Source organism: Numenius arquata, chromosome 15 (assembly GCF_964106895.1).
Source record: "Numenius arquata chromosome 15, bNumArq3.hap1.1, whole genome shotgun sequence".
Lineage (NCBI taxonomy): Eukaryota > Metazoa > Chordata > Aves > Charadriiformes > Scolopacidae > Numenius > Numenius arquata.
In genome coordinates, this window is record NC_133590.1 from 6,093,766 (window position 1) to 6,161,547 (window position 67,782).

The window sequence follows — 67,782 nt, forward strand, 5'->3', positions numbered from 1 at the left end:
AGGATAGTCAGGGTACAGTGATCACCTCTACTCAACCTCGCATCAGTGACCCGGAGATCCAAACAGCACTGAATTCACACAGACACAGATGCTGGGCACGGTCTTTATTTAGAGAGATGAAAGAGGAGGATTGTACCAGGAAATAGGGAGTATATAAGGCAGATTTCAAATCCTTTGCCTTGAGAGCCAGGCTCTATCAATAAGGTTTTGTGCACGTATTCCTGCTGTGCTATGTCACTACCCAAACAATACAAATGCACCTTCTCCCTTCCTTTGCTCCATAAGCTTTTATTTTCTCCTTCAGTGCTATCATATTTTAGTTAGAAGTGATCACTCCACATTATCCCACTCTTATGACCCCCAGGTCCCTCAACAATTAGATTATACAGCCCCATCCGTGAAGAGAAGGATATTGATATTATTTATACATCCATCCTGATGAACTGCTAAACACTACAAGATCACCTTGAGGGAGGAGGTATTTAAAATGCCCAAGAAATAACATTTAGAGGGAAAAAAAAGACAAAGCCAAAAAGAAAGGAGGTGTTTGCCTGCATGGGGTACAAGTTCATGGAATAACAGCCTTCAGCAAAGATTACCTCCTTCTAACAAGGAGAAGTTGAGGCTGCTGTTGTTTTTATAGAAGTGAGTATGAACAAAGGACTGAGCTGTTCAGGTAGGAGAAATAATTAAGCCTGTAATCAGTTATATGTCTCCAGATGGAGGCTTATTAGCTTTTCAGGCAACATACATCAAAATTCTGACAAGATTATACCAAAGTCCAAGCAACTCAAATATCTCCCCAGCATTTCTGTGGCCTATAAGGATCCCTTTTAACCCTCGCTGCTGTAACGTTTGAGTGAGAGGCGATGAGGAGAATGCTCCAGCTGTGAACCCAATCCATACACAGCAGCAATGTGAAGGCATCAGGATGTAAACAGACTGACGTTTGGTATATTTAGGGTTTAATCTATATGTAAATTTCCTGAACATACTTCAATAAAAAATAATTCAGAAAAATTTACGCTTACAAGTTTGGTCGTGATTCTTTATGTCTTTAACTAATGGTCTCAGATCTGTACTGTTGTATTTTATAATGCAGAGCTGACAGATCGTTTGAACAGGAGCAGAAATGGACATTTCCTTTTGTAAAAACAAAAGAGACCTGAGAGATTTTGTTAGATGAGTAACAAGCAGTGGCAAGGCGCACAAGACCTCTAGAAAGTTTAAGTCTTTTGTAAGCTAGGCATCTGTGAACTGCTGCAGGAAAAAATATAAGAACCACATGGATGTTCCGCTTAGCTTTTAAATCATGTGGCCGGATGAATCCTTCCAGTTTGCCTGCTTCACCTCTAGCTATTTATTAATATGAAGTGGACAATCCACTGCTTCACATGCGTTACAAGTGAAGGATGGGTCATTATTCCAAATACTGAGACTGACTCCCAAGAAGTTGTTGAGCTATAAATTCAAACCACTGGACATTTTGCATCTGCTGCTAAACATTATCTGGTCTATACATGTTAGAGTTGGAATCTTAATATCACATGATGTAGGTGAAGTGAGTCATGACCTCCAGAAAGCTTAAATCTTTGTTCATACAAGCAGTGGTAAAATGCGAGCAGTCAAAAAAACCTCCCAGTATGGATATAAGAAATACTATTACAGTTTAGACCACAGTTTGGTCTCCAGCAATTTCTGGTCTCTACCAGTGACCTGAAGCAGATGCTCAGGGAAAGTAAGAATCAGAGCAAGCACAGTGATCGTTCCTGAGACTGGACTCTCAATCCTTGTAAGCAGTAGCTGGGTAAATCCTCTCTCAGTGGGCTCAGAATTGCTTGGATTTTGTTGGACTACTTCATTCTTTAGCCTTAATTGAAGTGTTGGTGCTTCATTTAAAAAGGATTGAAGTGGATCTCTGTGTGAGGCCATACCAGCACATGAAATGTTTCAGCCCATTCAATACACACTTTGGCAGATGGTAGAGGGACCAGCTGACTGTGCAGTAAACACCAGACTCCAAGGGCTCCTCCAGCACCCAGCTAACAGCCTGGGAGTTCCACCCTACCCAAGTGGAAGGGAAGGAGATCCTATCTCTCCTACATCTCTGAGTAAGCTTCCGCTCTTATGAGTGATAGGAGCTTCCCTGAGGACTAAGTTGCTTCCACATCCAGGTGCATCTGTATATGGGGAAGGGACATACCTGTGTAGCATGTGCCACCTGCAGCACCCCAATCCTGGGATCCACCCCACACACACATGCAGCTGCTCCCAACACCCTGAATCCCATGGAGAAGAGGTGCCACCACTGCATGGAGAAGATGGTGCCAGAGTTTTTAAGTCATGACTGTGACTGAGCTGGAGCACTCAGGAGAGCTTCCCAGCTCCAAATCTGAGTCAGCATACAACACTTACCTCTCCCTGTCCCTCAGTCCAGTTGTCTTTTGAATAGGCACACAGACCAGCAGGGATGTTCCAGCTGGATCCCCAGTTTGGAGAATCACAGACAAGGACTTTGGAGACCTTTGTGTAGATCACCTGCCCCAAAGTCCAAATACAGACTACAATTAGTTGAAGATTTGCAGAAAGTAAGAAACCAAAATACCACAGAGGTCCATAGCATTGCCCCAAGTGAACTCTAACCAAACCAGTGTTAGGTCAAGAGCATCCCCAAAGACACATTCAGCACCATCAGCAGAACCTGAAACCTCCAGAAGATCTGGCTAGACTGAGTATAAAAAAAGCAATTTGCATCAGACACATCATATTAAGGCCAGAAAAAGGCCTTAAAAAACGACATAGGTCACTACCTCCTCTAGTTCCTCCTGCAATGAGAATAATAACTCTCCAAGACAGCCAGCCTTGATTGAAAGTCTTCAAGCAACAGAGATTCATCATTCCATTAACTCTCACAATTTCTCATTTCCATGGCAGCGAAACAGTAGTTGAGAAGCAGGCATGTTGAGAGGAAATGCTCATGCATATAGAAGGAATGACTCACGAATGCTCACGCTTAATATTCGTTTAAATATCTCACACTAGCATGCGGGTTATCAACAAGAGACCTAACAAGTTTCAGATCTTTATGTAGATGCAAAAATGTTCCTTTTTAATCTTAAATCCTGTATAATGTATGAAATGCTAAAACATATACTTTTCCATATAACCAAGCCATTCATATTCAGATGGCTTAATTGCCTAGTTCAGTAGGAGCCACATTAGTTAGCTGCATGTAATTTTCAGACTATTTTATTCGTATTATGTTTGTAGAAAGAATGGATTATATGCACTTTGATGGCTCTGTCTTAAAAAGTAGGAATATTTACATGCCATATCTGATTAAAAATTTACCAGATAGTAATACTGAATAATTTCAAGGTAAAATACATTAAGAGTACATGTAGGTAAGTGAAGAGCAAACCTGTTGCAAGCAAAATCAATAAAAATATTCATTAAAAACCTTGGCTGTTCAGAGTTAATGGTTCTCTTAGAAGGCTCTCAAACACCTTAAGGGGAAGACAACGCACATTGAAGACATTTAATTAACCTTAACTCTGACCCCCATAGCAATAGCATTCACGTACCTTGCAATCATTATTTCTTTCCTACCTGCTATGTACCTCTGAGAGCATGCTTTCTCATCACCTTTTCATCACACAGATCTTTCCATGCTTTTCTAAATTTCTCCAAGACAAGCATAAGGTACACTTAATGAAATCACGGAAGCATAAGAAATGGTATAAGATTAAAGATAAACATAGATAGAGATTATCTTTTCTGGTGGGATGGGAAAATCTTCAAGATGAGAAGATGATCTGTAGTGGTGCAATAGCAGCTGTAACCTCTGCCCTGGCTGTACCGCACCAGATCGATGAACGGAGGGGAAGAGTTACAGGAAGAGAAAATCTTTTATTTTACTCGCAAGAGATATTACATGATTCTGGGAATGAGGAACACTGCCAGACCACCCTCTTGCCTTGGTTCCCAATATGTAAGAAATAATAACCAGGGATTTCCCACAAACACCAAAGTAGCAAGCCCTGTGGAGGCAAGATGAAGGATGGGAGGAAGAGACTGGTTTCAGGCTCCTTCTCAGAAGACTTCCCAGGTTTCTGCTCACACGCTTTGTAATCTACCCCCAATGACACTGTAACCACGATGAGAACCTCAGACTGGGAGTTGTTAGAGATTTATTCACTAAAAGCTTTTCAACTCACCTTCCAAATGCACAGCAAATTCACACATGAGTGTCAAGAACTCCTGAAAAAACCGTATTTGGAAAAAGAAAAAGGCTGAGGATTTTAAGAGGTGAATGAGAAATGCCTGATTTACACACAGACTTTCTCAGTGTTTGCGGGAGTCTATAAGGACACACTGATGTGGAAAGGGAAAGGAAACCCACACTTTAGAGAAATTCCTGCTATGGGAGGGGATGTAAGGAAAGTGTGATTTCCTTGCCCCCCAAAGAATACTCACAAAGGAAGCCAGTTGGGTCTTAAAAAGGCAGACCTGCTAAAGGCTGATGTGCATTAAACTTTCAGCTGCACCGAAGAAAGAGCAAAAAACACAACTGAAAGGTGCATTTGGAAGTTATTTGGAGAAAAAGAGAATTATCTCTTCTGCACCATAACAAAATAGACTTCCTAAGACAGCATAGTTGTGGAAAATAGTGGGAAGTATGGGGAAAAGGAATGCAGGCCATTTAGGAGAGTAAAAATTAGTGTAACATAGATTATTTTTCCTTGACTTGCAAAGGCAATGCACTTTCACTGTACTGGGTGGTAACTGAGAAACTAACCCAAAAATCCTCTAAGTCAATGAAGAGGCTGACATTGACTTTCTCAGACTATAAATCCAGTCCCAAAGAAGATAAGTGCAATGTGTGTACTTTCTGTCATTGATTAATGATGGAACTGAGGAGAGCTATTTTCCAGCTATAACCAGTTCCTTTGAATTCAGCCAAGTGCAACTCATGGCTGAAAGCAGCATCCTCTGAAACGCAGCCTCTGTTGGGGCAGGACATGTGCTTTTTAAACAGTGCGGTACAGCAGCACAATCTACTTTAGAGACAAGAGTAGCTCAATCACTTACACATTGGCAGAGAATATGTACCATTATCTGGTTGACCCCCTAACCCATGATTGCCCAAAGATGTATGGATATATTTTAACACCTGGAAATCTCAGAACAAATGCAAGTGCTTCCATAGCCTCTCCCAGGATGTCCAGGATGCCCAGGACCTGGAATTCAGTTTCAGCAGAGATTATATGGTTCCTTCAGTCACAAAACCCACTCCTTTGGAAGATGCTAAAATGAAGTCAGCTCAATCCTCTTTCATTTATGAGATTTGAGGTGAAGATAGGCCAAGGCCTTACAACCTGAGGGTAATGGCCTTTTGCATCCATATATGAACCAAAATACCTGAACTCGTTACTTGTTGGAGCAGACAGCATCTGTTGTATCATGTCATCATGCAGCCTATCAAAACAAATGACCTGCAAAGATCAATACTGGTAAAAGATACCAGGGGAGAGGCAGACAGATGGCTTAGATCATCAAGGCTCTGGTTTGTGCCCATCGTGTCTTGGTTGTTTCCTTAGACCTGACTTTTCAATGACTCGCAGACCTGCCTGCCTAGACAGACCCGCCTGCAAGTGAGCTTAGAAAACACGAAAAGACAGTCCAGACCATGTCTGAGATAGCTGTAAAATCACCTCTGTTGTTTCACTGGTAGAAACTAAGCCCTACATTTTGCTCCAATACCCAGGCTTTGATTGTGCTCACCAAAAGTGAGTCTAGTGGCACATCACAGCAGTACGTTTGGTCCCTTTCTTTGAACCAGACATGGGAGGGCCTCTTGAACACCCCTCCATGTCTCCTGGGTGTTAGACCAAACCCCAGTGACTCCAAGGACTTTTTGATCGAACTGCAGAAGAATCTATCTGGCAGCAGACATGAACGACTTTCTGATAAATGCTCCCTCCCTGCCCTTTGAGATCCATACGCTGCTGATAGCCTGGATATTGAGTTGTATTGGAAAAGAGTGGAAACTGTTTGCTCTGCCAGCTTTTGCTTCGAGCCTAACTGCTAGTTCAATGCTGCCATGAACTTTTGCCTTCTTGCATGCAATATTTTGCTATCCAAAGCAGGAAAAGCATGAGAAAAAAATCCCTCATCCTAGAAGGAAATTAGCATCCGGCAGCCTAATAACCCATTCTATGCAGCATATGCAGGGTGGTGTAATTAAAGCCATAAAATATTCAGAATTGATTTTTGCATTTGGAAGATACACTCGCAACATAACTAATGATGGCTGCTGCCGTGTGCCTGGGATAGGAATTTTCCCCCAAAAAGGCTGCTTTCTCTCAGAAGTCTGGTGGTCCCATCCTGCCTTTCCCAGGGGAGATGAAGGTCAGATAACCCAGGCAGCAAATAAGTCCAGTTCTTGCTCGGCCCCAACCCACATCTCAAGCAGTTGCAGCTCAATGTTTCAAAATTCGAGCTGGGCTGTTTTCCTGCAAAAAACCTCCTTGAATGCATTTATGCTATCACCCAAATGCACACGGAGCCTAGTGGCATGTCCTGCAGCAGCACGGTGCCGATGCACAGCAGAAACCAGCCCCTGCTCACCCACTTGGCAGTGACTGAATTCATCAGCAAAGCAAGGGACATCCAGACACCAGCAGATTAATGAATTGTGCCCACAGGTTTACAGCACTTGTGGAATTGGTCCCAGTTCCCAAGAGGCTGATGATTTACCAGTGTACCCCATGGCACAGGGAATTTTGCAAGCCCCTCCCACCCTGTCAGTATCAGCACTCCTTTAAACTTCCCATCTGCAATTTCCCATAGACAAAAAGACTGCCTCGACCTAGGATTTTGTTCTGATGGTCTTGGTTTTGTTCGATGTATGATAGTCTCCTCGAGTCTGTCATGTTCCCTATAAAAGCAGAACAAATTCCTTAATTTATAAAGTTTTAAAAGAAACATGAAAAGTCAAGATGAAAAACCTTTTAAGCGGAGTTCATTGGCAATAGTGTTTTAAGCTTTAAGAAGAGATCTTTAAATTCTGTATCACGTTTTTGCTCCTCTGCTTTCTACCCCTGTTCCAGCCACTGCAGTGACAGCTTTGCCAGGTCTCACTCATTACACTGGAGGGCAGGGTTCTGAAACCAGTGTTCTCCTTGCAAAGCCAAAGCAGGTACTTTCTCATGTGTACTGGTCTGCTTAAGAAAGGAGGGGAGGGGAGGTAGGTGCTGCAGCCAGCAATCCTACAGTCACAAAAGAAACAGGATCTTCCTTGAAACACCTTGGCTGGAGATCTCCAGGCTGATGTCTCCTGCCAAGTCTCCATCCACCTCAATACAAGAAAGAAGATGAGGAGCCCTGTAGCCAGGACTGTCTCTGCTTCATGAGACCTGCTGCAGAGCAGCAGTTATCCCACCCTATTACATGGAACAAAATCCATTACCAAAACCCTGGACATCAAAGCCAGCAACTGCAAGAGTTTACTCTAAAAGCCAGTAGTTTCTCCCACTATATTTCATTATGAGAACCAGAACTTCTTCTGCCATGTGTAGCCAAAAGAGCAAATGAAGCCTGAGGTCCACCCTGCAGCCAGCTCTGAGCTAGAACAAAACTATTCCCACAACTCAGCTAAAATTTGCTTCTTGTCCTCTCAAAAAAAAAAAATAAAATAGCTGTCTTGCAGAGAACATTGGATGACTCCTCTTGATTTACTGTTATAGTCTTTAGAAGACCTAAGAAATTATAGTGACCTGCTTCTGAAATACCTTGCTTCTGAAAGCCAAAAACAATCTAAATAAAAAATTCATTGATCGATATTCTCCCACCATTTTTTGCCAATTAAGCCTGTAAGTTAGTGTACCTTAAAAAATACACCAGAGCAAAAGAGTTCATGGGCTCAGCCTTGGCTGTTCACCTGTGAAAATAAAATCTGCTTGATTTGTATGTGATAATAATTATGTAACTTATTTTTGGAAGTAAATAATTCAGCAAGGATGAGATGCACAACACAGAAGAATGGGCTGTGCCGTGTTTTGCCTACTGATAAGGGGCAGTTTTGCTGTCCCTTTGAATGCCTGCAGCACCAGCTTTAACCTCTGCAAGCATCTTGAGAGAGAAATAAACAGAGCCCTCCCAGCAAAGCTAAATTCCACTGCCAGCTGACATGTTTCTTTTTATCTATACATTTGTCTAATTAAGAAGATATAGTGCTGTTTTAATTTTCATATAAACTCTTAACTTCAATGGGGATGCATTCTGCAAACCAAACAAGGATTTATTAAGATAATAAAGCAAGCACTTCATAAAAATTTAAATGCCTGCTATGAGCCTCTTTTTTTGTGGAACTAAGAGGCCAAGAAAATCTCTTAAACTGTGGGAGGGATCTGCAGTAGTAAATAGTTTCAGCAAGCCCGTGCCCGAGTGTATGTGTGAAGTCTGTGAGAGCAGAGGTGGCTTCCCATATCTGAGGCCACTCGCCCCCCACAACACCGAGACTTCAGCAGGATTTTAGCTGTGTGCCAGCTTTGCACCTTTTCAAGCACAGGGGTGCACTGGTTTAAATTAATTGATTCATTTACAAGGACCTCGGCTAGGGGGGAAAGCATATTAGTTTCTCTCGCTTGTGCTGCATCGTCTGTTTACAGCAACGTAGTTAATCAAAGGAAGGGGAGATGAAGATCTTTTTTTGCCAGTGTGGCAGGAAAGACCGTGAAGCTTTAATTGACCCCCCGAGAGACAAAGTGAAAAGCTTGTGGAATGAGTTGAATTTTTAACACAAGGGCACATTTTCCTTTTAGTTCTGTTCTGGAGAGTAAAAGAAAGTGCTGCACTTCCAGCTCCCGGCGTCCTGGGTGCAGCTGCTGTCCCACCTCCTTACCTGAACCGTTTAAGGAGCAATGCAGACATTAATAACTCAGGGCAGTGACTCACAGTAATCCCTTAAACCCCATAATTGAAAAAAATGGCCACTGCTGACTAATGATTTTAGAGGCTGGGGCATAATGAATTGAGATCTGCATAAGACGTCTGAGGATTTTAAAGTGCTCGGTAGCTCTCCCTCACTTGTCTGGGCAATGCAAGGTGCTCCCGAAAGCAATGTGTCCTGGGACAGCCAGGCAAAATGTATCCAGGTCCTCCAAGACCAGGACTATGAGGGACCAAGAATGCTGCCCCCCCATCCCTCCCCCATACATGGAGACGCCAAGGTGGGTTTAGCCATCACAGCACCGCAGCAGGCTCCACGACGGGGGGTGAGGAAGGACGATGGCCCTTGTGACTGAAGGAAAATTTTTCAAAATGAAACAGGTTGAGAGAAGGGACAATATCAGAAACTTTTTTTTAAGGGGCTAAAAATTCCAAATACAGCATTTAGAAAGGTGGGGGAGGAGGAAGGATTCTCAGAAATACTCAAAATACGGTGAGAAGTTCCTCCAGAGAACTGTTGAAGTGCTCCTGCTTTCGTTTAGATCCCATAGGCTTTTACCTGATAACTGTTCCGGTTATCTCTATCAAATCAGATATCAAATCAGGTATCAAATGTCTGTCAAACCCTCCCCTTTAGGTCTTGGGAGAGAGAGAGACTGAGAGGCTAAAAATACGTGTTACAGCACAGACCAGAGAGGGACAGGTTTCCTACTCACTCCTCCTCCCCTGGAAATGACCTGCAGCAAAATTGCACAAAACTGAGGACAGGCAGAGATTAGCTGGCTGGCCAGATGAGGATAGATGTGCTCAGGGGCAGTTTGTGATAGTAAGACTCGATAACATTTACCCTACATAAAGTATGCTGTCACATCTGGAAAGAAGGACAGCAGGTTCCAGCCTCAAGGGTTGCTAGCTTTTGTTCCCGGTGCTGCACGTGGGCTCTGCATCTCCCTTTTGTCCTCTCTCTTGGTAAACCCGGGGCACGGAGGCAGCAGTTTCCTTAGTGGACCTAGCAGTCAGTAGGTTGTCACGAGTCCCAGCTGATTAACACATGGAATTTCCTGGAGGAGCTAAGCTTATAGCTTGCTAACACTCTGATGAGCGATTCCTCTAGCCAAAAAAAGCAGAGCTTGCAGCTCGCACGACCGCTCCCCAGATGTGGGCACCTACGTGGCAACAATGAAGAAAGGTTTTCTAGATAGCGGCAATAGCTTTTTTTACAACTAAAAGCCATTACTGTTCCTTACAAAAATCATTTTGCCCTTCTCCTTCTACCACTTGCAGCTCCAACAATGCTATCATAAATAATGAACATACTCAACCGTGCAGCAAGCAAATCTAAACAACACCGTAGCTGCTACTCGCTTAACTTAAAATATTCTAGTCGGATTTCCTCTCTGCTGTAACAAAGACTACGTTTTCCCTCTTCTCAACCGACTGTGACACTCACCACCACATTGCAAGAAAGTTTCCTGCAAGCCCCCAGCGTTATGCAGCCTCATTAGTAGCTTTGATTATTTATTCGGCGCATCTCCAGCTTGCCTGAGTGGCTGTAAGACTGTCAGTCCCGTGGACTGATTCATATTGCTTGTGGTTAATACAGTTCAAGTGCCAAAGGCAAGCCAAAGGGCAAAGCTAAAAATAGGTAGTAGCATCAGCTGGGAAAAGTAACCAATTCACATAATGTCAGCCACCCCCTGATGACCCTGTTGAGCTGGTGTTTAATAGAAGGCATTGAAAACGAAGACTTCGTGCCTAAGGACATATTGATAATTTCATGGAAATGACCATAACCCAGCACTGTTCTTCTGTGAGTTGTTTTTTTAATGATTGCTAATCTTGTTTAAGACAAGAAAAATTGCAGCTTACTTGAATGTTCTGAGTCTACAGGGAGGTTTCATTTCATTCTTCTTCTCCTTTCTCTGAAGAACCAGATGCTACACAGTATTAGACAGCAGTTTGAACTAGAATGCAAGAAAATAGCCTTAAGAAACATTTGCATTGCCTTAAAAACGCTCCTGGAACCAGACATCCCGATCCTGGTCCTCATTTGAACCTGCTTTTTTTTTCCTTCACTGCTACAGAGGTTGACTGAAAGTTATCAAAGATGTCCTACGCATAATACCCCTGGGACAACTGCCCAGTGGCCCATTGACCAGTGAGCAGGGCAGGAGCATACCTTCAGCCTTGTCTGGAAATGCCCAGTTTTGACCTTTTTATCTTGTATTAGACGAACAAGCCAGCCCACTCTTCTCTTCATTTTGTGGAAATCGGTTTCTTTAGAAGTATTTCCTCTGACTTTCCAAATCAAATTTCACCTCAAAATTCTTCATCACTATACCAAAATGCAAGTGATGAGTATTATTGCCAAAGGAAGCAACACATGAATAAAAAATAGCTTTATTTTTAACTTATCCCTTTAAAGGCATAATGACCCAAGCTGTCCCACAGAAGTTATCCTTTATCACTGCTGGATGAATGGAAATTTTTCTGGTTCACAAAGCCCAAATCATCCATATTCATGCCAAACACATAGAGTTCCTGTCAGAAAGGCTTTAAGCAGGCACAAGGCAGAATGTAGTTTACTCTTGCACCAATAGCTCCTGACATGGTGATCTACAAAGTGTCATAGCAACCAGTCCTGTAATGGGCTGAATTTTCCCTGAGTTATGCCAGAAACTCAAACCACGCCTTGAGATGCAGGCCAGAGCAAGGAACCAGCCCCAGGGACTGCTGGCACCCTCCTCTTCAAGCTGCAAAATTCCTGGGCTGACTTATATAAGGAAAAAAAGACAAGTGAAAAACCAGGAGGAATTTGGACTGAAAATGTTCTTTCCACTGGAGTTAAGCAATACTAAAAAGTTGAAGCATTATGTTCAAGAGCTGACCATTGACAAGGCAGGTTCTCCACACCATGGGGGTTGCTGGGGTGGGATCTGGCTCCGAATGCAACATTCTTCCTAGCCATCCATCCTGCCAGCACCCTTAAAAAATAGCTGGCTGTGCTGTGACCTTCACAACACGCCAGCTTGTAACAGGAGAGACACATCTAGCCTCAACTACACTCCTCCAGCCCAACAAAGCTCATGAGGGACCAGCACTAAAGAACTCTGCACCCTGGAGGATCATGACCTGGATGTTTCAGGAGTACTAGAAGTGTTTTTGCTGCTTGTAACTCATACAGCAGTGTGGCCATGACGTGGCCTCAGATGTAGAAGCCCAGGTGTTCTTCAGCCACAAAGCATCCCTCTGCAAGGCACAGCATTATGGCTTCCACCATGTCTTCAGAGTGCTCTGGGACTCCACTACCCAACAGCCAGGCAAAGCATCTTTTCCCAAATTGTTTTACCCTGTGTTTCCTCTCAAGGAAACACATTCCTCCACATTTCCTCCATTCACACTGCAATCAGCCTTCAGACACCCCTCATCTCCTTGAGACTCACATTCCCAGCTCTTCACATGCACACCGTATGCTTCTTGTACTCTGCTGGGGACAAGGAGAAAAGGGGAAGGGGCCATATCCTCCTTCAGGAAATGCTGATTGGATTATTTCGACCTGCTCCCTTCAAAATGTGCTGTTATGGCCCAACAAATAGCACACCCAGAGGTGACATTCCCCAAATAAACGATTACTTAAGGATTAGTCACGCAGCTGTAGCGAAGGCACATGGCTGGCTTTGCAGGAAGGATTATTGTAGCAAAGATGAATACAGATGACAGAAGCAGCCGGGGCAAGGACCTGTCCTTCCACTTCAGCTGGGTATAAAGCCTCAGGCTTGAGGTTTGTCTACCCATATTTTGCATCTCCCAGACACTCCCGCAGCACTGCGTTGGATAATTATGAAAGGAAGGAAATCCTCTGCAAAAAGAAAGGAATGACGAACACAAAAAAGTGTTTGATTTCCTGAAAAAAAAAAAAAAAAAACTTGATCAGTGCACTAAAAAGTCTTCCTCCTCCAGCTGGCAGTTTCTGAAGGACAGCAGAAAGACAAGAACTTTCTGAAGCATTTGCAATTGCAGAATTCATAGGGGTAGGCAGGGTGCTCTGTGAGCAGCCCGAGCACGCAGCGTCGCGCTGCGCTGCAAGCGCAGACACTCAGCAAACCCCTCTTCAAAGGGCCGTTCCCTTCAAGCGAGCTGAGGCCAAGGAGCTTCTGTTCTCCTTCCAACCCAGGACCCACACTCGCTTTGGGGAAAACTGTTTTCTGCAAGGCCCTAATCCAACTTTTCGCCTTGATAAGGGTGAAAAAAATAATGCTACAGCTGACTTCACTAAGCTTTCAAATCAATCCCATTGTCTGTTACACTAATAATTGCAGCTTTTAGCATACTGGAGCCCAGCAGTTTCTTAGGATGTAGCAGATGCCCTTTGGTTGCTCTGCTCTTTTCCTATTGCTAATTTATTACCTTCATGACTCTGTCAAGAAAAATCTATGGGACATCTCTTTCTTTTTGGAGGGAGAAGATGGAAGGGGGATGACACTCACCCTCTTGCTGAGCTGCTGGCATATGTAGATGAATATGATGTCCCCTAAGAAAAGAAACTAAACTCCTCCTCTCACCTAAATCCACACATAATTACCCCCATTTGTGTCTTAATGCCCACAGAATCATGAACAAGACTATTTACAGAACAAGTTTGGTAGCAACAAGCATTAATTTTATCAAGGCTCCTCTACCTTCATAATTTCCAATACTTGTCAGCAGCAAAAAAGTGCCAAGCAAACTGCAGGTGACCAGAAAGACTTGATTATCACCTTCTTTCTTTTCCCCCCCCTCTCTTTTTTTCCTTCAGCAGTAGTTCTTTTCCACACTAATTCGCCGCAGCAGAGAGGGGGTGATTTACGCTGGGTCCCTGCGAAGCTCTCAGCCACGTTGCATCGCTGGGGAGTTATCAGCAGACTTTCCTAACGGGCACACACCGGCGCAGGGCCAGGGGAACGGGGGTAAATCCAGTCGGTGTGACATCTCCGTGCCAAGCCTGCTGTTTGCTATTTGCCCGAGCTGCCCCGCTTGCCACCGGTTCCCCAGCCGAGCCGCGCCGGGGGACCCCATGGCCGGTCCGAGGGGTCCCTCTGCTGATGGGAAGCGGCGGCGGCCGGGAGCGGAGCAGGGGGGCTGCTCCCGCTCTTTCCTTGCGGAGAGCCAGCCGCCCAGCGAGCCCCGGGCAGGGGTGTCTGCCCGAGACCCCAGCCCAGCCCTGCCCGGCTCCCAGCGCCCTGCCCCGCTGGATGCCCCGGCCGGGCGCCCGTCCTTCCCCGGGATGCTCTTCGCCCTGGTTTGAGCCGTACCGGCTTCATTTCTCTTTCACTAATTTCACTTTTTGGTGCGGGCTCTTCTAACGCTAGGGAAACCTGCATTTTTAGAAGACTCTAATGTCTGAATTTGTGAAAATATTTATTTACTTTATAGCCAGCTCCGGTGTGCGGGTTTCAAGGTCTCAGTGTTCTCGGGTTCGCCAGGTAGAGGGGTGAGGAGGAGCGAGACCCGGGCACTTGACCCAAGCTGGCCAACAGGATTATTTCATACCCTGAACATCACATTCAATGTAAATTAGAAAGTTTGTTGAGGTGTGCTCTCTCTTCCATGATGGCTGTGATCCGGAAAACTTCTTGTCCCAGCTCCCGACCCCTGAGCCCTTCCCTTCCTCCTGAAGCTGTAGCGCTCACAGTGTCCAACATTTTTGCTCCCCTACTCCGGTTGCACAGCTTCCTGGTGATAGAATTGGCTAAGTATAGCCCTTGCATATTTTATATTAGTATCGGGATCAATATTGATCCTTCAGTATTATTAATGTTAATTATTTAGTCTTATTCTATTAAATCTGTTTATATTTCAACCCTCGTGCTTCCTTCTTTTTTCCCTATTGCCCTTCCTGAGTGGGGAGGGGTCATTGGGTGATAGAATAATTGTCTAAGTGACAATAAACCGTTGTGGGTTCCTCAAACCATAACACCCTTGCGCCGCCAGTGCAGCCCAGCAAGTCGGGCAGCATCGCACCCGGCCGATGCTGACAAACCCCACGTCAGGGGCTGTAGGACTAGTGCCCCTATAGCAGTGCAGGATGCAGTACAGCCCTACGGCATCCTTCCCTCTCCTCCACCTCAGAGCAGGGACAGGGTCAGCAAGTCACATCCCAAAGGCACAGCGAGGCGCTGCCTGCACTCAGGTTTTTCAGGCTGCCAAACAACCTGTCTTTTAACGGAGTCAGAACTTTAACGAACAAGAAATACTATTCCTCCCTGGGCTTAGGGAAATGAATCAACAGTCCCTCCCCTCAACATGGAAAGCAGGGACACAGTCACTTAACCCAAACTCCCACACGTGCAGTATTTTGGGGAGAAAAGGCAGAATGGGGAAAGGAATGGATGATCTTAGTGCAGTGGGCAGAGGATGGACCAACAATGATTTTCTGATCACTGCAGTTCAGCATCTCATAGCCAACAAATTGGCTTCAAATACCTTTCTCACAAATCACCTACAGCTTGTTCCCACTGCTGTGGTCCAAAATAATGACATCTTCTTTAGAAATTGAAATCCAGCCACTATTTACTTTTCAGGCACCCCAAATCACCAGATTGAAGATATGTCTGATTCCTCATCTCTAATGACCTGCCAAACCTGGGGGAAGGGGGTCAGATCCAAGGAGGTTTTTCTAGGACCCCTGGGCTCAGGGGAGACCGTAGCAGCTCTGCTAAGTGGAAAATAATGTGATGCTGGTCCCCGTCCTCCTTTCACACTCATTTAGCCAGGTGTGATGCTGTCAATAGCAGTGGCAATGCATTACTTTAACACAGGTGTAATTTAGTAGAGGGTCATGTCTGCTTTTTTTCCCTAAAGAGCCTTTAAAAAAAGCAATCTGTCAGACCTTCCAATTCAGGTCATTCCCAAGTCTTGTTCTGCAATACAGTCATAGAGAAAAAATGTAGAGTGTTTTCACTTTAAAGTGTGATGATAAAAGAATACCTGGTAGCCAGCGGGAAATTTCAGGGGGTGAGAGCAGTCCTTCCAACTCCTCTGGGGGTCTGACATTACATACTCCTCAGGCAAGTAAGTTATTAACTTGCTTCATTCATGCCCTTTAGCGGGAAGCAGAACTAAGTGCAAATCCAAGTCCTAACTATTGCAGATTTCATGCCTAGTTTGGCGTCTTAGTTTTTTCCAGCTCTCGTAAGCAGGTGTTTATCATCTGAGAAGCTCAGCTTTAATGGAAGAAGAAAAGTCTGCCTCTCAGTCCTCCTGTTTGCAGAATACAGATGTCTGCAGTTGCACACTTTCAGAGGGCAGGGTGTTCGCTTTCTGCCAGTGCTACGAGGCAGCAGCAAGGTGTTCCTTCATAACCCAGTGAGGATGGGGGCTCAGCAAACTCCGTGGAAGCACCTTTTATACAGACCACACAAATGGAGCCGCTTGTGTTTCAGTGTGACACACTCTAGAAAGGTCCTGTCTGAATATCCCGGATGGTGGCAATGCTCTCTCTTTCTCCCTGACACCTGGACTCTCTAAGGGCTCGGTCTTGTCACCTCGAGTGGGACTGGATACTTTTACTGATAACTATTTCCAGTACATTCGTAGCTAATGGGCAGAGTTGGCCTCGTGACCAAGTGTCTCAGTCTGCTGCAGAACACGGACATCTCTGCACACAAGCAGTTTTCTTTGCAAAGGCACTGACACACTCCAGATGCCATTTCTAGCCTAACAGCTAACAGAGTTACAGGTGCCACCCAGAGAATGCTCTGCTCTTCTTATTACTTACCAGCAGAAGGTGTTACTGCAGCCTTAGGGCTCTGCTGCCCATTCAGTGAGCTCGTGCTTAGTGCTTCCTCTGCCTGGAAAAAGAGCATTAAGAAGAAACTTTATGCTGCAATTTATTCCTATTTCACTTTTTTTCACATTAAAACTGTATCCAGTCCTGCTTATACTGACAGCCTTGTTCCCCAGCAAGGCAATCCTCACACCCTCAGAGATGCACTTTCCTCCCCAGTTCTCAGTTAGTAATGAAACTCTGTGCTTTCTTGGCACTATTAACCACCAAGCACTTCGGAGCTGGTTCCCCACTGAAGTGAACAGAGAGACAGACAGACTGCCTTTGATTCTGATGGGCTCAAATTAGGCTACAGCTTCAGTCCCGAACTGTGTAACTCCATCTGCGATGGACCCATGCTCCTCGCCTGATTTGCGGAGGGCAAAAGCATTCGAACAGCTTCTTGCAAGAAGATTTGAAGATCGAAGCGTGAAATCAATATTATGGACTGATACCACGTTTTACACAACAATGTTTTAATTGCCCTTTATCCCTTTTCCCTATCCAAGCTGGGAAAGAACTGAAGTTTACTTCCCCATGGGAAACAAACATAGACAAGGACTCCTACCTCTCTAGCTCAGATGGATACGTCGGTGCCCAGAGACGGCATTTACACAGTTTTCCAGCTTTGTGACCGAAAAGCATAAAATTTGACCCTGCCAAAATTTGCTAGAGCGGTGGGGGAGACTCATCCTGTCCAGAAAAACAAGTAGAGCCCTGAGCACATCAGGATGTGCCAGACTAAGTACATCCACGGCAGGCAAAATTAGTGGGCAGTGCACAATTTAATTCAGCTCCTTACCCATGTGCACCAGGATGCTGCCTTTAATTAAATTAGCATAAGCTATCTCTTTGACATTCTGATTCAAAATTATAGACCTGAGGTTTTATCCCAGTAAATGCATAAAACGTGAATGCATCTCGGAGTCATTTTTTCATGTTTCGTTGTACACTTACTGTTTCTATTGCCTTAATGATCTAGTTTGTCTTTGCCAGCTGGGATGTGTGTGTCACAGACCAAGCCAATGTTTCTTTCTCAAAAGCGGAGAGCAAATCACTACAGTGGTTCCTTTATGGCAGCCTTGTGGGGGGTCCCCAGTGAGATGGAGGAGCCTTACAGCTGTCATCTTCCCAAAAGTCATCCTGCACCTGGGGGAGAGCTGGTAATTGAGAGCAATTTGTGCTGGGCTCGAACCTGCTCCTGCCCCATTCACTAGGGCAGAGCTCACGTAGGTCCCTTGACCGTTCTCCAGCAAACGAGGAGGGCTGTGGAAAGGCTCTTCTCCCTGGGGTGTTCCCTCTCTTTTAAAAGCTCTTTCACACTGTCAAGTGCTGTGCAAAATGTCACGGATAGCTGAGAGTCTTATTCAATATGCAATGTACAGAGCAGGGATAGGTCACCCTGCCTTCCCCATACAAGGAGCTCTCCTCCACTCTCTTTGGGTAGGATTTGTTTCAGGCCTCTTGCGCTTGAAGTCTCCAGACCACACTGACCCACCTGGCCAGGATCTCACATCCAACTCCCTGCCCACCACCACCTGTAGGTCTCCCTCCTTGCTGGCTTTCTGCCGCCCAGGTGGCTGAGTGCCAATCCCGAACCCATCCCGGCTCCTTCGTTGGTACCAGCAGTTCTGCTTCAGACGGTCTGCTCTCTCCCTGCGCACAGGACGTTTGCTGGGAGGTGGTGAACCCAAGGAAAGCAAGGAACCAAACTCCGGTTCTGCAACACGTGGTTTATGTGCTTCCATGCAGCCTTTGCATTTGTATGTTCCTGAATTAATCACTTTAAATTAATGCTTCCTGGTTTTCTCATGTCAATAAATGCACCGAATGCAAAACAGTAGCACCTTTACAGTGACTATTTCTAGCTCTACAGCAGATTAAAACTAAATTTGCTGATGTTTCAAAACTGGCAAAATCATGCATCTGCGGTACAACTCCGAATGCGAGGCAGACTGTTATTAATGGTGGGATGGCTTGTATTAGAAATTCTGTCTTTATGAAATGCACTTTTAAACACTTGACCGTAGCAGCATAAAGCTCACTTATTTTGTTCTTTAAAGGTAATGGGAACCTGCTCTACTGCAAGGTCATTACCAGCTGAGTTGTGACAGCTGCTTTTCTGGTGCCATTGCCCATCTTCTCTTGATTCAGCAGCTGCATCTTTTCTGGATTTTTAAAATTCTTCCACCCTACATTGGGAATTCGCCCTCTTCTCCTGCTGTAGGTCTAACTGTGTCCCAGGTATTTCAACCTACAAAGACTATTTGATCTGTGATCAAGTGAGTGATGTCCCTCTGTACACAGAGAACTGAATAAATGGAGCCAGAATGCTTTCTTCTAGAGATCCTCCTCAGTACTATCATTAGTACTTTTCTGCCCTTGCAGAAAAGCCTCCCACTTTTTCAGGAGCTTTACCATTTATCCAGATCATACACAACAGTCTGTGATAACATGTGTTGCAAGATAAATGCATATCTTCAAGTTCAGGAAAAGACGGGTGTCCCAGCTCTTCTTAGGACAGTTCATGCCACGCAGGAGGAAGACTACAGGTGAGCAAGCCCTGCCCTGGAACCCGTCTTCCATCCCAGGGTAGAAGTTGTAGGACCATGTTGATAGGCGTAGGGTTTCTGCTAGTCAAGCCTGTTCCCTGAGGACAGCCCACACTTTGAGAGTGCCAACATCCCTTGCCAGAGTGTTGGATTCACATAATCTCCATCTTTCAGTCCGCATCACATTTAATGAGCCAGACAGGCATTACTCCATCCTCTTCGAGGCAGAAGCAGAGCGCAGTGTGCACAGCCAATGATTAAAGCAAGGTCCGTGTGATTTTACAGCTAGGCCTGGTGGGATTCAAGATTTATTTTTACTGAGAGTTGACAGTTAAAAGCAACATTAATTTCTGGTTGTCAGCTTTTACTGCCAGTTACCACTCCTGCTCTCCACCCCTGTCTCGGGACATGGGGTGTCCCCTCTTTAATGCCAGCACCTCCCTGGTGCTCAGCTGGGGTCACTCGCAAAATCCAGAGTTGATAAGAAATCATAACCACTGCTGCGGGAGCAAGAGGCAGCACGCAAAAAAGAGCCATCTCTATTGATATTTCACAATTAAAAATCGAGTCCTACTGAGTCTCCTTGTAGCAATGTTGAGCCTCTAATATAAAATGGGTTTGCAGCTTTTGGTGGAAAGACCCTGTGAGGAAAGGCGAGGGAGCTGGGTATCCCTCCATCAGGCTGCTCACACTGCCACAACTAACAACGCTTTCAGGGGAGCTTTTTTGCGGGAGATGTCACATTTCAGCCTGGCTTCGGAAGGGGCTGACTATTCCAAAATAGCAACCGTCTTACCTGTTGCTTCCTGCCCGGGAAGGAGCTTGTGCTGCTGACTCGCTGCTTGCTGTGGGGCAGACACCTGATGTTTGCATACGGTGTTATGGAAACAGCCAACTTTTCCTCCTGTGGTAATAATAAAAAGCATCTTTAAACAGTGCTTTTGTGGAGAAGGGCTATTTTTTAAGCAATGGCCCAGGCACCTGCCTCCTGCCGCCTCTGCTCTGCACCAGCAGCAAGGCAATGCCATCCGACTAGCGAGCGGCGAGGAGCACTTAGCTCCAGGAGACATCCCTATCACATCCCCTGCTCTGCGAGGCGCGCAGGTACCGCTACCCACGGCCTTCAGTGAGGGAAATGCAAAAGCATCGATGTCCGGGGTGATTTGCTTTGCCAAGCGGAAACCCTTGTTCTCTTTCCCCCGTGGGAAACCCAGAAACGGTAACAGCACCTGACGTCTCTGCCCCGGGTGGCGAGTCCTTTTAAACTGCCTTGCCATAATCTAGACAAGAGGTTAGAAGAAACACGTGTTACCGTAGCTCGGCTGTGGGTAGCAGAGGTGGGATGCAGTTTGCTCACCAGTGTGTATTGGCATGCGGTGCTGCCTGCCCACGGATGCCATGGCAGACCTCAGCATCACTGAGGATGCCCAAATGGCCGCTAGCCATGAGGGTGCTCCTCCAAGCTGCTCAGCCCAGGCTTACCGTGGCATTTCTCATCCAGCTGTGCTCAAAATCTGATTGATTCAGCGCTGCCCGGTGCCGTCAGTTTGGATTTGAAACATTTTGTAAATCTGTATAGTTGAGAACTTTGTAAATGGTGTGATCACTTTGGAAGTGGTGACAGCATTGGTCAGTCAAGGTCCTAAGTGGGAACCATTGCCCAAAGTGAAGGAGAGGTTGGTACATTCATCCTGAACCTTCCCACTTGAACACAGGTTTATTTGTTCCACCCAACTGTAACCATGTGCCTGAGATGGCTCAGAGACAAGCCCTCTCTGCTTGTCTAGTCAATGGAGAAGGACATAACCCCAAAAGGACACTCACAAGTGTGCTACAGCATTTCTGGGGTTACCTGTGTCTCTCCACTGACTCTGGAGAGCAAACACAAGGTATTAGCTCGGTGTGACAGGATGAACACACAGCTCAACGCGTCTCAGCTGCCCCTCCTGTTTCTCAGGCGTAGCACAGTCACTGCAGCAGGAGTTTTTCAGCAAAATGCTCGACTTCAAGAGTTTTTTATGGTTTTGTGCTTCTTATCTGAAAAATTCAAGTTCTTCAAAATGCAATCTGCACAGGGGATTAGGACCAGGTTTCATCAGGTTTATGTCAAAAAATATTTTAATACAGTTTTAAAAATTGCCAGACTGCCTTGTTCCAACTAGTACTAAATGGAAAACTCCCAACTTCTACTTTTTTTTTTCTTTAAAAATTAATCCCATTTTTTAGTTCAATTAGAGTTGCCAGTATTTACAAAACATCTTACAAAACACTGAAAACTAAATGGTTTGACGGATAACACTTTTTTTGGCTCAATAATTTTTCCAGGCTTTTGGTTAGAAAAACTTTTCATGGTCTTATCACAGCCTTATCATCTGGCCCCAGAACAGAATAACCCTAGAAAGTATTTTCAAAAGGCAGAAAAAAAGATTTCTTCTCTGTCCCTTGTTTTGACCAACTCTGAAGTCACAATTACTGCTGCAGTGTTGAGCTCCCAGAGGCGCTCAAGGTCCTGAAGGGAGAAAGGGAATGTTAATTCCATGGTTGGCTTTAATTAATTAAATAAAAAGAAAATGTGGGCAAAGAAAATAGAATTCTTCCCAGACCTTGCCCTGATCAAGCTGCGCCCAGAAACGTGCAATCTGATTATCCTCATTTTAGCAAACTGACTGTCAGGCTTCGCAACCCAGCAGGAAGAGGGGCTATTAACAAGTCAGGTATTTATAGTGCAGATGTCAATAATTTGGAGTATTTAATCACAGCGTACTTTGATTTGTCCACAGCTCACTCAAACAACCTGGCTGTGCCAGCTGGCTGTCCTGGATGCCTACGGAGCTGCTCTGGGTCTATCTAATATCTATAGATATCTCCTCATTCTTGTATAAAAGAAGAAATAACAGACACAACCTCTCATCAAGTCATGCTGACACCTCCAGCCAAGGCCAGATCCTGTCTATCTACTAAGGTTCAGCTCTGTGTGGCCTTAAAGAAGCTGCAGGTGCCGATGGGGAAGATTTGCTTTTTCTGACTAATGGCATGGCATATATTTTCCTTGCAAAAGGCCTCTCAGATATGAAATTTCACAAATCTTATGAAAAGGTCTTTTCTGAGTGCCCAGAGAAGGTGCACAAGCTAATCCTGTAGCACTGAGATGATAAAAGCACACCCTGAAGGAATGAATAATTGAAGCCCGGCCCTAAATATTAATAGCATACACAGGGAAGAGGACACTTTCCTCAATTTTGCACTTACCGAGCTGCCTGTTTGGGTTTGAGCAGAGATATTCTCACAACCGCTCCAAGCTCCTTAAATCCCCTCCTGGAAGACCGTGGCGCTCCGAACTAATGCTACCTTCGTCTGAAATTCCCCAGCTCATTTTCTATTCAAACCTCAAGAGGAACGTGGTAGGGGTGTTTATCGAAAGATGTGCTTCAAATGCAAATGGAAAGGAAGGACGCTCACCGAGTCCCCTGCCAGCCCAGAGGGGAGAGCAGCAGCTGCGCGGGAGGGAGGATGCACAGAGGGACGGGGCACAGCGTGCGGGGATTTGCTCCAGCTCCAGAGATGCCCAGCCAGGGCTGCTTGTCATGATGCTGAAGTGATGGGGGGCGGATATTGAAAGCTTGTGGCAGACCCTCTCCTGTTGGTTAATGGTCCATTTTGGGAGGTGTTTACAACATGCTGGCCCCAGGCTGGTTTTTAAGCAGGATCAGTCCAATGCAGCTCTGTGGCTGGCAGTCACAGGGACCAGGCTCTGTGTTCGCCTGGTTGCCGGCCCCTACAAACTGCCCCAGAGGCTGCTGAGAAATGGTTCACAGCTGAGCACTCACAGGGGAGGACACCCACCTTCAAGGCTGGCATTCAAGCATTCAGATACATGAAGAATGGATGAAGGATGAGATTGGATTTTTTTTTTCTTCAAATGCCATCTGTGCTGGAAATCACTCTGCAGACGGTGAATCCTGGGAGCGGGGCAGCATCACGTGCCAGGAGACTGTGCTCCCAGGAGAGCTGGTGATGGGCAGCCCCAAGGAACCAAACTCCCCTGCAGCCTTCGCCAGCCCTCAGGCCAGTAAAATATAAGAAATTTAATTTTTTTTAAAAAGGGTTTCTCTCTGTCTGTTGGTATTACCTAGGCTGCTCTCTGCTGGGTCTGTGTGCTCCCTGGGAGTTTGTGGTCAGGATCACTGTCAGTGTTATGTGCACTAACATTCACCCTTGGATCAAGCCCTGGGCTGAGCAGGGAGGGATGGTGTCCCCTCTTCATCAGGCTGAAGGTTTGTTAGAGGAGTTCAGGCCTCTGTCTTTACATTTTTCTGACCCCAGTTTCTAACCCCTGCTATTGCCTCTCCTGCCCTCTGCCCACAGCCTTTGCCTGAGCAGCCAGCAGAAGGGAGATGCTCGCACATACCGACTTGTCCACCAGCAGGGTTTTTCACCATGAATCTCCCTCAGACCCTTCCACCAGTGTCCCTGTCCCCCTGGCCAAGCCCACCACAAAGGGTTGTGGCTGGAAAGCTCTTTGTTTCCCATCTGAAGTGCCAGGGACATGTGCCCACAGAGGCATCCCCCTCTGCCATCTCGCTGAGGACTGAAGTGATCCGGCTGCCCTTTCCCTCCCCCTGGCCACGCTCCTGAGCTGTTTCCCTCTGCAGCCTTACCCCCTCTCCAAGAGACACCATGGAGGTGTGCTGTTTGGAAGAGAGGAGGCTGATGGCTCCTGTTGTCTTTAAGCTCCTACTCCATCAGACAGTGAGGTTTCATCTACCCTTTCTGCTCAGTCTTTTCTTTTTAGTGCATTGTGGCTGAGCTTGGCTTGTCCAAATTCAAGACACATTACATGTCACCAAGAACGTAACACGACATACCAACTCTGGCGTTACATTTCTTCCTATTCTTCCAAAAAGCCATCTCTCATGGAATGCGATGGTTGAAGTCCATCTGGTTTTGCTAATGAGTCCTCGCACAAGTTCTTGCTGGAGGAAGAAGGATAAGTGGGGGCTCAGGCACAGCAATTGGACAAGGTCAGCTTGTTCGGGCTGGTCAGAAGAAGGAGGTACGACCGCCCCTCAGCAGCACTTTCAGGAGGGTAAACAAGCAGGGAGTAAGAGCAATTTAAGCAAATGGCTCGAAAATTGTCTCAAGTACCTTCTGGATGTCAATCAGAAGGTTCCTAGCCAGCAGAGCAGCAATGTTCTCTGACGACCTCACCTGATGGGGATGCTTATGATAGAACCGGACAAGCTCCTGAAGGCTGGTGTGACATGGTGACAGGACAGCCAGCAAACCAGCAGGGTAACTCATTACGTCCCTTCCAAACGCGTGCTGTGAGCCCACGCTGGCTGTCCAGGCTGTATGTGCCAAACCAACGCACCCCACTGACAGCGTGGAGCCACCCTGCCAACCCTCTCCTCTTCCTGCAGCAACACAGAAACCGTTAAGAAACTGGAGGGGTTTTATGGGATCAGACAGCATTACGGTCCCGTTTCTTTCCCGTGCTCATCTTCATCAGACAGACGTCACTCCGCTGCCTCGCGGAAGCAAACATGTCCGTGGGCATCCGCCGCATCCCAAATTTAGAATGATTTTTAACAAGCTGGAAGTGCAAAATAAACAGCACTTGATCTGCAACCTCCCCATTCTTGACAGCATCCCCAGAGGTGGTAGAAAGCCGAGGAGATAGCTCCGTGCTTTAATTGGTACATTAAAATTCTTCCAGGCTGCTACACAACTGTTAATAGGCAACTTAATTAAGCACTAACCCAGTTCATATTTCTACCCTCCAGAGGTTCTTGTTCCTTTTTTTTCCCTTATTACATCCAAAGCCATGGGGAGTTTTGTCCTAATCATGTAAAACAAGCTGAGGGCAGTGACACCAGGCAACTTATTCAACTCCTGATCTCCAGACACCTCCGCCAGATGCTCAGGCCTGCAGTTTCTTCCCCAAAAAGGAGATGGAGGACTCCAGGAATGAGGTGTGAATTGCTACAAGTCAGCAAAAATAAATGGCAATAATCCTTAGCAGCAGCAGCCAACTCACCCCCACTGAGTGCACAAAGGAGATGGTGTGGGAACAACAACAGCTCCTCTCTGGGCATCAGGTGCCAACAAGCGGGTGGTTTTTCGGCAGCTGCCTGAATGACTGAGGAGCCCCATTCAGCATCTCCTGAGCATCTTCCAAAATGTAGGTGTCCTCCATGCTGTCCCCAGCCACATACCACCCAGAGGAGACCCCTCAGAGCACCACGTGACAGAGAAGTAGCAAGGGAAAGACGTCATCTCCTGATCCCCAGGGGAGCTGCTCCAACCACCTGGCTTCCACTGTCACTATCTGCTGAAGGAACCACAGGAATAAGCATCTGCGCCCCACAACACACCCCAGCCCCTCATCGTTACTGGGCAGTTAGTTCCCTGCGTGTAGCCTGAACGTCAGGCTGGTTTGATGATCTGCTGAGGAGGCCCTCAGCAACCATGTTCTCAGAAGTTTTCTTTTTCTTTACAAGGCTGGGCCGTAAATCAAAAACTTGCTCCAGTAGCTGTCGTGGAAAGTGATGGGTTTAATAGTCATGCGAACAATAGTGGGGTTTCCATTACAGGTGAGTTATGAGCCATTTAAGTTAAAAAACAACAGGATTTTACTGCTGCCAGGCACACTTAAGGTAGTACCCTCAGACTGAGGAAGGAGGGGTGGCCGTGGAGAAACCGAGCAGCCACCAGCCTTACGGAGAGAAGGCGCGTTTGTTGCTGGTGATGAATGAATATGAATCCCTCTGCTCAAGGAGAAATGGTCTATTTGCCTCAAAAGCCTTGTACACCAACAGGCACATTGCCAATGCACACGTGATTGAACGGTAAAGCCGACGTGGGTTTTCCTCACTGAAAAATAGGGTCTGTCTCCTGCCGTAACATTTTTATTTCAAGGGAAACAAAGAATTTCATAGCCCCCCAAACACAGTAATAGCATAGCTAGAGATTTCTAGCACGAACGTTGATAAACAGCTGGGTTGGGGACAGCGGGAAGCGATCTAGTGACATAAATCAGGGTGGCCACAAGGACCTTGATTATGGTTTGCATTTGCTGAACTCCTGTCCCAGGGATGGAAACAGGATCAGGTGGTGGTGCTGGTGGTGAGGTGCAACTACCTGCCGAGCTCCTGGGCTGGATGAAGTGACAGGAGCAGACGGGCTTACCCCAGCAAGCACCCCGTAAGAGAGGCTGTATAAGGGGCAGAAATGTGCTTCGCAGCATCATCTAAAACTGTGAGACACCCACTGGGTTAAAAACACTGCAAAACCGAGTGGCTTGAAAATAGAACATTAAGAATGTCGTTACTGAAAATGTCCCTTCTTTCCCACAGTAATGACGAAAAAAAGCCCCTATGGAAAGAAAATATTTAAAAAAAAAAAAAATCATAATTTTCACTTGAGCAGCATAATTTTATGGTCATTTTCATGGGTGGTACTGATACAAAAACAAAACCCAAACCTGAAAGGAACCTGTTTTCCATTCATTCTTTTCCTTGTATCCTCTCTTCCTTAATTTTTTTCTTCCACCAGGAGAAGAGAAGGGAGAGACCACCCAGGGAAAGCAGGCACTGATGGAATAAATCAAAACCTGGAAGAAGAAGGAAAAACAAAGAAGCTAACGTTAATTTCTATTGGAAACCTGAAGCTCAGACAGGAAAGGGCCTAAAGTGCAGTTGTGTTTTAGCAAACAGGGAGAGAGATAAATGCCTTAGAGGTAGGAATGCGTGTCAGCCAGCCCCCCTTCTCTCGGGAAACACCCCGTCTCCCTCTGCTGAGGTACCAAAATCTGAGAAAGGGGTAAATATCACTGACTGTCACCAAGACGCAGTGGCAGACACCCCCCCCCCCCAACAAAAGCCCACAGGGTCGCAGTGGCATGGAGGTATGAGCTGGGGAGTGAAGGGCAGGAGGTATCTGCTAGGGCTTCCTGAGCTGGTACCTAGAGAAGATAAGGATTGCCCCACCTCTGTCCCTGTGCACTGCAGGGGACTTTGGGACAGGAATGGCCCCAGGTTGGCATTTGACTGTAAGGAGGGAACGGAGTTGGGGAAAAGGTCTAATAAGGCCATTCAAACCCAGCAAATTGCTTTCGGTGTCACGTTCCCCCTCCCCATGGAGATGCCTGAGCTGAACACAGTGGCCAAGAGGACAAAAGCTTCCTTGGCTGTTGCATTTCACCATTTGGTAGAAATCCTCCTCTTCTGCTTTCCCATGGGAAACATTTACCCTTGAATTTGAGGAGAGACCTACCCAGGCTGGGTCTTTGCCAGGACATCCGGGACGCCATTCTTGAGAAGACCTGTGGTCATCAGCGCAGCCCCCTGCGGGTCTTCACCGACCGGCAGTCGTCTGCTAGAACTTCATCCCATCACCACCATCTCCCTGGAGAGCAGCTGCCTCCCAGCCCCAGGGGTCTCCCACCCGGCCCGGGGAGGCTGCAGTGTTCAGCTGAGAACTCCCCGATCGTTCCGCCTCACCGCACGCCGTGGATTTTTGCTGGGAAAGCCCCGGTTTGTCCCAGCGCAACCCGTTCAGAGATTCCCCGGCTTGTCCTTTGATCCACAGCCAGCACCTACAGAGGCACCGGGCACCTTTGAAGAACTGTTTGCCCTCATCTGGCCGATGGCCCTCGCTCCTGAGACGCGGCGGGACCGGTTGACGTGTCAGCGGGGTTTCCCACAGCCACAGCCGAGATGAAAGCCAATACTTCCAGGAAGCACTGGAGCCACTTGGCTATTTAAATACCCACAGAAGCCAGGTGGGAAAATGATCTTATAAAGCACTTCCTGCACTTCTGCTTTCTCACCTTCTGGGATAACATCACTAGGAGCCCAGGCAACTTTGTTGCTCTTCACAGTCCTTCTCTGACTGGCTCCGTGATACTGCTTCCCACTTCAGGAACTCTTGAGGGAAATATTAATTTCATGCCATTTAACGGAGATTAGTATTTCCCTCTCAGAGTTTCTCGAGGGGTGGAGGGAAGAAAATATAATATACAATACAAACATTTCCATTTGCACCGAGCATTTCTTGAAAACATCAGGAATTTGAGCTGCTGTTACCCCATTGCTCTTTTTAGATCCAATATTGAACTTGAGTCTGATGAAAACACTTTTGGTACAAACATTAAGAACTACTGCTTCTTTTCACAAACATATTCTCACCCCATGGTTTAACACTACGGACAATGCTTAGATGGACCTGCCCACAGCGATTCTCAGAAGACGGCAGAGCAGAGAACTCCCTCTCTGGGCTGGGAAGTTCTCCTACCTGGGTCTAACCTGCAGCAGCTCTCTTAGCCACTAGATGTCTTCGTGCACTGCCCGGCATCCAGAGCACGGTGTGCGGTAGCCAAGGCCATGCTGATTTTGAACCAAAGCTGCATGGAGGCCTTCTTTTGTCCATTGTATGCAATTTTATTTTTTTTTAGCTTAATAATTGCCTTGTGTCCAGGAAGAGCTGTAATTCCATGATACTGCCCACACATCCTGCACTCCCAAGGGTTATACAAGTCCTCAGCAAGTCGTAACAATAGACAGAAGAAGTACTGGCCCGGGTGCTCTGCGTGTATAAACCTCTGCTGAGTGTCACCACATCCCTTCCACGATCTGTCACAAAGCACAGGGCTGTGTCAGAGGCTCCTGTCAGCCCCCTCCACAACATCTGCCCAGCGCCTAGCACAGGGCAGCCCTATACATACTGCTTCACTGTCCGAACTGGATGCCACACATAAAGGTGGAATTATCTGCTTCTTGCCCTTCTTCAAGTCGTGAAACCCAACACGTCACTGACTGCAAGAGGAGGCAGACCAAGCAAACAGCGGGTTGGAAACTTTTATTTAGTCCTGCTGTGTGGGTAGCATCTTAGCAACTGGAACCCAAGTATGCAAAAATACTGAGTTTTCACAGTGAAAAACCAGACAGTATAAAATATTCCAGTATTGTCTCTTAGAACAATTATTTCATAAGACCCCTGTTTCAAAGGCAACATGCTTATTTATGTTGTTTGCTTTCTATTCTCAACCCCTCCCCCAAAAAAACTGTTCAGACTGTAACGCTCCTTACCCCCACATAACCCACACATGTTGGGGGGAGAGAAACACTACATGAAATCCCCTCCTGATTGCCAAAGGTTTACTGTAGAACGTTCTCCCAGAGGTGCCAAGGGCCAAGAAGACATAGATTATTGTGACACCAAGCAGTCCTGCCGTTCCACACACCGAAGACACTGTGGTGCTACTGAACTCTGACAAGAGGCTCTGTCTCCCGGATCAGCCACCGAAGAGCTTCATGCCGGCCTTGCCTCTCCAGTTCTGCTCCGATTACTTCCCTGCACTTCCGATGGTAGTCGTTCACCCAGTTACACTAGAGAAAGGGAGGGGTATCACATTCAGCATAAGCACAGAAGGGTTTTTTTACAAGTTGTGTACAGCCAAAGGCATTTGTAGGCCCTTCTGCTCTTTGGGATTGAGCTGTTAGGCTGGAATGGGATCCTGTCCCAAAGAGACAGATCTCTATTATATGGAAGTGACTTCTAAATTTGATGAGGGTAGGAACTGAAGCAACTCATCCTGGATTTTCAGAGGAGCCAAGGTTCAGTTCAGCTGGCAATATTCAAAGTCTCTGCAAATCACTGGCTCCAGCAAATCAGAACAGCTACCTTGGCACAGCCTAGTAAATAGCTTTGGAAATTTGTAACTGAACAACGCAGTCCCGGGACAGAAGTTGCCCGATTGATCGGAACAGGTAACCCTACTGCAGATCTTGGAACTCTTCACAGGCCTCTTCAGAAAAAAGGAAATGCAAACAGGATTATCATTCAGAAAAGTAGGATGGGTTGAGGGAAAATAAAGAGTATAGTGGAACATCAGGATGAAACACACCCCAGTGAAGGTAGTGGGAGACCTAAACAGAAAGTTTGGAGCATGAAGCTACTCAGGAAATAAATGCCGCTGAGTAGATATCACTGATGTCTGCTCAGAGTCTTTATGTACTGCAGAACGTGATGTGGCTGAATGGGACTGGTCACAAGCAGATACAGACAACAACATGAGGGAGCGATTAGTATAAATCTCGAGGGAGACAGCATGATAGTCTGACAGAAGCAAATTAAGGCAGGAGTAGGAAAAGAGATGATAGTAGCAAATATCAGATCAAGAGAACTACATCATCAGAAGGGTCTCTTCTGCCTTCATCATAGAATAATTTCGATTGGAAGGACCTCTGGAGAGTTCATCTCGTCCACCCTCCCACTCACAGATGGATTAAGTTTAAAATTAAGTCAGGTTGCTCAGGATTGCTCTCTGGATCTATCAAATGGAAAAGATGCCAATGGTTCCTGTAAACAGAACAGAACCAGCTGGTTCTAGTGTGAAGGCGGCAATGCAAACCCACTGCTTCACTTACCTCTTTTTGTGTCAGCAAATTAACATCAATCATTTTCGTCTGGATTGGAACCAGAGTTAAGGGTTCAAAAGTCAGGCTCCCTCTGTTTTTGAAATTGTACTGCAGCAGAAAGACAAAGGGGTTTGTAAATTTTTAGAAGCAGCTCTGGCCAGATCACACTTACTCCTTGGTTTGTGTCACCAGTACAGAACAACCCATGTAACATTCAGATGAGAGGGTAGCAACTTACAATAACATTTTTCTTATAGCTCAAGCAAAGAATCTCAATATAAATCTTAGCTATTTCTTTCAGTGGTCACTTTTTGAAGGCCATGCCTCAAATCACGATTGTACAGGACTCAGCTTGACAACTATATGGTCATTTTCAGTTTGGCATTTCTAAAAGCACAACCCAACCAGACTGGTAAAATCTGTCTGTAATTCTGTTTCTGCTGCCACTGAGGACTCTCTGTTAAAGAAAATCCTGACTTGAGAATATCAACCAGCTCTATAGCAATGACTCTAAAGGGCTGAACAAAGATGCTTCTGGTCTTTTACATCCAGACAGAAAACATTTTAAAACAACTCTCACATACACATTTCAACCCATGGAAAATCTGCAGCAGAACTGCGTTCTGTGTCCCCATTAGCAACAGAGACTTAGAATCGGTCTTCACTAAAGCAGTGTTTTGGAGACCAAGAGTCTTGAGTAGGATTCAACTGTCTGCAGCATGTTCCCACCTCAAGTTCCAGTACGTTAAGTTTTATAACCAGTGAGTCATATAGAAAGGTGCCTCTTGAGCAGGTCATTCACCTTGGTTTCAGCAGGAATCACGAGGACAACATTTTCTATTCGGATCCCAAAGGATCCATCTTCGTAATACCCAGGCTCTGCAGAAACAGACAGTAATTAACTAAGCCAAAACATAGCTGCAGTGCGCAAATACTTATTCCCTATGGCCAAACTTCCCCTCCATGGCTTTAGTCCACTGAAGTCACTAAGCAATCTTGACATCAGGCACCCACAGAGGCAAACAAATTTCTGACTCTACTTAATCTGCACAGAAGCCCCGAGCAAGGTGACAGCAAAAGTTCTCAAAGGGAGGAGAAACAAGACAGACAGCCCTCAAGCTCAGAGAGACTCCGAAGTCAAAAGAGAACACAGAGTACACATGTTCCAAATACCAGAAACCCGAGAAATATTAATGACTTTATGAAAGGCAGGTGGGTAACCCCTTCCCCAAAACACTTAGTTTAGAGAGTGATCCCCTGAGTCCCTCAGAGGACTTTGCAGCCCTGAAGCAATATAAGTCTCTCAGCGAACCCCAGCAGGCTGTTAATTTACTACTGGAAGAATAAGGCATGTAAAGATTTAACAGCTGCCTCAAATAGCCCATAGCAAAGACAGGATTAGCTCCTGAAAGCCTGGTGTCCACCTTGTACTGCAGCCAGCTCTTCCACTGCAGAATGGGAGGCAGCGTGCCAGAGCCGGGCTGGTCAGCAGCACAGCTCTGCTGAGGTTTGCCCTGTAGGGAACAGGAAGCACCGGCAGCACTCGACTGCAAAGGTGCTTTATGGAAGATGAAAGCTAAAATCAGAGGGTCTTTATCCAGAGAGCTTAAATAACAATTAAAATAACAAAGTGAGGAGGCAGGACCAGGGCTTATCATCCCACCTTTCCTATACACCATTGTCAGATTTATTCCCTCTGCATCTTAAAGAGCTTGGTTCCTCCCCCAGTAACCAGAGAGAATCACCAATGCTAAATACCATCAGAGACGATCATGCCAGCCTCCAAAGGCTCATCTGCAAAGGTTTTGTAGCTAATGCCACAAGGACCCTCATGTACATTTAGGAAAGAGCCAACTCCATGTCCTGTCCCATGCAGGTAATCCAAACCACAGTCCCACAAGGCAGAACGGGCAAAGGAATCTAGAAGGTGACCTGCAGGCCAAGAGGGAGAGAGAATTTGATCAATTCAGGCTCCTCGGAGATGCTGATAATCACACTGAAGGCTCAAACCTGGAAAACTTGCAAAGAAAACCCAAACAAATAAACAAAACAAACAAAAAAAACCCAACAAAACTCAAAAAAGTCCCACCGACAACCAAAGCAAGCAAGCCATTGAAGTGTTAGAAGTTACAGGGCAGATTTGGCACATCCAACATTCAAGCCCTTTCTCAAGTAAAGAGCCCCCCTCTCTCTCTCCTGCTCTTCAGAAGACGATCTGTAACAGAACCATTGCACTGCTGTTTGCTTCACTGAGGTTTTCAGGAAAGAATCTAGTGGTTATATCTCCCACAGAGAATTCAGTGCCTTTCTTAAAGGTAGCTGCACTAAGTGACCTCAAAGTAGAAGTATTTGGTGATCTCATCAGCCAGACTGATCCCTGGACGGTCAGTCATTTCAGATTGTTTCAGTCAGAATGTAGAGAACTTCTGTTGCCTGCATGTGAACACCAAGCCTGTATGTCCAAGTTTAGAAACTCTCCAATATCAGTTGGGGTTTCTCATAGCACTACACAGATGCTTTTTCCTCACCTACCCAAGAATGCAAACTGGAGAAAACTCTAAAAAGAGGCATCTTTGTGTAAGGTGTCTAATGAGGGAGAAAATAGCTCTGCAACAAATTCACCAGGGGTGAATGTATGTCACAGTTTTCCCTGCACAAAATCAAACCAGCTCCTTTGTGTGTCATTTTCCCATGCTGCTCACTGATAAAAGAGATTCCACATTAACTAGAAGAGAATTAGCCAGTCTTTTTGAAGCTGGAAAGTGACCTCTAGCTTTGACAGGGCCATGAGTAAAGCATAAAGACAACCTCCAAGCACAGAAAGTTCACAGATATGTTTGACTGATGAAAGCAACTATCACCCTAGAACCAGAGCACTTTGAACACCCTTCAGACTTTCCCCCTCAGAATTTTCAGCACTAGTTGATGCCGAGAAAGAAGGCATCGGTAATCCAGAATCCAAAATGTTGTGATGGAAACAGACACAGACAGTTACATCAACATCAACAACACATCTGGACCTGTCAACCACAACCTTGCTCTCAGGCCACTTAATGGTTCTTCAGAGGTCACTGCTGTGGTAAAAGCACTCCAACTCTCCAACCTACCTTTGGTTCCATTTGGGAAGATGGCTGCACTCACAGCTATGTGTCCCTTCAAGACATAGGTGAAGCATTCCTGTCAAAGAAATGTGTGCCATAAGTAAACAGGGAGAGGTAGAACTCTGTCTTCCCCAGGAATGGAAAGAAAGACTGCATCTTGTAGCAAATTGTGAATAATCTGGGAAGACTTGCTCATGCTCTCCCATGGCTGGAAATGTCAAAGCAAACCATGAGCAGAAAGAGTTTAAATTACTCTAAAAATCTTTCTCTGCTAATTATGGAGAGTGTGTCACAAACTCAGACTGCTGGTTTAGCAGCAGGATTCACCTGACTTACATGACTGACTTTCTTTGTGGCTGTAGTTTTACTTCCTGAGCATACCCTACAGCATACTTTCATCACTGAGCAAACTATAATGATGAAATTAGTTTTAATTAAAGAAGCAATCTAAAATAAACAAAATTACATTGCTGAATTTCCAACACGGACTTTCTCAGATAAGTCTGAGCCTGGTTTTTGACGTGGTACACTAGACACAAACCATTATTGCAGCCTTGCATTAGTCACTAAGCTTTGCACTAAATTAAACCCCCCTAACTCACATGTTGGACAAGCCGGTAATGGCTATCCTCAGCCCGCTGATTTTATTCTTGCTTAGAGGAGACATGTCACTTTGCAAATGAGAGGTGTGCATTTTAAGATAGAAAGGTGTCATTTTCTAAATCACTTAGTTTATATTTTGGAAGTCTGAAGTCTGACAGCCTCCTTTTCAGTCTTTATCAAAATACTTTCACATATTATTAAATAAATGATACTTGATGGAGCACTTTGACTATACAGCAGTAGGGCACATTATGAATTTGTTGAAATATCTGTAACAGTAAGGGTCAGATCACAAACCACACTGAGATGCCAACTTACCTTTTCATAGGCTGACGGTGTGCCAAAATGCATTGTCCTGGTCACATCTGTGGTGCCATCTCTTCCAGAGGCAAAAAAAGATGCAAGAAGCAAAGGGATGGGGGGAAAAGAAAGATTAAAGTGAGAATGCACAGAAAACCCAGTCACGCTGCAGCAAACCAACCAAACTCATGATAGGGTAAAGTCATCTGCTCTGTGCTACACAAGACTGATGTTGTAACAGTTCCTAATCTCAAAAAATCCTGAACACACATGTCCCAGATGCAGCAATACCGATTTACAATTCAAAATGTTATCTTTCATCCATAAGCATCCCAAAGCTCCTCGCAAATTAGAATGTAAACTGCTCATAAAAATGATGCTAATTTGAGGTTTAGCAACTGGTACCCACCCACTGAGAACAGAACAGAGAAGGCCAAATTTAGACTATTTCTATGGAAGATGATTCATTAGCAGCTTAAAAATACATACTTATGCACAAATGATGACTACCAGCTCAGGAAAGGGAAGTATAAGGGGGGATAGTGTCCCTTTCATCCTCAGGACGTCTTGTGCTAAGACTTCTAGAAGCCATCCAGCATTTGGATAGGGGTCAGTCTGAAACGTCAGAAACTGGCTCTTAAGTTCCTTCTCCAAATACCATTTTGAGCCTGCTGTCAAAAACACAGAGGCTCTTGAAATAATGAGTTCCCTTTGAAACGCTCACTCCTGTGCCTACGCTTTTCCCCAGCACACACAGGCCATGGTCACAAAGAACTCACGGTTTAACTTCTCAGCAGGGACAAGCAGAGCATCCCTGTCACAATGCCACTGATGTCCAGCTTACATTGTATTCAAAGGGCTGCTTTTCATAGTGGCACTAAGGAAATCGTTAATTAGGCCATCAGAGGGGAAGGAAAAAAAAGAACTCCTTGTAAAAATCTTATCAAAGGATGCCTGTATGATTCCTTTTCAAAGCTTTTCCTGACTGACACAACAAAAAGGCATAGCTCCAAAGACAAAGCTCAGCTCAAAGGAGCAGCCAGGTCTGTCCTGCGTTTTTCTGAACAAGCCACTTCTCATCTATTTACACTGGTTAAAAACATCACGTCTTTCATTTTCCACGGAGTCAGAATTCCACAGTAAACAGCTGCAGAGACTGAGGCTGCTGAATGGCACTGTCAAAAACACACTGAGTGAGTCAACAGCCTTCCCAAAAACACACCTAAGTGGCCACTGAGATGAGAAACCCTGCCTCTGAGTCTCTGCCTGGAAAGGCAGAGAACACCACAGGGCAGTGCTGTCCTGCTCCTTTGCCACACCTTTTTCTGACCTCAACACCAGTCAAATCCGCTCATATCCTGGCAAGGGCAGGTGCCTCACTTGGCTGTGCAGGCAGCTGTGCAGGCAGCTGTGCAGGCAGCTCAAGGCTAAACCAGGGCAGTCAGACCTGCTCCCTGCTCCCTGCAGCTCTAATACCAATGCCCCAGGTGCACAGAGCTGCAGCATGTTACTGTTCTGCACGACAGAAACGTGCACCACCAGCTAAAGCACAGCTACCATCACACTGGTAATGAGACTCTGATGGGAACTGCACTCGTCCCCTATCCCAGACAAGACTTGTCAGCACCCCTAGTCTGCTGTCCTGAGCCTAGTTCAGTGCCTCCTGTCACGGACGAGTCACCCATTGACTGATGCACTGACTGATGCAATATTCAGAACGCCACAAACTCCCTCCAGAGGGGATACAACAAGCAGGCTCTCTGTGAAATTGGCACTGCGCTCAGAACTACACATTGCTACACAGCAACTGTGAGCTGACCCCGCAGGTGGTCACTGGGAGCAGAAAACGTAGCAGTTCACAGCACCATTCATCCCACTCACTTGTACTGTGCTCCAGAGTCCAGGAGGTAGATCTCGTTCACAGACAGTGTTCTGTTGGTCTCAGGAACTGGCCTGTTCAGTTAAACACAAATTTTTTTGTTCCACAGTTTTAAGGTCTCCAGCCCACGTCTGCAGTCCAGAAATCATATTAAGTGCAAGCTTGGATGTGTCAGCTCTCATTTCTTGTGGCAGTGATGGAAATCCCACACATGCTGAGCCAGGGTTCATACTCAGAAGTGCATTTGTCTACAGTAAATAGCACTACAGTACAGAGAATAGCTTTGTTGCTTCCAGCAAAACCATCAACATCTGTTCCTGGACATATTTCAGAACAGTTTGCACTTCATACTCGTCCTTCCCAGACTTCTACCCAAAAAACAGCCCCCTTCTACGGCCCCTGAGCAGATCACCATCATTATACATACATGCTGCCTGCAGGGAGAGATCTTAATTTAGTAAGTGTGGAAGCTCTGGTGAAATAAAGTAAGATGGAAATCAACAGTGACTACATCTCCCTGGAGACTCTGTTGTGACTCCACAAAGAATCCAGACAGCTCACTCCAACTATGTTTGATGAAGGATGAAAGGAGAAGCTGTGGTTCTCTTACTTGTAGTGAATGATGGCTCCATTTGGACCTGTGCTTGATATGGTAGCAAAACTCAATTCAACAAAGTCTTTCTGTTGGCTGAAAGAAAAGATTGTGATCACTACAGCACAAGCAAGAGGAGCACACCAGGCACCTGGGGCACCTGGAGCGCTCCATCCGCAATTTCACATCACCTCAGCCTTCCCCTTAGCCTTGAAAGCCACCTGGGGAACCACTCTTGGGTAGGAGAGTTTCACAGATGGAAGCCCTGTACTCCCAACCATGTGGAAACCTGCTTTCCATCTCTACTCTATCCTTACAATCAGAAAACTCACCAGCCAGACCACTCAGGGAAGAGATGTCCTGAACAATTTCTTCTTTGTTACTTATTTACTCAAAGGCATTTTTAGAGGTCCTGTTGATGTACACATGGGAGTATTTCTCAATACAAATGGTGCTCATTCTCCAACAGGAGAGAAGGAAATCTAGCTCTTACATCAACTCTTCTGTAGTAAGAAATCAACTGTCTTGTATTTAAGTGTCCTAACCTGTGGCATTCCTGATTGCTATCTGAAAAGGAAAGCAGATAGGATCCAGTGGGCTGGGACTTGTATCTCCCAAGAGACCCGATTCTTCCCCAACTCTTTCAAGTGTTCAAAGAAATCCTGTAGTAATGGTTTGTCCTCAGGTAAAATATATCTGGGAGTGAGCTGGATTTCTAAAGAATAAAATAAAAACAAAGGATAAAAACGCCACCCAGAAAACATCCTCACAGGGGATTTACTTTTTACCTGCGGAACTCCTCTGCTTTGTCTGCAGCAATTATTTCTGTTACTGTTCCCTTTGGAACCTAGCGGACAAAGATAAAGGTTGAATTAGAACACCAACAGCAAAGAAAATGCTATATGCTTAAGCACCGGGCCTCATCTGTGATTATGAAACACAATCTTGAAATGGCTTCTCTCTGGGTTTTCTGTCCTCATTCCTCAGTAATGACAAACACAAACCTAGCAATGCTGTGCAGGGCATGTGAGAAGCAGAAAGCAGAGACGGTCACAGCAGGATTGTGCAGTTAGTGCAGTATTAAATTCACTGAGATATGTTCAGAAGTTAACATTTCACAAGGCAACATCTCTTACAGACAGGTTACACTAAGCTTAAACAATCCATGGTATGAGCAGAATTTCTATGCTTTTAAATCAGAAATAGAAGCACTTGCAGGAAAAACAAAGGACGTTAAATTTTACTTTCGGCATTTGATAAATTAAAACCTGTTACAAAACTTCCCCAGGACCGGACAATAGGCAAAGGGGAGCAAGAGCTCGGTCTCATAACCCCTGAGGTAGAATTCCTGAGGTACTCAGACATGTAAAAAGGCACCTTCTGGAAGTCATCAAGCCACCTCCATAGGTAAAGTCAATGGACTTAGACACACAGCGGCAGAGGAGGAGCACAGCTTATTAAGCTGCTATGTAACACCTGGCACTCTGCACTTTCACTGTGTATTTCTAACCCAGAGCAAACATGAACTATTTTTCTTTATCCCATTTACACTGCACATGGGCAGGACTGCACCTCTCCATTCATAAATGCCAAATCTGTCCATCCTGCCAGACAACACTGATTATCATGAGAATAATCCCAAAGTATCGCACCAAACTGGATATTATTTCATGACTTACTCTATCAAACCAGCACAAGACAGTATTAACACTACATTAAGCCTGTTCAGGTAACTTCTAACCTGCTCTGGCTTTGGTCTGTGCAACATGAATAGGAGTACGTTTTCAAAAAAATTCATTCAGCCTGGGATGGAAACATGATTGAATTTCCCCAAAAAAAACAGATAAAATCCCAACTGTTTCCCCACTTGTAGCTAAGGCACTGTAAAGACCATCAAAAAGTTTACACTAATGAAGATTTTTACATAGCAATAAAACCTCCAAGTTAAAAAAAATTAATACGCTACCTCTTTCTCCAGCCAGTTAAAGAGCTCACAAAGGGCAACAGCATCTTTAATCTATGTTAAAATAGGCACAAGAAAAGAGAATTGAGAAGAAAAAAGATTTATCAAGTCTCAATATAAGCTGGTTTTGATGCAAAAGATTTCAACCTGCAAGTTTCAGAAACACAAACTAAGAGATGATTTAAGAGGTCTTTCCAGGTTCTACATCCTGTAATTAATACAAGCACTGGATACTTATCTGGTCTATTAAATAAACATTAATAAAGCTTTATTTCTGGGAAGTACCTTACTGTGAAGAATTAACAACAACTCAGCAAACATTGGCATTACCCCACACATGACTTTCTAGTCTCTTTTGCTTCAGCCCACAAGATCTTGCATTTCAGGTCATGGAAAGTAACCACACGACACATCTGGTGATGTGACAGGGGAACATGACCTTCAGACACAGGGGCACCATAGTCTCTGTCACACAGCTTCTGGCTTCTCTCTTGCCTGATGACCCCCATTTTTCTTCCTTTTTTTTCCTACATGCTTGCAGCACACGGGGCAAGAAGCAGAAGACAAGTGTACAAGAGCAAGGCACAATTTTGTCCTCAGGTGGCAGGTGACAAAGAGTCTCTGCTCAGTAAAAGTATTTTTACTTCCCCTTAATGAACAGGGAAAGAAAAGTATTGAAATAGAAAGTAGCAGTTCCCAAAAAAACTAGCAGAAAATATGGGATAAGCACAGAATTGCCAGCTCTGTTTTAACTGGCATATTTCTCCTGTTGTGAAAACTGCTGCTTGAAAATTAACAGGAAAAAAAGAAGAGAAAACTTCAGCCCCACCATGAACCTGTTTCATAGGCAGCTTCTTTGCTTGAAAATATGAAGCTTCCTGGGAAATCAGCCTCATTTCCAGAGTGTCATGATGATGACACAAAAACAGAGTGCTTTGAGGACACTGGCTGCTTCTGAATATCTTGGCCTGTGTTTTGCACCATGTGTCAAAGAATTTCTCTGTATTCTTTAGGCTGTGTTTATTCAAGTGATAGCAATTTGAAGACTCCACTGAGAAAGACAACAGAACTAGCAAAAAAGAGAGAACATCCCTTTGAGGGCTCATACTCTAAACAACACTTCTCAAGTCTGCCCAGTCTTCCAACAGAGCAAGGTTGGTTCCTCACACTGTTACAAATGTTGTTCTTCACTCCAAGGGAATGCTAAACAAGCAAAAAAAAATGTTTCGACAGCAGTAGATGTCTGACAGAAAAACGTTTTTATTCTGCCATCCAAATTCGTATTTGTTTTTTAATCCAAAACACTAAAACTGAAAGAAAAATGTAAGTTCTTTCCCTCAACATAAAGCAAACCTCTCGCCGTGTGCAAGGAGGCTCTCAAGGCTTCACTTACATGCGCTCTTCTCATGCCTTCTGTTTCTGATGAGTTCTTCACAGCTTTTGCAATGCAGATGGGAGTATATGGGGTGAGGTATCGGTAAGCCTGCAGCAGAAGGACAGGGATTACTTGTGGATTACTCATAATCCTACAGGTTTAATAACTCAGCCTGGCCACAAGGCAGTCTCTCTCAACCTTCAGCGCTGTGAGATACTGGTTGCCAGTAGTCAGCTAAGTGCACTGGGGAATAAAGAGGAGAAACAGTCCCTGACTGAAGGAAGAACAGCCACAGAGAAATCCAAGGAACAAAAGGGTCAACAGCTTGTCATGAAGCAGGGTGACGATTTGGATACCCTAAATACCATATATATCAATGTCTGAGCTATGCGTTTCCTGTTATTGCTGTACACTAAAGGCCCAGAGATGATGAGAAACACGAAATCCAGGTACTGAGCACTGGAGTTGAACCTGGAGGGTCCCCCGAGGGTCTGGCTCCTCCAGCACTGAGCATCACCACTTCTAATGATCAGCAGCTCTGACAAACACACCAAGAGCCCAAGTTTTGTTTTGCAAAAGCTCTTTGCAAACCTGAGCTTTTCATACTGTTCTGAAAGGAGCTCACATCAATGGTTTCAGACAAAGCTTTCCTGTGCCTGGATGGGGTGGCCCTGCATTAAGAACTAGTGACTGATCCTTTACCATTGTGCGCTTCCCCAAACATCAGTTGTCCTTACATTATCAGGAATGCTCGGCTGGTTCTGAGCACGTCTTCAGAAATTCACCAACTGAGGTGACTTGTGCAATCCTCGTCACACTTGGCATCAGAAGAAGGAACAAAGTCTTTTGCCTCACAGTTCTCTGCTCTACCCATTATATATCGGGAGATGCAATGAGCACCTACATAAGCACAGCCCAGGCAAAATGCTTTTTAATTCTCTATAAACCAGCATACAAAGAAACACCACTCAAATTAATGAGAAAGGGCTAGTAGACCCTCAGCAAAGACCAATTTCACACAAATCCTACAGGCTTACAATTTCCAGATTCTTAAAAATAGTAAGACAATTACACTACATTATGCAGAAACTAAAGTACTGAAGGAGCCACAAAAAAGTCAGGAAAGTCCTGTTATCAGAGTCAGGATAAAACTTCTCAGCAGTCAGATTCTTAGATTGGCTTGCCTTTTACAGATACTGGTAGGGTCTATTAATCTGCTGTGAAAAGTGTATTTACATGCAACTGTAGGCAAATCTATAAAGGGTTTGCAGATCTGTGTTTAATAATGGACTGGATTTTTGCCAATGTCAATATTTGGCTTTGATGGAGACAGGTGGACTTCCAGCACTGTGGTTCTTCAAAGCACCCCAGGCCAGTTGCTCAGCAGGTGTAAAGTGGTGTAGAGCTAAAGAAAAATACCCAGTATGAGGAACTGGGAAAACTTTGCTTCTTTCAGTGTTTTTTTAATCAGGATATTTCAGTCCTTCCTCCCCTGCTTTCTATCGAACATAAGAGAGCTCCTTGAGGCAGGGACTCTCACATTTCGTACAGAGGGCATGTAGCACTGCAATGACTCAGTATCAGCCAAAACTTTCAGTGCTAGAGGGGTAAATAATGTCACTACAACTCATTACATTCCTTATCCTTGGTCAGACCTGCTGTACTTCTCCATAGGAATGCTCTGCGTAAATCATCTACGGCAACTTACCAAAGCTGGGGTTAGTTCATTGACTCCAGCTACAGCAAGGGGTGTTCTACTCTGAAGTCAAAAGAGCAACAACAATTTATCCTGAATGCTCCATAAACTCTACGCTTTCTGCTACCCTGAACGAAAGAGAGTGGGCAAAATGTCAGTATTCTGTATTAAGAGGCAATTTGCACCTAGAAAAGGATTGATGGTGTCAGAAGATTTAACCCTGGGCAGGAACAAAAAAAACGTGTATCTTGCTCAAGTCAGTGCACAGGCAGAGAGCGCCATGCCCCGTATTAAAGGGATATGTTGAAAGCAACAAAACTTGCCAGACCTGTTTGGTTTTATGATCTGGTACACTTAAGTGCAATGAAGCTATTAAGGTATATAAGTCAATGTCATCATTGGAGAAAAATAATGCATAGTTCCTGCTATTTTGGCCTTTAGGGATAGAGAGTTGTGCTGGTATCAAACTGTGGCAGCCTGGGGATACGCAAACAGATCCTGCTCCTGGAATTTTGTCTTTTGTGAGACACAAAGCTGAGGCCACTCTTAAAATTCCTGTATACAGAAAAAGCTTTCATGCCCCATGAGCAGCTCTGTTGCCACAGGTAGGGCTGTATCATATGCACACCTACAGCACAACCGTGCAGTACACGAAACAGGCAGGAGATATCTGCCTGCCTGGTGGAGACAGAAACCTGGTGACGGGTGAATGCAGACTTGCAGCCAAGCACTTTTTACAATTTAGTTCTTCCTTCAGCGACCCCTTCATCTGAGCCCTGCGATTCTCAGGCAGGAAGCCTGGACTGTTTAGGAACTCAGCACAAACACAGGTTCTGTTCAGCGGGTCTGGCCTTCCAAGGCAATATGTGGAAAATACCCATTGGTCTCTGATTCCCAGCCATATTTACCCACAGTATCTGTTAGATATCTCTGTAAACTGGCTGGCGTTCCAGAGAATGGGTAGCAAACAAGAGATGTACACAAGAGGCATGGAATACAGTTTATTTGCCTGTAGTTGCTGCTGTGTCAGTATCTCCTTTTACGACTATTGGAATATTAGGTGGACTGCAGGACTCCCAGACAGCCAAGATCAAGTACAAGGGTAAGATATTGCAAGTACAGCTTATAGTGTGTGCTACACATACTGTATGCTACAGCTGTCCCTCAGCAGATGCACTCGCTGCACGGATGACTGCCTGCAGGTTATCTGTGTCCTAACAAGGTTCCCTGCTGCAATAACTCTGTCGCCCTGCCCCTCCTGTCTTTGATACAAGACATCACATATTGCCTGATATCCTCAAGCTACTGAAATAAATAAGGGGAACCATCTTCAGACACTCAGATCAAGCCCAATGCCCCATCCCAAAAGTCCTGCCCAGCTTTCCTGCTTCAGTTTCTGCAAGTTTCCAGTTCTTACTGCTAGTCCACATAAGGCCAATGTCCCAGCCATGGGCACTGTGACCCAAGTTCACCCTGCTCCCTCTCTCCCTCGCCTCTCTCACTGTAGTTGTCTTATCTTAAGCTGACAATTCTTTGAGTAAATCGGCTTAGTGAGTTGGAAGGGCAGCTCCAGAGAGAGCAAACCCAGGATTAACAACCCCTCGATACCTCAGCATTGCTGGATCCCTTCTGCACAACCTCCAGCCTGCACCATGCTTTGCAGGGGGGAAGGTGAGACCAGTGTCCTCATTAACACCGTTCCTGACAATGCTGAGCAGAGGGGAGAAAAGCATTTTCCCTTGCAAGGGCCACTTACCTTGGGAATGGCCTCAGTCAGAGCATAGCTGGCTTTGTCACTGAGCCACACTTTCTCCTTGGGTGAGAGGCCTGCACCAACAGCCTGCAGCTCTGACAGGATAGATCCGTAGGGCAACACTTGGATTTTAAACTCAGGTTCCAGGGTGGAGTCGAGTTGTAAGTGCTCCCTCACAGCTGGGTCCATCATCCGGTCACCATCGATGAAGAGCCTTAGAAAGAAATCAGAGGGAGCAGATAGGTGGGAGCACATCTGACAGTAGTTGGAGTAAAGGAGGGAAAAAGAAACAATTCTGGTGACACTTCAGGGAGAAAGGAGTTTGTTAATTATGCGCTACACTTTGCTTTGAAATGCAATTCTATGATTCTATGTACCACCTCGCTGAGAGGAAAGGAGCTGATAGTGTTTTTGTTTGTATGCCATGTTCAAAATGGCTGCATCCCATCACTGCGCATCAAGAAGGAGAGAGTAACAGAGGCAAATAACACCTATTCTCTATTTTTTTTAAGGGCAACATCTGGAAATGGAAAAGCTACTGTTGTTCCATGTACCACATTTGACTGAATTGGAAAGTTCAGCTCAACCTTCACATACAACCTGTACTCACCCCGCCAGGTTTTACCTCAGATGCATCTAGCTAGCAGCTTGGAGATGCCTGGAAAAGACTTGTCCTTGCTGAGGCTCATTGTACAGGGCAGTTGCAGGAAAGAAACCTTCTGTCATACATCAGCACTGAAACTTTTCTACACAGTCCCTGCAGTCTTGAAGTGACTCATCAATGACATTAGCGAAAAGCTTTCTAATATCGAGGCCAGCGTTGGCTCTTATCCACATTTCACCCAGGGCTCCGAGGGCCCTCCACGTTATCGCAGGGTGACAGACAGAGGGGTCAGTCATCCTGTCCAAGGTCACCCAGCAAGTCAGCCAAGGTGCTGAGGAGCGCAGCAGAGCTCTTGGCTTCCTCTCTAGCTCTGATCAGGGGAGGAGAGTAATTAATGTTGAAGACAAAAGTGCTCAGAAGGGACATTAAAGCACCCGAGCGTAGGTGTTTTAAAAAGACAAGTGCTTTGCTAGAACAGTTCTCCCACAGAAAAATGCATCTCGGGGGACAGAAGAGGGGATTACAAGCACCTGATTGTGTTCATTCCTATGACGGCGTATGCAAAAAACACAGGATTGTACTCAACATCAGAGCCTCGGAGGTTGAAAAGCCCTGGAAAATAAGAACACCAAGAATCACATTCCTGGTTCATCTTTTCCAACATTACAGAAAGCCAAAAATAATCTCAGTAAAGCACAGTCACGCAATGAGTTGTCATAGGTGCAGGCCACAGGTCCAGCTCCTGCCTGGCTGTCCCACGGCCTGCTTCTTTTCCAGCAATCCTAAATTTTTGCCAGGAGATGGCACCAGAACTGCAGTTTAAACACTCCCATCGGGCAAGGAAATTGGGGTTTAATTTCTGAAGGACAGCTGGTTTGGAATAAAACAGGTACAGGCAAAAAAGATAAGTACACATGTAAAAAAAGTAGTTTTTTCCCTTTCTAGTCTGTGATGCAACAAAAATGCAATAAAAGCTAACTTCTCAACAGCCAGAAGACTTCAAAGTTACAAGTCATCATTTCATTCCAATGCTTGTTTTGATAGTTAAGGGAAGAGGGAGACACAATAGGCAAGACTAAAATACTCCAAAAAGGCCTTTCATTTGGGTGTCTCCAACATCTCAGAATCAGAGTGTACAGTTTTAGGGTTTTTTCACAAAGATTTTTATCCCTCACAACTCTAGACAAAGTCAAGAAGGGAAATAGATGTTCAGCATCTCTGAACTCCTGATTTTAGGGTCAAATAAAAACCCCAGGGTACCCAATTAGCTGAAATGAGTTACTCAAGGCAATAAGGCCAGCCAGCAGGACAGCTGGGAAAAGAACCAACATGTCCTAAATCACAGCCCAGCACTGTATTCATCGAACTGTGCAAACGCCGCCACAAAAGTAAAAATAGAGTTTGATTCTCCCCAGGGAAAGAGTAGGTCACTTGAAAGCAGGAAAGAGCCACAAAGAACTCTTTAATGCATGGGTACAAATTTCCTTGCTCAGCCAACTCCCAATGCAGTAAGGAGGCAACAGCTTCCTCTGTGGCTCTCTTTCTGTCCCCAGAAACTTGTCTGGAGTTTAATACAGTGAAATGAATTAGATAAAATTAAAGACAACTTCTCCCTCTTCCCCCTTTAGGATAAGAAATCAACCAGGCACCCGGCAATAGGCATTTCTCATGACCTTCTCTGGTCCACCTTAAAATCCTCGATTCATAACCAAGCTTGGCTTTGCTGGAGACATTTAATCTGAAACCACCTCAGGGCACCAATTTATCATTAATTTAATTGGAGATGCGCCTGAAAAGGTGAGACACTCAATCTCTGCTCACGCAGGCCTCCCCAGGGAGGAGTCATATCACCACTCTGAGAAGTGTTTCTTTCATGAAACAAGCTCTTTGCTCAGTGTCCCAGATCCAGGAGAGCCCACAGACCTCAGCACACTGGCTTCTCCCAGTGCCAGAGACATGGTCCTGGCAGTGCTGGAGCCAGGAATGCGTCACCTTCATTTCTACCTTCTCAGATCAGATGCAGGGCACAAGCATTAGCAGCACTCACACCCTGCCAGCGCTGTGTTCCCACTGCACCAGTCTGCACATGGGTGATTTCTGCACAAAGGATACGCAGCACTAATAACAACAGTCCTGGGAGAACCACTGCTGTTTCTGGCCATTCTCCCTTCCTACGCACTGGGCTTGGAGCCCGGGTGTGGAGACCTAGTCATCCTGAGGCCCCAAACACGGACGGGACTCTCTAGTGGAACCCTGGGTTGAAATAATCCGGAAATACAAGTTAAGCCCTGACTTACTTGTTTTAATCAAAGCATTTGCCAAAAGCTGGAGAGGTAGAGACTGACTTAAAAAGGCGTGACAATTAGGAAGATTACTGTGAATGCTGTGTACCCCACCCTGGCCTTATGTATACAAAGCCACATGTTGCATTGCTTTGTTTATAGCCCAGCCTCCACAGCACAAAACAGTCTCCATCTTCCCATAGGGTGAGGCAGGATCAGGATATTTTATAGCCAGAAAATCCCACAGGTCTTTTTCTCCCCTTAAACTGCCTCAGGCTTTATATATAACCTTCTTTTCCATCTGCCTGGGCTGTTTCTCAAAGGTCGTGATTTGCTGCATTTCCTGGGCAAAAAACGTACTCAGGAGCTGTATTGGTGTAAAAAGGCACTGTATAGAAATATAGGCTCACTGTTTGTGACCTATTATCTCCACTGCACTTGTATCGATACAAGTTAATTGACCTCTAACAAACAGATTGGCTGCCGTGAGTGCCACGCACCCTGGCAGAGTTATTCCTTTCCAAGGCAAGAAGGACGTTTATTTTGTAGGAAGAACTGAGGAAGAAGATGCAAAGACTTACATGCTACTTCATCCAAGGCCGTTACCACAAACCACAGGACTTTTCTCTCAGCCATTTTTGAACGGAGGGCTACAATTTTGTCTCTCCAGCTGACCCCTGCAAAACACAATACGAAAAGCTACAGTCACCAACTTTACTGGGGATGATGATGTAAACACAGACTAATGTGTTAGGTTATGGAGGTACCCAAAACACACTGTGTTTGGCTTGTGCTCCTCACTCCTTTCTAATAACTAATATGAACTATGTCAAAGGAGCTGCCCTCCAGACATCCATAGATTTGGCTTGAAGTTATCTAGCCTCTAGCAAATGGTTATTTGAAGTTTTGAGGACAAAGGGGTTATTAGCTGAGGTCTGGTCACTCTCTTGACCTATTCATAGTGGATCATATTGTGCTGCAGAACTGTTTTCCTCAATATTTTGTAAGAGGAAAGCAAACAGGGATAGGGCAGTAGAAACAGTCCCTGGTTAAGCTTCTCACCTGTGTAACTCAGGTCAAGCGTGATGAGAGGCTTGCAGGGGCGCTGAGGACAGTCTGTCCAGATTGTATCGATCAAGTTTTCTTTGACAGGCACAAGGTCGTGGCCAGCACTTCTCAAGGCTTTGGACATCCTCTTCCACTGATCTGCCCAAAAGAAGAGTAAAGAGCAATGAAAGAACACACACAGGTTCAACAACAGCCCTGTTCACAGGGAGCAAACTCAAAAATCTGATTCTCCTCCTTTCCTTCCAGCCTCTCCTTCTTCCCATTCCCTTAAAAAGCAAATCAAAAGCTATTGCAATTTCAGTTTCACAAATGCAGCCACTACAGCCAGCAGCAGGCACAGAACCCTGCAGCCCTGGAGCCTCACACTTGAGCTGAAGAACTGCTCTAGCTAGGAGACAGAAGTCACTGGAAGAAGCCACCCCAGAGATGCTGTAAAGGTGTCCTCCAGTCCAGTGCAGAACCATGCTAGATCTAAGCTAGACAAGAGATGGGCTTCCACACAGCCACGAGACTGATCCTTTGCCCATCTGAATCAAGCAAATGTCTCCCCTTGCCTCCAGTGACCTTTGAATTGGGCCCCATGTTCTGAAGCAGTAGATGGATACTCGTTCATCTGATATAAATGGTACTTCTCCAGGAACGTGCTTCCTTTGGTGAGAGTTGCAGAGATGCCAAGACCATCAAGCAGGATTAGCAGTGTGAGTTTTGCCTGGGTCTTCAGGCTCACACGCTGGACAAGCTATTCAGCAACTTTGTACTGAAGTGCCCGTGACAAACCACAGCACAGACAAAAGGAGATGGATCAGGACTCCACACTCCAAGGAGGTGGAGGGGTCCAGACGAGGGCCACAAAAATGATCAGAGGGATGGAACACCTCTCCTATGAGGACAGGCTGAGAGAGCTGGGGTCGTTCAGCCTGGAGAACAGAAGGCTCCAGAGAGACCTTATCGCGGCCTTCCAGTACTTAAAGGGGACCTACAGGACAGGTGGGGACAAACTTTTTAGCAGGGCCTGTTGTGATAGGACAAGGGGTAATGGCTTTAAACTAGAAGAGGGTAGATTTAGACTAGATACAAGGAAGAAATTTTTATAATGAGGGCGGTGAAACACTGTCACAGGTTGCCCAGGGAAGTGGTAGATGCATCATCCCTGGAAACATTCAAAGTCAGGTTGGATGGGGCTCTGAGCAACCTGACTGAGTTGAAAATGTCCCTGCTTATTGCAGGGAGCATGGACTAGATGGCCTTTAAAGGTCCCTTCCAATCCAAACTATTCTATGATTCTATGACTCTGCTTTTCAGGTAAGGTCACTGCAAGCCCAGAGAGTAGTTCTCATCCCTTGTGTTTTGAAGTCAATGCACTGCTGTGGAGCTCTCATCATACATGCCTAAAATCAAAATCCAACCTGTTTTGCATAACAGTTTAACCCACCACCCCATCTTGGCTGAAACATGATTAGCTACAAACACACACAATAGCTTAGCCAGAGAAGCAAGGAAGCAAAATCTAGCAGCTCAACCCAGAGTTATAAAATAAAGTAAAACCAACCAGCTGGAATAATGAAAGGGTCCACTCCCACCTTCGAGCCTTCTGGGAGGACACTCACTAGCCAGTCCTCCTGAGTCGGTGTATCTTTCAGACCTCCATGGATTTAAGAAAAAAAAAACAATAAAGAGGTTCAAAGAAGCAGTCATATTGAAACATTCCCACTCTACCCAAGAAATCCAAGCTAACACATCAGATACATCTACTAATGAATGTCTAGACCCACAGGCAAGAAGAGTCACAGGACACTAAAGCAGGAGTGCAGTGTGTCCAAGATGTCCCTAAGCCCCTGTGTGTTGGGGCATCCCTACAGGACAAGCTGTAACACATGCAAAGTGACCAAACAGCCTGTGATTGTTCGGTATCCCAGCCTCCTGCATACCCATTTTCATGAGTGTCCAGTTGTTATCCATTTGATGTGCAGCTTGCAGGAAGTAACGTCCATCTGTCCACATGGCTGCATGCTGTTCAGTGACTATGGCAGTACCTAGGCAGGAAGGCAGAAAGAGGCGGTGATTTAGAGGTGGGGAGCCACCATGCAGAGAAAGGGACAGCAGGGGGAGTGTTTGAAATGCACCCCAGTTCCCCAAAAGGCAGCTCTGCTCATTGTTCAAAAGTCAATCCCATTTCAGTGGAGATATTCACTGTTACCCTTGCACTATGACCTTCCAAATCCTACCAGAGAGTATGCAAAAGAATGCAGCTTAATGAATTGCCTCAGATGAATTCAACTTAAGCGTATCTCAGCCAGCCAGTGGGACTCGTTAAATGGGGCTTTCGAAACCTTCTGTAACAGGGACTGTGGTCTCCACTTGGCTGTTGTCACAGTAACACATACTGTAAATCCCCAGACTCCGTCCCATCTTCTTATGGGTAGGAAGCCTGGGCTTTGGCCATCCACAAGAAACAGCTCTTACTAGGCCAGCAGACGTGGGTATCAGTCCCAGCTGTCAGCTGCACCCCTTTCCCAAATGCTACAGCTCAAGTCGAGATGGCTAAACAGGAAATAGGAATATAAACTTCTGGTTGTTTCCGTGTCTGTCCCATTCCACTGACTCCAGATGGAGGGATGCGAGCAGACAGCTGAGGGGCAGTGACATCTCAGCAAGATGCTCTAGCTGCCTTGCCCCTGGCAATTCAAAAAAAAAAAAAAAAAAAACCACAACCAAACCAAGGCAGAAACAGAAACTGAATCCAAGTCTTTTGAATCTCTGCATCTCGACCATAATTTCAGTCACCAGAAACTGAAACCCAGATTAGCAGAGCAGTTTCCAAATATGAATTCATTGTCTTCTACCAAACTCCCCCAACACAAACCCCATTTTAAGCTGCTTCAGCCTGAAAAGTAAGAAACACAAGGTGAGCCCCTGTGTGAAACCTCACTGATTTGCTGAGCACAAGGCTGGGAACACAGACCTTCCAAGTATATAACAAGGGCCCAAAATAGAGAGTAAGGTTATGAAGAGGCCATGCAGAAGGCGTGAAATTAATACAGGATTCATGTTATCCATTAACAGCAGTCCTGGATTTATTGCGTTCCACGTGAGGTCCTAGAGCAGTTCATAGGAACTGATGAATGCACCCTCCGAACACATAGGTAGGAGTATTTATTAAACTGATCTACAATTAGGGGGAGAAAAATACCTCAATAGACTAAAGTGACTTTCTAACAATCACACAGCAGAGTAAGTTGCAGAACTTTGGGTACAGCTAGGGTAAAAACTAGGTCTCTTGAAACACAGACCTATCCTACAGCCAAGAAAACATCCTGTCTCGGCAAGATAAGCAAACTTTTCCATAATGTTCAGTTTCCAAATGCAGTGTTTCTGGCCCTGGCTCTGTTTAAACAGAAAGGCTAGCTAGAGTCCATCTACTATTCACCCAGGCCAAACGGGCAATGTGAAAATCTGCTCATACGGCTGCACATCAAAAGAAATAACTGTAGGTTACAAGCACCACATTAAAGAGTTAACAGGATTTTACTTTATGAACAGTTCATTCAGGGGTCAAACATTTTCTGAAAACTTGTTATTGTGCTGATATTACATAATTCCAGCGGGTAGCCAAGACATAATTCTGCAGATGCTGAAATGGGAAGAAAAGTCCAAACAAGCTGGATAGGTTTGCTTTTCCATCCTGCCCCTATGCCATGAATAAGACTATTTCGTTACAGGGAAATTATGTATATTAGAAAGAACCCAGGTTCTGGAATGGTACCTGCAGAGCCATCAAATCCAGAGATGAATGCCCGTCTGCAATCACAGGGTGCAATGTACTCACTCTAGAAAACAAAAGAGGCAGAAATTATTTATAGCAATGGAGGGGGGGAGGGAAATCAGCTGATGACAAATACTTTGATAAGCTTTTTCTCCTAAGGGACACCACAGAGAGAAAGAAATGAGTTAAAAAATCCTGGGCTCTACTCCACTGGAACATTTAATCATCTGTGATTATATTGTATTTACGTCCAACTGGGTTGGGTTTTTTTTTTTAAGCTGCAGCACTTTTCTCCCACAAACGTCTGTAAACACTGAAGTGCTTCAGAGTTTGCAGATGTTTATTTCACACTCAGCCTCCCCTTTGGGCAACAAACAAATGCTGCCTTTGAAGCTGCAATGTGAAGGGAAGAGAAACCAGAAGCACCCCTTGATCTTGGAGACCAGAGTAATCAGCGCATAAAATCTGTAAAACTCAGTATCTCCAGTGAAGTCCCCTCACTGGCATTTATAAGAATTCCTTTAAGAGTTTCTTTTCCACAACAATGACATTGAAAGAAAATCATTAAGGTGGTAAAATTGTAAAGGCTTTAACCCCTAGGACTTTTCATAATTAGATGCTGATCCTCTCATTTCTTCCTTGCCTACTCCAAGTCCAACTTCACCAGAAACCACCAGACCATGGTTTGGTGGGTGAGAGAGAATCAAAGGCTACTAGTCCATTCTCATCTCAAACCCATCACAACCTGTGTTTGTGGACACATCTGCTGGCAGCACTACAGAAGAGCCTGAGAATGCGCAGATACCAGACATCCACAGGAGCTGCCAAAATTAAAAGAACAACTGTACCTTGAAATGGCCCACACACCATTTTTATGGGATCCCATTCTGGCAAGTTCGGAGGTCAGAACTGCTGAGTAGGCCAATTAATTAACTAGTGCAACTCAGCAAATCAGCTTAATCTAAGCTGACAGCACCGATGTTTGAGCTGCAAAACCCCTGGATTTGTACCTCACAAATGATCTGAAACCAAATTCTATTCCTCTGCCCATAAAGTTCCTCTGCCCCCAGCTGTGCTGTGGCAAGAGAAAAACTTTAGGGACTGAGCTGAGAAATCACAGCCTAATTCTCAGGTGGTTTTAGTTCCTACTGTGATAGATACTGCATCTCCCTGTCTCTGACCAGGGCTATTTTTAAATCACCTGGTTGTTAGAAAATGCTCCCTTCAAATCTGTTACTCTTCACTGTTGTAAAGAAGGCAGAGGGTTCAAAGCACAGGAGTGAGTGAGAAGCACAAATTACAGCTCCTGGGATCAATTTTTTTTTTCTGCTCCCAGCCACCCCACGGTCAAAACCCCTCCAGAACAGCCCTGTATCTCCCCTCCTGGGAGACACCTTAGGCAGCAGCTACCAACCATTCGCCACTAACATTTTGAAACTGAGCTTTGGGACAGCAAAACCCATGGCCAAAAAGAGGGTCTGGCTCAGTAACTTTTGCTCCTCGTTGCCAGAGAAAATCCTTGGGATATGCTCCTAATGAATCCTCTATTTTATCCAACCTCTAATGGAAGTTGGCAGAAATAGGGTGGGTATTGAGACCACGAGTGCCCTCATCTCTGAGTCAGTCCAGTTCCCTGTGCCTCTTCCTGTTCAGCCCCACAGACCCCACAGGGCTGTGACATACCCCTAGCAGCTATGGGAAGGAGAGGGGTCAGGATACCCACCCTGGGAAGGGATGTCTGCTCTCTGCACACCTCTAGCTGATGGGGTGAATCCACCTCAGCCCACCCCAGCACCACTATCACCACTAACCCCCTTAAAAATAATGACAGAGACATCAGTAGATAGAGAGGACAAAGCTCTTCTGGGAACAGAGTCAAGCACTCATTTCCCTAGCTGCCACTCTCAGAGCAGCAGGACAGAACGTGAAGGCAGAGTGATGCCGGACCTCAGGAGAATTCCCCATTTCAGCATTTCCTAAAGACTATTCAGCCTCTTGACTACTACAACTCCCCCTCTCCTACATTTCTCAGCTCAAAGCTGGGACACCATGGCCCAGGGTCCGATGCTTAAAAGGGATTCTGGAAATCTCCCCTTGTGGATCATATCACTAAGTACCTCTCAAATCAGACCAGTGATTTCTCTTCCCTTTCTCTTGACCAGCCCAGCAGAGACTACAGGCTGGTTTGCTTGTGCAAACAATCTCATGTTCCCTATGAACGGTTAACATATGCACAGTTCCATATGAACCCTATGAAGGGTTAACACTGAGCTAGCTACATTAACAGCACAGAATAGTGAAATGGATAAAAATATGGGTTTTTTCTACCAAAAATCCTCTACAAGACCAAAAAAAAAGAAGTCTATGAGTTTCAAATCTGGTAAAAGCTGACCTAAACTAACAAAGACCTTGACTGAGTGGGAACCAGCTCATGCTATCCCATTCACAGACAAATCCAGGGAATGTTTCAAGAGTTTACAATGAGGCAGATGGGCTTTAAAAGAGACTACGAGAGATCTGGAGGATGGTTCATTCATCTGTCAGCCTGAATTCTTGCACACCCACCTGTTCTGTTCCATGCAGCAACCCCCACTGTGCAAAGATGAGCCCATGTTTTGCACAAGCTAAAATTACAAGGGGAACACCTGCGTACGCCACACAAAGTACAGGGCACAGCACAGCCAGAACAAGGTATTTCCCTGAGGCTTGTCTTGCAGCTCTGATGGCCTTCAACCTGGCCTGTGCTTTCCACCACACCTGTAAGTCCTTGACACACAGACAAAACTGGGGGCTGCAACACAGAAAGCCTCAACTAAGCCAGGAAGAACCCCAAAAAATCACAGGTGCTTATCACCATTACACCATTAACTTGTTAAAGCTTATTCTAGTCTAATGTCAACCAAGATCAGCAATGAAAAGTGCAGCTCGCTGCCCTTAGAGCTATGACACTGATGCCATTAAAGAACAAACACTGCTGTGTACTTGGAAGGAGGTCGGAATTCACTGCCAAAAACCTAACTGCATTGGTAAGATCTGGAACAGGTCAGTGCAACCTGTGCACAAGCTGTCTCCTCTCTTGCTTTATAACTCTGCTAATTTCTCAGCTCTGAATAAGCATGTGTCAAGAGGAGCCAGCCCTGAGCAGAAGACAGCATCTCTGCCAACCCAAACATGGGGCCCTCAGCTGGGCAGGTGCTTCCTTGATGTGGAAGATCAGCCAGATCTGACCAAATTTGTTTTCACTGAGTCAAGGCCTAGGGGTGGAAGCCAGCCCCAGTTAAGCTGTGACTGACTCCAAACCCAAGCTCTAATCCAAATATCATTCCCTTCCATTAAGAACAAAGCTCCTCCAATCTCTGAATATTCCTATATGGGCAAACTCCAGATTCAAGGTAAACTGTCTGACTCAACATAAAAATGGATCCTGCCTTTAGCACTGCAACACCCCAAAAGCTCAGACAGGCATTTTTAACTGAACAACAAAGGACTTAGATGCCTCATTCCCAAAAGCATGGCATTTCACCCCTTTATGTTCCTTTGACACCTCCAGCAATGAGTTCCACCCAGCACTCATGAAAGAAAGTGGCTGGGACTGCCCTCCTTTCTCACCAGCCTTTGGACCACCCAGGTCTCCAAGGAAACAGTCCGTTTCTTATCACCAGCATCGATAGTTTCAATAATCAAAGCAGCCAATATTCAGAGCTGGCTGCAAGAGCCACAAATCCAAGGTATTAGCAGCCTTGGTTAAGACAGAGTCAGAGCCAGCTGTGTTTGAGAAGCTCTGCAAGTCTTTTAGCTCCTTACACAACTAAGCATGGAAAGCAAAGGATACAACTGGTGGCAAGCCTCCTGGCAGTATTATAACCTAAGCCTTCTAGCCTTGGCAGGAAAACCAGTATTAAAAGCATCATAGAGCTCAGAGCTCAAACATTCCCAGTGTTACAAAGAGAAATTAGTCAGCAAGTTGCAGCACCATCCAATCCAGGGGTTCCTTTGCAACCTAGAAGGGAGCAAAGTTTCCCCCAATCTAAGCCCTGTGTCAACACCACAGGAGGGAAAGTCTTTTTTGTGGATGTGTTCTCTGATGTGGATCCCTGGACAGCCTCAGGAACAGCTGAGAGAGGCAAGGACAGCAACAAGTAGCTTGGGCTGTGGGAAGGAAATGGCTCAAGCCGCCAAAAGGTTGGGTATCATTAAATCGCAGTCTTCTGAGTCATGGAGGGAGCTGCCTAGAGCAAAATCTGACTGCAGGGCTGTAAAGTTCTCATTTGTGTAGAGGAAAGAAACACTTGCTCAGAAGGTGGGGAAGCTGCAAATCTCAGCTCATTACAATTTACCTGGAATCAGTAAGCCTGTTCTGGGAGCAACAGGTTTCCGCCAATGCCTAAAATTGCAGCAATTCCCAAACCTCACAGACAAAATCCTTCACTAGCTAGTCAGGAGGCGCCAGAATCAGCAGCTTTTAGTAATGGTTTCCATTCAGATAGATTCTCTCTGCAGAGAAACCTGACCAACTCGCCCAGCAGGAAATAGCAACACAGGGTTCTCTGCTTAACTGCACTCTGTCAAGGAAAGAGAGCAACAGAAAAACTCAGAAGTCCTGAGGGTCACATTCTTCAACTCACATGACAGCATTTAACGTCTAGTGAAATGAAACCAGAGTTATATATGGACAGAGGCAGCTTGAGGCAGGAATGCAGCAGACAATAGCAGCTGCAGAAAACGCCTTCCCTCTACCTGCCCAAGTTTGGATCTCCCAAGGAGGAAACATGATGCTGCACATACGGTCCCAGGGTGCAGGCAAGTCTGGGCCCAGCTCACCCCAGTGCCAAGTTAAGGGCAAAGGTTCCGATTCAGTTGCATTTCGCCCTCATGCACCTTGGGGTAAAAGAGAGCTTTGGGTGTGAGCCAGGAAAGCTTCAGGTCTTTTGTTTCCTGAAAAGGGCTGAGGAGGGAAAAACCCTTGGCAGTTCTTAGGTCTCCTAACAGATCAGATGGAAGAGTGAAACTAGCATATGAGCAGGCAGGAGAGATAAAAGGCAATTCAACGATTTAAAATCAACGTCACAGACTACAAAAATCTTAACAGTGGAAGCAGCACACAACACAGTTACCATTGCAGGTTACCACTCTGGGCTCCCCTCCTGCCTTTAGTGCACAGAACAAGCTGATGCAGAGCAGCACCGAAAGGGAACTGTCGTTGTGGCCTGTTCCTTCCCTGCCTCTCCAAAGTCCCCTCTGCAAGGGATCTGAAGGGCATTAGCATAAGGCAGCAAATTCCAGCAAGAACTGGATCTAGCAAAGGGAAAGCTCTGCAACTAATCCTTTGCCACCTCGCTTAAGAGCATGTGTTGATCGGGAGGTGCTAATGGAAAAACTAAAGCCCAGATAATGCCTTTTCCTCCCCCAGTAAATCCATTCTTCCCAACAGCCAGGATGGAGACAGCAAGTGCTCTGGCAAGCTCCCTTTTTTGCAGCGTGAGCTCCCTGGAGACAATCTGATGAGAAGTTGCTGGTGGAACATCGGCACTGATTTGTTACAAGAACATAAAAAACTCAGTCTCCTGAATAGACTCCAGAAACTTTTTCCAACACGATGTTTCTCAGGTTACCCTGGCTTTTATGCTAGAACCATTAAAACGAGTGAATGAAGGATGATTTTAGTTATCCCTGGCTTCTATGTTTTGCGGGGAAATCCAGTTATTCCCATAATCCATCCATGCATACCTGATGGGCATCTCCAGAGGGCACTATGTAGGCTTGGACAGGTTCCTGGACATACTTGGGACTCTTCATCACCTGACGCAGTTGCTTCAGCAGCTCTGTTGTAATTTTTGGACTCATCTTTCTACCTGCAACTAAAACAAAGCACAAAACTTCAGACCTTCTCCAGCCATCCCAGGCCACTCATGTGCACAGGCTGGAGGCTGTCATCACTGGAAACTCCCCTTGAGGACAACCGTGCCAATGTCATCCTTCTCAGCCCAGAATTTCTCCTGTCTTGTCACCTCACCCATGTTCCTTGAGAATGAGGGATCAGTTAGAGCCCAAAGAGTCAAAGCTGATCTATCCTGTAAAGGACCTTTCCCACCTGGCGAAGGACTGGCATGCCCAGCAGTGAGACACATGAGCTTAGCACACTTCTTGCCAGCCCTTCTTGCAGGTGGAGAACACCAGGAACCAGAGCACCTCAGACATGCCCTGTGACAGCCAGGAAATGTCTTGGCATGTGATACTGAAGGTCCCAAGTACCCAGAGATTAGAAGTAACCCCACCCTTCACGTGCACAGAGAGAACCTTTCAGTCCTTTCACTCTGGGGGCAGATACTGTGGCTTATTTGCCACAGGAACGCAGGCTACTAGGAGAGGAAGCCGTGCACATCAGGAACTCAGAAACGAACCTGTTAAGAATACAATTTTTACAATTTTCACTATAACCCAAAACTCAATAATGGATTGGTGACCAAATTAACTCAGACAAAAGAAATCTGCTCCCAAGGACGTACACAAGGATGCATTCCCTGGGCATATTTACCTCTGGGCTGCATGTTAGTTCACCTCGCAAGAACACAACTATAACAGGAGGAACAGCCCACCCAGCTCTCACAAATGACTGCCAGGGGACGACTAGAGAGGCTTAAACAAACCTTCTCTAAAGACCTTTGGCAAACGCTGTGCAGATCTCAGCTGATGTCAGGCAGGCAGGGGTGGGGCACAGGCTGGATGGAAGACAGCAGATCAGAGGGGAAAACGAGGGCACAGGCCAATCGCCCTCCATTGCTGTGGCTTTGCACTGGATGTACCTTTGGCATTGCAGTGAACACCAGCCTCTTGATTTGCTACCCAGAAACCATCAATAGCCGGGGCTCGCTGTGAGCACCACGCACAGTGATGCATCAGGCCATGCTGCTGTGCTGGCATGGGCGAAGGCTGCAGTGGAAGGCACCAGCTGACTGCAAAGGATGTTTAAGCCGTGGGGGAAGCCTGGCCTGAAAGCCTATGAAAATCAAGTAACCTGAACCTCTTCAGAGGTTCTCTCCATCTTTGCTTCACTCACATCTCCAAAGGGTGCCCAAAGCGAGATAATCCCCTTCCTGGTTATCTACTCATTGCTTTCACATTTTCAAGAGCGTGCTGGGACCTTACAACTTTAATGCTGTCACTTTCCAGGGCAAGGTGGGTAGGGTCTGTGCTGCCTGAATGCCACGCTATGCAGGATTTTATTCTGACCAGTTCATTTTACAGCTCATTTCACAGCCACATCCACAAACAAATCATAGATGGGAGAAGCAAATAGCATGCAAGTCTCAAACATTTTTTGCTTATGCAGGCACTTATTCTATTTACACCTCAATAACTACCAGGAGTCCCAAGTGACATTACAGTCTTATGCCAAAGCACAGTAAGGCACAGCCCCTGCTCGGTGATGTTTGCCATCTAACCAGGAAGGCAGAAAAGCTGCCTCCATTTCACAAGCCACAGGAAGACACGATTTGAGCAGCGCCGCGACCAAGTCAGGAATCAAACCAAGATCTGATGCGTTCACGTATAAAAATCTCAACCCAAGACCAACATTCACATATCTCATCACAGGAAGTTTAGAGCACACCAGACTTGTGTGTGGCTGTCTGCCCGCCCACAGGTGTTTTAAAACCCAGACCACAAGAAGCAAATCAAGCTCAAAAGGCACCATTACACTAAATCCTCAAATTGGTATCTTGGCTCCACTGCCTTTGCTGGGATTAGATTACACCTCAGATTTATTTCTAGGACAAATTTCATAGTTTTATACAGTGTTTGCAAGCTACACTGAACTTTATTATACTGTGATTGTTTCTGTCTCTCCTCTGTAACAAGCTGCTGTAACATTCTGTAACACTGCTGCTGATTTATGTTCAGACAGAGGAAAAACACAAAGGAGAGAGAGCAACAACATAGCAACTAGCCAGCAGAAAAGAATCTCTTTCTACAAACTCATAAGGACACAGCTTCCTTTCTTGACCTGGGCTTTGTCTCCAGGAGCCTGAAAGTCTCATTAAAATAGGCAAGGAATGACAAGGCTTTGCCTTTTAATAAAGCTGCTTGCTGACAAGCCATGGTTTTCTTAGCAAGCAAGAGATTCTCTCAAGGACAAAAAAAAAAAAAAAAAACGCTTAAAAAGTACTCTCACTGTTGAAAGACTTGCTTGCGATATTAAAAACACAACTAAGCTAGATTAGCAACAAAACCTGTATTAAGGAGGACATCTATTTTAGATAAACCCTACAGTGTAAGAAATCACTCTAAAAAAATTCTCCACAAACTTTCCAATAAAATTGTCTTCAATTTCCAGAGAAAGAGAAGTCATTTTCTCCCAGATCTTATGCAGTCATTTACTGTGGTCCCCCTGTAATCTTTAAGAGGTGACCTTTCCTTTCTTGGCCATAATTATAAGCCTCTACAAAGTTAAAACAGCTTCTCTATCATTATTTAATCACTTCAGTGATTAAAACCAAACACAGCTGAAATGAAGGTAGTGGATTTAACAGTGCAGGAAACAGTTCCATCCCCTGCCCTAACTTTTTCAAAGGTATCAGACTGCTGCGTTACCTGCCTCTGTAGTTCCCCGTGTCTGGACGCCTCTTGCCTCTGCTCACACGAAATACCATTCAGCTCTTTGCTTGGCCTTCATAAACTCCACTGTGCCTGAGAAAGCAAAGGGCAAAACTGAAATGGCTAACAAACTTTGCCCCCCATAAAATACCCTCATCCTCCAGCAAAGAGCTGAAAATGCATTAAGATCACGTTCTGCTGGCAAGATTAGAGGTGCACCAAGGGTGAACTATGGTGGAGCAGGGAAAGTCAAGGGCCAGGCATTTGCTTGCTAAGACCTATGATTACATCTTGCAAGCCTGTGCTGTTTTATGCCAATTTGTTTTTGCAATCATTCTGTCAGAGGCCACTCCCCATTTTACAGATGGGGAAACTAAGGCAGAGCAGAAGTAATGCGCAAAGTATCACTGCACGATGGCAGTCAGGGTTGGATCCCAAAAGCTGTCACTGTCTAGACATACATTATCTACACCTCGCTCAGACCACAGGAATCAGTTCTCCAAGAGCCCAGGACAGATCCTGCCTGGATAGCATCTCCATCGGACATACGAAAGCGACCAAGGGCAAAGAGCGACCACGAAAGTGCTGCTGGAGGAGCCAGACACCTCCTGCCTCCCACAGGCACACAGCGTGATGGGCTACTGGTACGTCAGGGGCCATCAATGGCAAGGGTAGGGGACACCAGGCCTGCTGTGCTGTGTCGGGGCATGCGTCAGAGCCATGGCAGGGAAAGGCCACAAGGCCAGGAGGTCAGGCTGCATCTGGGTCTGCCTGCAGCTGCTGTGTTAGACCACCCTGAGCGTTTATGTCCTGTTTGCTTCATATACGCTCATCCTTCTGATAATTTGCTCTTCATTTTCTCTTTTATGACTAAACTTGTTCAAAATAAGCATGCAAGCTTGCATTGCCAGGAACCAGCGACACCACCTCAAATCCAGGCCTCTCTGGCCTGGGCTGGCCGCACATGGGGCAGCCCAAGCGCTCGCAGCCATGCCCTCAGGCACAAACCCCACCGCTTGCCCCCTCAGTACCCACCTGCACCCCAAACTCAACCAAACCCCCAGCCCGACATGCTCCCCGGTGTCGAAAGCCTTTCCTAGTCCCACACAGGGCTCACAAGGTTGCTTGAGCCTGGATACCCCGACTGGGTCTGGGTGATGGGACCTGGATACAGGGACAGGGCCTAGACAGCCAGACTGGACCTGGATACCGGGACAGGGCCCAGCTGACAGGGCCTGGACAACGCCACAAGACCTGGATACCGGGATGTGGCCCAGCTGACAGGGCCTGGATACCGGGACATGGCCCAGATCACAGAGCCTGGACATCCCCACAAGACCTGGATACCGGGACGTGGCCCGACTGACAGGGCCTGGATACCGGGACATGGCCTCGATAGCCAGACTAGGCCTGGATACCGGGACAGGGCCTGGACATCCCGACAAGACCTGGGCAGCGGGACATGGCCCGGCCTCCCCCGCCGGCCCTGTCAGCCAGGCCCAGGCCGTGCCACGGCCGCCCCCCCGCGTACATTCCACGTTCTCCGCCGTTAAGGCTGAAGCACCCACCGGGGCCTGCCCCCGCCCCGCCGCTCCTCACCTGCCGCCGGCCCGCCCGCCGTCCGCCCGCGACGTCAGCGCCCACGTGGGCCGCCGCGGCCACCCGCCGATGACGTCGCAGCTGACGTCACGGCGGGAGCGCGGAGCGGGAGCGGCGCTGCCCGCCCTGCTCCTGCAGGCCCCGGGCCCCGGGCAGCCGCTCGGCCGGCACCGGGAGCGGCTGGTGCTTGGGAGCCGGCCGCGGCGGGGCGGGAGGGGTTGGGGGAAGGAGCCGGGATGCGGGGCGGGGGGTGGGGGGGGGGGGGGGGGTGGGGTGTCTCGCAGCAGCTCCCCCCGCAGCAAAGCGGCGGGGTTTGGTACCCCACGGCGCTGCTCCCGCCGCGCCATCTACGCCTCAAGATAAAACACCCCCGGTTTTTCTGCTCGGGAGGGAGGAGGGTCGTTATTTATAACTCGCTGCGGTGAAATCCGGCCGTTTGCCGTGCGTGCGGCCTCCCGCAAGCGCCTCCCGCCGCCCTCCTCTGCCCCCGCAGCGCTTCGCAGGCGGGCTGTAAGTCAACCCGGTTGACAAAGGCGGGAGGCCGTCACAGAAACGCAGAAATGAGAAGATCGCCACCAAGAGAGGCTACAACGAAAGCAAAAAAAGCTGCTTTGTGACTGTGTCCAGGCTGGAGGGGTTTGCTCGGAGCAGTCGGTGCCGTGGGGATCCTCCTGACAGTGCTGCGGCCACCCCTCTTCCATGGGGTTCCTCACTGCACCCGGCGTAGCCCTGACTCTGCAGGGGATAAAGAGAGGAGGAAAATGTGGTGTTCGGTGGGACCCATCTTAGTTCAGAGCCTCTCCCACGTCTTGGGGGCTTGGCAGGAGAGGAGATGCTCAGCTGGCTGCGTGGTGCTTAGGACCAGGCACATAGAGATGGCACGAAGACCTGGCATCCCACTGCTAACGCAGCCTCTGGGGGTACGTGGCCAGCTCATGAAACCGATCCCTGGGCCTGTATGCATTTTTCCAGAGGAGAAAAAGTGCAGCCAGCAGCTACTCTGCTTTTCCTCCTTCCTCTCCCTCATTCCACACCAATGCTGGAGCCTGCAGAGCTTTACCCACAAAATGCCAAACGTTTGCTGCTGCGTCTAACCTGCCAACATGAGCCAGGGTTTGGGGAGACCCGAACCACCTGGGTCTCCCCGACTATTCATGTTATTTCCAGGGGAAGCATGAAGCAAAAACAGGATGAGAGAAATGTAGAATAATTGAGGGGAGAAGAGGCTTTTGGAGGTCTCTCGTCCAACCCCTTGCTAAAACAGGGCCAGCTTCAAAGCTAGAGCTGGTTGCTTAGGGACTGTCCTTCTGCATTTTGAGTATCTCCAAAAGAAAAAGAAGCACAGGCTCCCTGAGGAGCTTGTGCTAGTGCTGACCACCCTGGAGCAAAAAAGTTTATTATTCCTGATATCCAAGCAGAATTTCCTTGTTACAGCTGGCCCCTTGCCCTTTTGCTGTGCACATCTGGAAAGAGTCTGGCTCCCTCTTCTCTCTGACTGTTCCTCAAGCTGAGCAGTTCCAGCTTCCCCACCACCCCCAAATTCTGCAGCCAGCCCTGGCCAGCAACTGGCACCCTCTGTGACTCTCCACATTGTAAAGCTCTATCATACATTTCTGGAGTAAAATCTAGGCCATAACGCAGCACAGCAAAAGTTGTAATCCAATAAAAGAGAATAAAAGGTCTGTCCTATAACCAGCATTCCAGCATTGGGAAGGGTCCTTGGATGGGGCCGGGGCTGCAGGCCAGGCTGTCCATGAGGAGGGACGGCAGAGAGGGGAGGGGGAGGCTGGTAACCACGACTGTTACAGCAGGAAGTTTTCTTCCCTTGTTAATCTCCTTGGGTGAAGCTAATTGCTGTTTCCCAATTATTGTCATCCCATCTTCTAACCCTGCCTACAAGGGACCTATACAATCCTGGCAGTCTGGGCTGGAAAGGCCCATTTAGATCATCACATCAGTGTCCCCCTCAGGCTAAACTACAGCCGTGTTTTGCGTTTGTGTTACAGACCACATTATGCTCACCCTGCAGAATATTTGCTGAGAAGATTCATTTCTTGGAAACCGGCCAGCATTCAGTGATGCTCATACTAAAGCACATGTCAGGATATTTTAAAAGCATTGCAACATTGGCACGACGATCACGGAGATCATTTGCCGATGGCGAACTCTGCAGCTGAATCCAATCAGGGTTGTGAAATGGTCCTTTCAGCCTCCTCTGACTCATAATAATAATTTGGGGTTAGATTCTGCATTTGGCTGCGGCTCTTAATAAAGGGTTGTGGAGAGCTGCACCTGCTGGAGCTCTGTGCTGGCCCAGGGAAAGGGGATGGATCGGTCTGAAACATTTCAAATGTTCATCATGGGCCTTTCCAGCTCATCAAGTAGTGCTGCACCACGGGCATGCCTCTTCCTCCCTGGTGCTTCCCAGCTTGCACACGTGGTACCTAAGGGAAAAGAAGACTCCAACCCTGCCTTGGCCTGGTCCACGTGCTCCACTCTGGCTTCCCAGGGCAGCACTAGGGCTGTGTGGCCTTTTCCCTTCCTGCTGTGCAGAGCTTTGTTTGGCTGAATTTAGCACAGGGGCTAAACGCAAGGTCATCTTAACGCCTGTGCCAGCAAAATTGTTTGTTTGATTATTTTTTGCCAGTGAATCATTATTAAATCAGTTTGGGTTAGCTAACGGACTGTGGGAGCAGCAGCAATCAAATACAGGGAGGAAAGAAAATACATCTCCTATGTGGGAGTATGCCTTGGGGAGCATCCACAGCATGAAATAACCAGGCTGCTCACAAAGCCCAGCATACCAGGGGAAGGACAGGGCAGGATAAAGCTCAGCATCTCCATCAAACTGCCTCATTAATTTCTCCAGGTCTGGAGATGCCATCCTGCCTGCTGGGAGGTGGTCCAGGGAGACCAGCTACGGTGTAAGAGTAGATCTGTCCCGCCTCCTCTAGCTACCCTACAGCCCCAGAGTGAGGGGGAAGCAAATCAGGATTGAATTTAATAAACTTTCTCTAATTTGGTCCCAGCTCAGGGCAGAAATAACAAGCGCTGCTGCAGACAGACTATCAATGTGATATTGACATCTCTCTGGACTTTACAATGAAATAAATTAAGACACCACTGAAAACACCTTACTACGTTTTTTGGTGACCAAAATGTGTCCCCATTCCATCTTCCTGATCAAGATCAGCAAGACAGGCTAAAGGTTAAAAAATAAGTCTGCATTCCTATCTCCTAAAAATGTGCTAAAGGAAGCAGAAAATAGGGTAAATATTGATGCCTGCAAGAGCTGCTTAGTTGCTATTGAGCGCATGGTGTTGCAGAGCCATGCTGTGAAGGCTTCTCTACCCAGAGGTGACTTCTAACTGGTTTTGACTCATTGACCACTAAAATTTAGATTAATTTCCTTCCCATCCTGGTAAAATTAATAATGACAAACCGATGGGTATCTGGGTAGGAATCTCATTCCAGAAGAGGAATGGTGTTGTAAGAAAAGACGTATTCCATCCAGGAAGCATTTTGCAGACATCTCATGATGATGCTCATGGCAAGACCTCTGCAGTAAACAGCCACCTGCTGGAGGCATGACAGCCCTACATGGGCTGGTGTCCCATCTGTCTGCAGAGACCTAGGTCTAAACACCCCAAGCACCCCAGTACCACCAGTGGCCTGACCCAGCAGGACCAGTGTTAAACCCATGGATGAGCCATGGCGGGGGTCTGGGGTGCTTGGGGACTGGTGCTGAGACATGGTCCATCTGGAGGCTGATGGATGCTCAGCCTGAATGAGCCAGTCCTGAATTGCTGCTAAGGATTTGCCTGGATGAACACAGGAGGCAGCACTATTTATTTCGTTTGAATAATACATGGCTAATAAGTTAAATAAGAGAAAGTGGAATGAGCTTTCCAGTTAAGCCAAAATGTTTGATGCATGTTTCCTGGGCATTTTGGGTCTCTGGGAAGCTTTGAAGTGGCCCTAATGAACCTGCCAATGTAGATAATGTAAAATACTTTAATAATTAATTTAGCGGGCAGTGCTGTCTGTGATATATAATCAGAAATGCTTAAAGAGATGAAACTGTCCTTTCTAAGCACCTGTTTGATCTCAACTAAAATGATGCAAGTTCTGTTGCATAGATGTTTTATGAAAGCACTTCGATATACCTTGCTTTTAATTAAATTGTCAATCTCTTATGTTCTTATAGCACTGTATTTGCATCAGATTACAAAAGAGAGGGGTGACAAGTAGCAACCAAAATTGCCTGAGACCAACCTCGCCAGGTGACAGAGCCATTGACTCCTTTGTAATCTTGATCCATATCAAGTGATCAAGGCCAGGAAATAAGCCATAAGAGAACACTGTTATCTTATCAGCTCCCCTATACCCATGATACCTTTATTACGGCTGTAACTTTCATTTCATTCACCTTCTCTCGTTGGGCACCTGTGAAATTTAGACTCCTGTTTTGCAATCTAATCTCCTGAGATGCCCCCTTGCCCGCAGGGCAAGCCCAACAGCCTTTTCATGGTGGGAGCTGTTTGGCACCTTGGGGACACCACAGCGTCGGAGACCAACCCGGTGAGCAATCTGCGGCTGGGACACATCTCTTTCCCTCCAGAAGCACTGGTCACGGTGCAGGGTGCAGTAGGAGGCAGCAACAGGAAACAGGGATTTGTAGCAGAGGGCTGAGCATCTGCGTAGCTCTCAGGGAGGGCATGGGATGCTACGGCTCAGCTTTTGGACCGCAGTGTCCTGCCAGTGTCTTGGGACATCTCCTGGACACTGGACAGGCAAAAGGATGTGCTCAGCCCCACTTTCCCACCACGGGGACCAGTGCGGCCAGCACTGTTGGGCTCTCCCATTGCCACGGTCTCACAGCAGCCCCTGCACCGCTTACAAGCCAGGGAACATCTTAGGAGACCTGTGGGGAGTTAGAGGCAGGGAGGGGGATCACTTTCCCCAGAGCAGAGAGAAAACACGCTTTTACAAGGTTGCGCGCACGGCCAAACAGCCCTTTCCATCCACGTGACAGTGCCGGGATCGCCCAGACAATAAACAACCCACTTGCATTTGTGTTTCACGCGGGATGTCCTGCAACCCGTCACGTGCAAGTTGTTTTACTCACAAAAGCCCTGCAGTGAGTTTGGTGGCGGTCATGCCTCTGCGCTGGCTCGTCAAGGTCACATCCTCCCAGCCCGGAGGCAAGCCTGTGTCCACACGGGAGAGAGCAAGTCTTTAAGTACAGTTTTCTTCCTATTTGCACCCTAAAAAATTGCCTAACAACAATTAATGCCGGTGTTTTGGTAGTATATAAAGCAGCACTGTAACGTGCCAAGGCAAGGAAGGGCCTGAGAACGGTTCAGCAGAAAATTGGTTTTATTTTAAGCTCTCAACTCTGAGTTAAATTGAGGTTTCAAACATGTGGCACAAGTCCTTTTGGATCACATTTAAAATAAATTTTGTATGTTTGGAAACACTGAAACTAGAAACTGCAACAACAAATGGTGTGTTTGGGGGAAAAGATAGCAGGGAGAGAAGGAACAAGCATATCTAAGGATCTTATCTTAGTTTTTCTTGGGAGGACAATTTATCCAGCCAGCACTGGAAGTTTATCATGGTTGGGTGGTTCCCAGCAGCTGCATTTGGAAAGGAAAGGGAGGCAGCAGCAGGCCAGGTAGATATCCGAGTATTTCCACGTCTGCTCTTTTCAGTTAAATACCAGATGTTAGGACTTTGCTTGTAAACCTGTAACAACAACGATGAAAATGAAACGTTTGCTGAGTTCTCTGCCTGGCTCTGTTTCCACACCAAACAATGCGCACACATCCCTGCTCACCTGAACTCGCCTGTTTGCAAGTGAAACGTGAGCCTCATGGCGATT

At 46.3% G+C, this 67,782-nt stretch overlaps 1 protein-coding gene across 1 annotated transcript; it reads right to left on the bottom strand.

The window, feature by feature from the left end:
* Positions 1-29,149: 29,149 nt before the first annotated feature.
* Positions 29,150-60,395, bottom strand: XPNPEP1 (X-prolyl aminopeptidase 1). Its single transcript, XM_074159173.1, has 20 exons — positions 60,297-60,395; positions 57,435-57,565; positions 51,708-51,771; positions 49,873-49,977; positions 49,494-49,586; positions 47,939-48,082; positions 47,458-47,553; positions 45,125-45,206; positions 43,994-44,204; positions 40,560-40,649; positions 39,170-39,220; positions 37,992-38,050; positions 37,222-37,299; positions 36,614-36,685; positions 34,751-34,811; positions 33,836-33,905; positions 32,487-32,660; positions 31,531-31,607; positions 30,738-30,836; positions 29,150-29,696 (listed from the first exon to the last, which is right to left on the bottom strand). The coding sequence occupies exons 2-20, from the start codon at positions 57,549-57,551 to the stop codon at positions 29,568-29,570; spliced, it is 1,872 nt and encodes a 623-aa protein (XP_074015274.1). The 5' UTR covers positions 57,552-57,565; positions 60,297-60,395; the 3' UTR covers positions 29,150-29,567.
* Between the last annotated feature and the right edge of the window lie 7,387 nt (positions 60,396-67,782).

Excerpts from the sequence above, each read along its gene's own strand:
- XPNPEP1 (XM_074159173.1), bottom strand. The coding sequence starts at position 57,551 with ATGAGTCCAAAAATTACAACAGAGCTGCTGAAGCAACTGCGTCAGGTG. Across the intron at positions 44,205-45,124 it reads ATAGGAATGAACACAATCAG|GCTCTTCATCGATGGTGACC; the intron begins GTGCTTGTAATC and ends TTTCTTTCTAAG. Across the intron at positions 30,837-31,530 it reads TGATTCCTGCTGAAACCAAG|TACAATTTCAAAAACAGAGG; the intron begins GTGAATGACCTG and ends TTTCTGCTGCAG.